The following is a 72,089-nucleotide window of genomic DNA, read 5'->3' as shown; positions in this document are numbered from 1 at the left end:
CAGTTCTTCATTGTATAATTTTGCCATTATTGTGTTAATGTTCTCCTGGTTTTGCTTGCTTTGCTCTTCATCAATTCATGTCGATCTTTCTAGATTTTTTCTGAAAACATCTCATTTCTTATAGCAAAATAATATTCTAACATACTTATATACCCCAATTTATTCAGTCATCCCCCATTTGATAGGCATCTATCCAATTGAGTTTTTCTCACATCCCTTCCAACATTTATAACTTTCCTTTACTGTCATATTAGCCAATCAGATAAGTATGAAGTAGTATCTCAGAATTGTTTTATTTGAATTTTTCTATTTAATAATAACTTAGAACTTTTTTTGTAAGATTATAGATAACTTTTACTTCTTCAGCACAACACAAAACTGTCTATGGATCATTTTTCTATTGGGGAATAACTTGTATTTTTATAAATCTGATTCAATTCTCTTTGTATTTGAGAGATGAGTCCTTTATCTGAGAAATTCTCTGTAAATTTTTTCCCAGTTTGTTGTTTTCCTTTTAATCTTGGTTGCATTAGTTTTATTTATACAAAAATCTTAAAATTTGACATAATAAAAATCATCCATTTTATATATTATAATGTTCTCTATCTCTTGTTTAGTCATAAATTTTTCCCTTAACCATAGATCTGACAAATAAACTATTCCATGCTCCCCTAATTTACTTATGGTATCACCCTTTCTGTCTAAATCAAATACTCATTTTAACTTTATCTTGTTATATGGTAGAAGATGTTGATATATTTCTAGCTTCTGTCATATTTTTTTTAGTTTATCTGACAGATTGTCAGATAGTGAGATCTATGGATTTATCAAACACTACATTGCTGTGGTCATTTACAATTATATATTGTATATCTATTCTATTCCACTGATTCACCATTCTATTTTTTGCCAGGATCAGATTATTTTGATAAGTGCTTTGAGTTTGAAATCTGGTACAGCTAAGCCATCTTCCTTATTTTTTTTTATTAATTCCTTTGATATTTTTGACCTTTTGTTCCTCCAGGTGAAATTTTTCATTATCTTTTCCAGTTTTATAAAATAATTTTTGGTAGTTTGGTAAAACACACAAAATATTTTTATAAATATTCTCTTCTTTGTTTTGTTTCTCAATACCTTATGAGGAAGGAAAGAAAAGAAATATCTTTGTTTTATAGAGTAGATAGCTAAGGCCCAGATAGGTAAAATAATAACTTGGGTAACTTTTTCTAACATTTTAAGCAATTATTTGTACACATTATCAAAATGTTATAAAGAAGGAATACTATATCTTAAATATGAAAATTTTAATGTGAATCTTGGCTCTACCATCAACCATGTCCATGTTCAAGTGACTTCAGATCTCTTTAATTTCACTTTCCTCATCCTTAAAATCAGAGGGTTGGATTAAATGATTTCTAACATTATTTCCCATGCTATCAATCTATGTTGTAAGTCTCCATCCAGTTCTATATCTCATTTATTTATGAGTTATTCTTTTGCCAGTTTCTTCTTTCCCCAGTATCCCTGAGGTTTCTGTCTTTTTTCTTCTGGGAGGGATAAAACTCTTACCTTTCCTAAAATCACATTAGTTGTAGTAGAAATCAATAATTTATTTGGGTCTTATATACGAAAAAGGGAAATAAAAAATAGGCCATATCATATTGTTCAAATTTATGGAGAAAGGAGAAATGACTTACTAAGTAGAAACACATAAAAAAGAATACTAATTAAGCATTTAAAAGTCAACCACAGAGGAATAGTGGAGCAATACAGATGCAGTGGGGGACAACCACAAAAATATTCTGCAACCCTTTTCTTTTTTTTTATTTTCAGAGGGGTTCTTTTTTTTAAATTTCATTTCATTATATGATTTAGAATATTTTTCCAGGTTTACAAATCATGTTCTTTCCCTCCCCTCCCCCACCCCCTTCCCCTATCTGATGGAAAATTCCATTGAGTTTAACATGTGTCATTGATCAAGACCTATTAATATTTGCACTAGGGTGATCTTTTAGAGTCTACTTTCCCAGTCATAAATCGATCGATCCATGTGATCAAACAGTTGTTTTTCTTCTGTGTTTCTTTTTCCACAGTTTTTCCTCTTGATGTGTATAGTGTTCTTTCTCATATGCCCCTCTGAATAGTTCTGGATCATTGTATTTCTACTAGTAGAGAAGTACATTACATTTGATTTTACCACAGTGTACAGTCTCTGTGTACATTGTTCTCTTGGTTCTGCTCCTTTCACTCTGAATCAATTCCTGGATGTCATTCCAGTTCACATGGAATTCCTCCAGTTCATTATTCCTTTGAGCACATTAGTATTCCATCACCAACATATACCACAATTTGTTCAGCCATTCCCTAATTGGAGAGCATCCCCTCATTGTCCAATTTTTTTGCCACCACAAACAGCATGGCTATAAATATTCTTGTACAAGTCTTTTTCCTTATTATCTCTTTGTGGTAAAAACCCAACAGTGGATCAGGGCAAACAGTCTTTAGCGCCCTTTGGGCATAGTTCCAAATTGCCCTCCAGAATGGTTGGATCAATTCACAACTCCACCAGCAATGCATTAACATCCCAATTTTGCCACATCCCCTCCAACATTCATTACTTTCCTTTGCTGTCATATCAGCCAATCTGCTAGATGTGAGGTGATACCTCAGAGATGTTTTGGTTTGCATTTCTCTGCTTATAAGAGATTTAGAACAGTTTTTCATGTGCTTACTAATAGTTTTTATTTCTTTATCTGAAAATTGCCCATTTATCAATTAGAGAATGGCTTAATTTTTTGTACAATTGATTTAGTTCCTTTAAATTTAAGTGATTAGACCTTTGTAAGAGGTTTTTGTTATTTGTTGCTTCCCTTCTAATTTTGATTCCATTGGTTTTGTTTGTACAAAAACTTTTTAATTTAATGTAATAAAAATTATTTATTTTTCATTTTGTAATTCTTTCTAACTTTTGCTTGGTCTTAAAATCTTCCCGTTCCCAAAGATCTGACAAGTATACTATTCTCTATTCATCTAATTTACTTATTGTTTCCTTCTTTATATTCATCATTCACTCATTCTGAGTTTATCTTGGTGAAGGGTGTGAGATGTTGATCTAAACCTAATCTCTCCCAAACTGTTTTCCAATTTTCCCAGCAGTTTTTGTCAAATAGTGGATTTTTGTCCCAAAAGCTGGGATCTTTGGGTTTATCGTAGACTGTCTTACTAAGCCCAAGTTTATTCCACTGATCCTCCTTTCTGTCCCTTGGCAAGTACCATATGGTTTTGATGATTACTATTTTGTAGTACAGTTTAAGATCTGATACTGGTAGGCCACCTTCCTTCACATTTTTTTTTCATTATTTTCCTTCATATTCTTGATTTTTTGTTCTTCCATATAAATTTTGTTATTGTTTTTTTCTAATTTTGTAAAAAAGTTTTTTTGGTAATTTGATGGGTACCCACTAAATAAGTGAATTAGTTTGGGTAGGATTGTCATTTTCGTTATGTTAGCTCATCTTACCCATAAGCAATTAATGTTTTTCCAATTATTTAGATCTAGTTTTAATTGTGTGGGGAGTGTTTTGTTGTTGTGTTCATATAGTTCCTCTGTTTGTCTCAGCAAATAGATTCCTAAGTATTTTATATTGTCTATGGTGATTTTAAAGGGGATTTCTCTTTCTAACTCTTGCTGCTGGGATGAGTTGGAAGTATATAGAAATGCTGATGATTTATGTGGGTTTATTTTGTATCCTGCAACTTTGCTAAAGTTGTTGATTATTTCCCCTAACTATTTCGTTCACTCTGGAATTCTTTAAGTAGATCATCATATCATCTTCAAAAAGTGATAGCTTGGTCTCCTCATTACCTATTTTAATACCTTCAATTTCTTTTTCTTCTCTAATTGCTACTGCTAGTGTTTCTAGTACAATGTTAAATAATAAAAGTGATAATAGAGATCATTGTTTCACTCCTAATTTTATTGGGAAGGCTTCTACTTCCTCCCTATTGCAGATGATACTTGTTGATGGTTTTAACTATATACTGTTTATTATTTTTAGGAAAGGCCCATCTATTCCTATGCTTTCTAGTGTTTTCAATAGGAACAAGTGTTGTATTTTGTCAAAGGCTTTTTCTGCATCTATTGAGATAATCATATGATTTTTGTTAGTTTGCTTATTGATGTGGTTAATTATGTGAATGATTTTCCTAATATTGAACCATCCTTGCATTCCTGCTATAAATCCTACCTGGTCATAATGAATAACCCTCATGATCACTTGCTAGAATATTTTTGCTAGTATTTTATTTAAGATTTTTGCATCTATGTTCATTAATGTTAATTAACTAATTGGTCTGTAGTTTCCTTTCTATGTTTTTCATCTACCTGGCTTTGGAATCAGTACCATATTTGTGTCATAAAAGGAATTTGGTAGAACTCCTTCTTGACTTATTATGTCAAATAGTTTCTATAATATTAGGATTCGTTGTTCTTTGAATGTTTTATAGAAATCACTTGTGAATCCATCTGGTCCTGGGGATTTTTTCTTAGGGAGTTCTTTGATGGCTTGTTCAATTTCTTTTTCTGATACAGGATTATTTAAGAATTCCAAGCTCAGTACCAGAAGTAAAGAGAAGGGACCTTCCACATCCATGCCTAATGTCCCCGATCTACAGGAAATATGTAATGAGAGGAAGTCAATGGGCTCCTGGGAAATGTTCTTTTTTAGGGTAACAGATTTTCAATTATACATTTCCTCCTGAGATTTGTGGAAGACTGGTCTGTCCAATTGATCTTCTAACATAACAAACATTGAAATTATAGTAATTTGGGGATAAAAGGAAAAGAGAACAAAACCAATGATTGCTAGGCACATTGACAAAAAGCCAGTTGGGGGGAAGTCCCCTTCAGCATAAGAGTATACATACAAAATAAATGCATTCAACCCCACACAGTTCAAATCACCACAAACCAAAGTTCACTTTGGATCTTCTTGTGCAACTTGAGGTCTATGGAGGCATCTTTATGGTGCCTTCTTCAAATAGTTCACTTTCTGGATTCAGAGAGGTTGCATGTTTCTTAACCTAAAATTACTCTCAAAAAGAATTTAAACTTTGCTATTTAGAATAACAATAAAAATACATCCCCCCACCCCCCGAAGAGGGTGTTGAAAAACCCAGGGATCACTTAGGAAGGCATGGTTGAGTTATGAGGTATATGAATCAATTGGCAAGAGAAATCAAAAACATCAAAAAAAAATCCAAATGAAAAAGAAAATAATTTGTGGGTGAAATATAGACTATCAAAATCTTATGTGTAAAAATTCTAAGTAAAGGAAAAATAAACCTATAACAGGTCCTTGAATCAGGGCCCAATTAAAGTGATTTAAGCAATTATGCATTTACCCAATCAGCAGCCAGGATTACAGAAAGTTTTGCCACACTATAAGAGAGAATAGGGACTAGATTATAGGAGCCAGGTAGGAGCCAAATTTGAGATACTTAGTAGAATGTGGGACAAGAGAGACCTGCCTTTAACACATATTAAACAGCCATAACCTCAAATTTGCCCATGTCCCTTGGGAACTTGTCTTCAGGGAAATCCCTGACAAATCCTTGTCTTACACAAAACAATAAACCTTAAAGTACCCAATGATCTCAGCTAAGATAGAATTCAATCTTAAGTACCCCTTTGTCTTAAAAGCTTCTGCCATAATCTCTAGGTCTCCCCCAGATAGTCCAGGTCCTGGCTGGAATCCTCTTTCCCTTACCCTTGTCTCTATTAGACCAATCAATTGTCCTTCCAGTCCTTTATTCCCCAGAAGGTATACAGGACACCAAGTTCTTCAGCTCAATGGAAAATCCCCTTTCAGATTGCATTTTTCCAGAGACAGTGTTCCCAGCTTCTCAGAGCTTGTCTGTATATAATATTTAAAATGGACTCTGTGGCTGTGTTAGAGCATTGTCTTCCTTGTTCTGATTAAAGACTTGTTTTTTCTAGCTATTGTGAAGATGGGATTGTGGGTTTTAAAATTAATAATCAATAACTAAGTATTATATTTTATAACATTTTATTAATAATAACTAAATCAAAAGAACTGCCTGACTTCAGTCCCTTCGCATGTCCAAGAGAAGAAGAAGGAGGAATTACCACCACTTAAATACAACTTCACAAAATGTGGGGATGCCGGAAAAGGAAAAGGGGATTGTGGGAAAAGTAGTCTCTAGGGTTCAAGATTCTAAATCAATACATTCTCTCCCCCCTCCCCCCGTGATCCTTTGGGAGACAAATCTCCCCAATGGATTGTGAAAACATAACTAACTTATAACTTCAACTATAGGTACCTACAAATATAATAGTTTTTAAAGGAAATTACAATAAATTAGGGATAAGAGTAAAATAAAAGGCAAAAGGAATAAAACCAATGATAGGTCCATTGACAAAAAGCAAATTTGGGGCAATCCCCTTTGGCATAAGAGTATACATTGAAAAACAAAAGAATTCAACCCCCCCCCCCAAAGTTGAAATTTGCATCCCAAAGTTCACTCTGGATCTTCTGGTGCAGCATGTAGTTTCTGTAGGCATCTTCACAGTGCTTTCTAGATTTGGGAAGGTAGCAGGTAATATCCTAAAATTGTTCAAATTTAAATCAAAGTTCACAACAATAACTTGCCCCACTGAGGTAAATAATAACAAACAAAAGGATCACTCAAGGATGCATGACTGAGTTATGAAAATCAAAAACATGAAAAAATCCAAATGAAAGAGAAAAACAACTTGTGGATATAATACAAAATGTAAAAGTCTTATGTCTAAAAATATCTAAGTAAAGGAAAAAACAAACCTATAACAGGTCCTTGAATCAGGGCCCAATTAAAATGATTTAAGAAATGATGCACTACACAATCAATGGTCAGGACTATAGAAAGTTTGCCACAATATGAAAGACAGAAAAGGGACTACATTTCAGCAGCAAATGGGGGCCAGGATGGCAGCAAAAGGTAGGTGCCTGATAGAATGTGGCTCAAAGGAAGTCCAGCCTCTGACATATGTCAAAACAGCTGCAACATTGAACCCCTAACAAGTTCAAGTCCTCTTGTCTTAGCTCAAAATTGCATCAATCCCAAAGGGATCTGGTCTCTTTGACCTTGTGCTCCATAGGCACTATGCAGGTGCTCTGTGTTTCTTTAGCATTGTACAGTGGCTCTTTTGTATATTGCCTTCTTCTGAAATCAGGCATAATCATGAAGCAAAATCCCATAATCCTTTTAAACAATCAATGGCATCATTTTTATCATCTAAAGCTTTTAGGGCATGCATTAATATTAGAACAAATGTATTTAAACTTATATTGCTGCAAAGTAAAAAAAAAAAGAAAAAATTTTTCAATACTGTTGGTGTGCTTCAAATACAAAAAGGAAAGAAAAAATAAAACTCAGATACTCTATTACATGCAATAAAATTTTTTTAATTTAAAAAATGTTATAAAAATTAAAACTTAAGCACTTAAAATCAGTGACACACTATGTCAGTCATATGCGAGTACAAAATGATTTTCAGAGTAAAAGAGTAACACAGTAGATAATGCACATTCAAGGAACTACCAAAGTCCCCAAAATTAACAAAAGACCAGTTAATTACAATAGCAAACAAACCCACTATCATATTTCACATAAGTTGCTGTATGACATAAAAATGCCCTGTGAACTGATGGGTATTTGTCACAATTTTTACAGATGTAGTACATCTTTAAACCTTGTTAAATATATTTTTAAACAGAGTAAAACTTATTTGGGTCTAGAACACCATCAAGACATCTAGATTGTTCTGGTGAAAGTAAATTAAAATGGAGAGTTTTGCAGGAGCTCTTTTTCTTCAGCTTCCTGCTTCATAGAAACACCTTGGTAGGAACATTTCTTTGTTTCTCTACCTCTAATACAACATTCTTTTTAATACATATATATATATATATATATATATATATATATATATCATCCATTCAGAATCTACTAGTTACTAAAATTATTTCTGAAGACCCCTTAGAATTACCATTTAAATTCTTAGCTCATTGAATTCTCCAAAGTTTGCACACAATTTAGCCAGTTTTATTAAAATCCATCCATCATCATCTATGTGACAATTAACAAAGGCAACATGTGATCTTCACTGGATCTAGTCACAAGGGTTTTAAGCAAGATATTCATGGGCTTATACAGTGATATTTTGTTCTTCAGCAGAGGTAAAGGTAAAAATTAAAGATCAATATAGGCAAAATATAGTAGCTTAAAATGATTCAGTATAACAGAAAGATATTGACTAAATTAAAATAGATAAACTTAAAAAATTTTAAACCTTAAAGCAATGAGTAAATAAAATAATATAAACCAATGAGAAGGTGCAGACAGGCAGTGCAGTCAAAATCCTTTTCACCAATCCCAATAGACTTGTTCATTATTATAGGAGGAGAATAAACTCAAAATATTTAGCAAGAAACTTCCAGATCTCTTTTAAAGTTTCCTTCCCCTCCCCTCATATTTATTATGCATTTAGATTTCATTTGTCAGAGGTAAGAATTTCCTTATAGAAGCACAGTGCAGAATCTCCACTCTGTGTGTTGAGGGCAGTTAAGACTTTTAGAACTTTGTCAAACTATTTTAAGTTGTTTTGTAGCATAAGCAGCCTATCTTGTGGCATATTCTTGAGGAGAAGGAACTAAAGTGAGAAATCTCCAATGAAAATAAAAAGTCCCAGAAAAAGAATTAAGCAGATCCAAACTGCACTTTATAGCTCTACCAACTCAAACTGTTGTTTCAGAGTTTCAAGCATGCTTTGAAATAGCATTTTTCCTAAAAGATGCTGAATGGGATTTGTTTAATGACTATACAGAAAGAAGCAAAACTTCTAGGGAAAACAATAACATATTTGCATATGAGAGAAAAAATGCTTCTCCTTGGTGTTTTGGGTCAAGAGAAGGAAGGGAAAAAAAGCAGGCTGATTCACAAAAACTAACTTTAAATCTACTGGTTTGGAACTAACTGCCCTCCCTGTGAAAAACCTTTAGTAACAATCTTCTAAACTAGGAGTCCAGGATCAGTTTTTTTTTTTTAATCTGCTTGAAAATTAGAAGTTGTGGGGTTCTTTTCTCCTTGCTGAAAAATGGGTATGGCAGGCTAGAAACACACACATGGAGTGTGGAAAGTGATTGAGGTGGAAAGATTTTTATACATCACCCTCTGTGGAAAAAAATGGCTGGGATTGGCAGGCTCTTGTGGCGGGTCTGGTCTCGGCAAGAGGAGGCTCCAAGTGGGTGGAGAGTGGTGAGAAATGCTGGCCAAGCAGATGTGCAGGATAAACAGAAGGCAGCATCAGGCAGCAGGTGGCAGAGAGGGGAAGGAGCTCAGGCACACCCCACCACTGGACCCTCCTGGTGGGCAGTGACCAGGCAAACTTACTATATTTACTGCAAGGCTATCTGCTCAAAAATGTTTGAGAATTTGTAATCTCTTCATGGTTGCCAAAATGTGGGTTTTAAAATTAATAATCAATAACTGATTACCCCAAGATCTGAGAGAAGAACAGCTCTAATCGGTAAAGAACTGGTGCAATATAACATCGACATCGTAGCATTAAGTGAAACATGCTTACCAGAAGAGGGATCACTCAGCAAACCCACCACTGGATACACCTTCTTCTGGAAAGGTAGAGCCACAAATGAAGACAGAATCCACAGTGGTTGCCTAGCTATCAAGACCAGTTTGCTCAAATAGCTGCCAGACTTGCCTGTGAGCATCGGCGAGAGGCTCATGAAGATCCGTTTGCCTCTCAGCAAAGACCAGTATGCCACAATCATCAGCGCATATGCCCCTACACTGACCAGCACAGAGGAGACCATCGAACAGTTCTACTCTGACCTGAGTGCCATCATGCACTCAGTGCCCACAAATGACAAGCTGATACTACTGGGAAACTTCAACACCTGCGTTGGCCAGGACCATGAAAGATGGAAAGGAGTGCTCGGCAAACACGACGTGGGCAAAATGAACAACAACGGCCTACTGCTACTCAGCAAATGCTCAGAGTTCGAACTCACCATCACAAACACTGTGTTCAGAATGGAGAACAAAGATAAAACAATGTGGATGCACCCACGATCAAAATAGTGGCATCTCATTGACTACATCATTGTACGCCAGCGAGACATCCAGGATGTACAGATCACCAGAGCCATAAGAGGAGCTGAATGCTGGACAGACCACCTATTAGTTAGAGCGACTCTTCAAATGTGCATTGTGCCTCACCATCCAAAACGTGCCCAGACAGTTCGCTCATTTTACAATGTGAGTCTTCTTAGAAATCCATCTTATTTGCAAACATTCCAGTCCTGCCTGGATGACAAGATTTCTGCCAAGGGACCACTCACTGGAAGCTCAACCGAGAAATGGAACCAGTTCAGAGATGCAGTAAAGGAAACATCAAAGGCAGTCCTAGGCCCCAAACAACGCAACCACCAGGACTGGTTCGATGAGAACAACACTGCTATTGAAGGCCTATTGAGCAAAAAGAACAAAGCCTTTATGGAGTGGCAAAATAACCCAAATTCTTCTCCTAAAAAGGACAGATTCAAGTCTCTCCAAGCCACAGCGCAGTGTGAGATAAGGAAGAAGCAAGACCGGTGGTGGGGAAAAAAGGCAGAAGAAATCCATCACTTTGCTGATACGAAAAATGACAAACAATTTTTCAGTGCCCTCAAGACTGTCTATGGGCCATTAAAACCCAGCACCACTACCTTGCTATCCTCTGACAGCGACACTCTCATAAAAGATAAAAAAGGCATCAGCAATAGGTGGAAAGAACACTTCAGTCAACTTCTCAACCGACCTCTTCAGTCGACCGAAGCTCCCTTGACCAGATCCTCCAAAACCACACCATTGAACAACTTGACGTCCCTCCTTCAATAGAGGATGTCCAAAAAGCCATTAAACAAATGAGTACAGGCAAGGCACTCGGTAAAGACGGGATCCCACCCGAGGTGTACAAGGCCTTAAATGGAAAGGCACTCCAAGCATTCCACATAGTGCTGACCAGCATATGGGAAGAGGAAGACATGCCCCCAGAACTCAGAGATGCCTCCATTGTAGCCCTATACAAGAATAAAGGCACATGAGCAGTCTGTGACAACTACAGAGGCATCTCACTACTCTCCACTGCTGGAAAGATCCTCGCCCGTGTTATACTCAACAGACTCCTGTCATCTGTTTCAGAGCAGAACCTGCCTAAATCACAATGTGGCTTCCGACCAGATCGCAGCACCATTGGCATGGTCTTCACAGTGAGGCAAATGCAGGAAAAATGCCTTGAACAGAACCTGAGTCTCTACATTGTCTTCATAGACCTGACAAAGGCATTCAACACACTGAACAGGGACGCATTGTGGGTGATCCTTAGCAAGCTCGGTTGCCCAGCAAAATTCGTCAAACTGATCCAGCTCTTTCATGTTGACATGACAGGGGAAGTCCTATCTGGAGGAGAGACTTCAGATCGCTTCAACATCTCCAATGGCCTGAAACAAGGCTGTGTCCTCGCTCCGGTACTATTCAACCTATCCTTCACCCAAGTATTACGACATGCTGTGATGGATCTATAGACCTGGGTGTCTACATCAAATATCAACTGAATGGCTCACTATTCGACCTTCGCTGCCTGACTGCAAAAACAAAGACAACAGAGAGACTCATCCTGGAAGCTCTCTTCTCAGATGACTGTGCTCTCATGGCGCACCAAGAAAATCATCTTCAAACCATTGTGGACAGGTTCTCTATCTCTACCGCAACAAAACTGTTTGGCCTGACTATCAGCCTCAGCAAAACAGAGGTGCTGTTCCAACCTGCACCAGGGAGGCCAACAAACCAGCCATGAATTACAATCGACAGCACACAGCTTTCTAACGTCAACACTTTCAAGTACCTGGGCAGAACCATCGCCAACGACGGGTCCCTAGACCACAAGATTAATGCCAGGATCCAAAAGGCCAGCCAGGCACTCAGGCAGCTGCACTCCAAAGTCCTCCAGCACAGCAGTGTAAGCACTGCGACAAAGCTCAAAGTGTATAATGCAGTGGTCCTCAGCTCGCTCCTATATAGTTGCGAGACATGGACACTGTACCGGAAGGACATGAAACAGCTGGAGCAATTCCACCAACGCTCCCTCCGGTCAATCATGAGGATCCGATGGCAGGACCGAATCACCAACCAGGAAGTCCTCGACAGCCAACTCCACCAGCATCGAAGTCATGGAACTCAAAACCCAGCTACGATGGTCTGGACACATCATCCGCATGGACCCACAGTGAATACCAAGACAGGTATTCTATGGTGAACTGTCAGCTGGACTCAGGAAACAAGGTCGACCAAAGAAAAGATTCAAGGATCAACTAAAGTCAAACTTGAAGTGGGCTGGCATTACACCAAAGCAACTAGAACTTGCTGCCTCTGTCAGAAGCATCTGGCGAACCCACATTAACCATGCCGCCACCACCTTTGAAGATGAACAACGTCGATGTCTTGCCGCTGCGCATGAATGCCAACACCAGGCCACAACTGCACCTCCTGTAACAACTGGAGTTCCATGCCCCATGTGCCACAAACTTTGTGCTTCAGTCTTTGGACTTCAAAGCCACATGAGGGTACATCAATAGATGATAATGCACAAAGACAATTGTCATTCTTGGTCACCAAGAGACTATCACTAATCAATAACTAAGTATTATATTTTATAAAGTTTTATTAATAATAACTAAAACAAAAGAACTGCCTGACTTCAGCACCATAGCAGGTCCAAGAGAGGAAGAGGGAGAAATAACCACCACTTAAATACAATATTGTAAAATGTGGGGATGCAGGAAAAGGAAAAGTGGATTGTGGGAAATGTAGTCTCTAGGGTTCAAGATTCTAAATCAATACAGAATTAACTCTCCCATGCCCACTTTTAGATTTAATCACCAGTAGTCTCCCTGTGCTGGGTCGCTGATGCTGGCAGAGTTGGCCAAGGAGTCTGAGATGCATCCCAGCATTTGGGTGTTCCTAAGGCTGCTCTGGATACTCCTATTACATCTGATGGGGCTCCCCAAGCTGCTTTCAGGGAACCCCCTGAAGGTTTCGGAGCTGCTTCCCAAAGTCTTGAAGCTCAACCTGCACACCGAAGTCAAGGTGCAGGATGTGAGCCTTGCTTTCCTCTCCATCATCATTGATGCCAACCTGGTTATATACCCCAGATATATCATCTTTTTGGGTTCCCAAAGGCTTTGAATCTTAGCCAGTGGTTTATATCCTACCTACTTGAGACTTGGTGGCACCAAGATGGACTTCATGCTCTTTGACCCAAAGTAGGAATCAATCTTTGAGGAAAGCAGTTAGTGGGAATCTTAAGTCAACCCAAATTCTTGTAATTTGGGTCCTATCCCTCATGAGGTGAAGGAGCAATTACAATTGGAATGGCCCATTCAGGAAGTGTGACTCCTCAAAGAACAACATGAGAAGAAATATAATATTTGCAAGTTCATAAAAAACCCGGTGAATATGCTATACAGTTTTGCCCAGTGTTCAGGGTTGGATCTGATCTCTAACATCAATGCCTCAGTAAGGAAAATAAATTCGCAATGGAACAGCTCAAATGCCAAGTTGTTCTTGGATCATTGCACCTCCAAGAAGTATAACATGTCCTGGGAACTTAGCAATGAACCAGTTTTAGGAAGAAGTCTGGCATTTATGTTGAAGGATCCCAGCTAGGAAAAGACTTTATTAAATTGCATTCACTTCTAAAAACATATGTTTTAAAAAATGCAAAACTCTTTGGGCCTGATATTGGTCAACTAAGGAAGAACAGTGGGGAGCTGCTAAGGAGCTTCCTGAATGTCTGGGGAGGAGTAATTGATGCAGTCACATGGCATCACTACTATCTGAAGGAACCAAATGCTACTAAAGAGGATTTTTAAAACCCCAAAGTGTTGGATTCATTTATTTTCTCAGCACAAAAAGTTTTTCAGGTCGTGGATGAAACCATACCTGGTGAGAAAGTCTGGTTGGGAAAAACAAGCCCAATTTTTGGAAGGGGGCCTCCCGAGCTCTCTGATACATACGTTGCTGGTTTTATGTGGTTGGATAAACTAGGCCTGCCAGCTAAAATGGGTATTAATGTGGTAATGAGACAAAGGTTCTTTGGAGCTGAAAGTTATCATTTAGTAGATAAGACCTTTGCCCGATTATTGATTCTCTCTTGTGTTCAAGCAACTGGTTGGCACCAAGATGCTAATAGCTATCATGAAGAGTCCAGACAACAAGAAACTTCAACTGTACCTTCATTGTACCAACAACAAGAACCCAAAGTACAAAGAAGGAGATTTGACTTTGTATGCTCTAAATCTGCATAAAGACACCAAATATCTACAGCTACCCCCTCATTTAAATGATAAAAATATGGAAAAATACATCTTCCAGCCTTCTGGATACAAAAATCTACTTTCACAATCTGTGAAACTGAATGGCCATATTCTCAAGATGGTGGATGACAAAACATTGCCAGAATTAATTGGCAAGCCCCTCTGCCTTGGTTGTCCATTGACTTTGCCACCTTTGTCCTATGAATTTTTTGTTATAAGAAATGCCAGGGTTGCTGCTTGTATCTAAAAGGTGTGAAGGCTAACCAGTTTAGTCCTGTGGATAAATTTCAGGAATAATAATATAAATGAAGTACAACTTGAAGCATTAGGCGGTCAGACAAATATCACATATCAGCGAATGAAAGCTCCCAAGAGACTAGGACGGTATCCAGGTGAATGCATACCAAAAAGGATTTCAACTTCAAAGGCTACAAAGAGCCTAATTTTTATATATGAGTGCTTTTATATTTTCATATTTTAAATAAAAGTATTTATGAAGCCATAAAAAAAAGATTTAATCACCAGAAGTATATACACTCCCACTTTACACTTAAGTGGGGGGAGGTCTGACACCCATGTGCTAAAGTGGGTGACAACTCAGAAATGACTGACTGCCACCTGGGCAGTCTTAAGAAAATTCATAAACTACAATTGGTCCACATAAAATAAGGAAGGCACAAGAAGTGACACAAAGAAGGATCTTTAAAAGTAGTTGTAACTTCCTGTGAGAGCGTTTTTTCAAGAAGTTTTTCAGAGTTGCTTTTAGAGCTCTTTTGGAGGATCTGAAAGCTAGTGGAGGATCCTCTCTTTGGACTACCACATGGGTGAATGAAAAAGGCTGACTCCTTTTCTGGATCCTGAAAGGACTAGCTTCCAGAGAGGACCCCTGTCTTGGAGGAGGCCTAGTGGCTGGAACCCTTGCTTTATTCACCACCAACCCCTCAGACCCATAGTACTCTGGTGGAGACTTAACAAGCCCTGCCTAGTTTGAACTGGGCCAGAGTAATAATGTGGTGTGATAGGATATATACCATCTCTATCCTTTTTCTCATTTCTCTATTTTCACTCATTCCCTCTATTTTATAAATAAATACTGCTAAAAAAAAGTCACTTGGCTTCATATAGGTTAATTTCATCAACTACATTCTTATATATTTAGTCCAACCTTAATTTTTAATCCTTACACTACTTTGATGATTCTATATTTTTCAAGGTTGACACTGTCTTTTTCACTTCTCATTTACCAGGGGCAATGTGCTTTGGCCACACCACATTCCTGAGGCCAGAGGAGTTACTCATATATCCCTTAGACTTCAGGGTCTCTAGGTTTCTCATGTCCTGCTACAAAATCTAGTCTGGAACACTTTCTAACTCAATTGCCTAGTCCTTACCTTGGAACCAGTACTTAGTATCAATTCTATGACAGGAGGTAAAGGTTAAAAAAACCAAATAAACAAACAAAAAAATGACTATAGGCTGTGATATGGAAAGGACATTTTGCAACAGACTGTGTAATGCAAACATTAGAGTGATTCACAGGAGCATGTGACTGAGAATCACATGGGAGTCTAAGGGTCAAGATCTGGGGAAAGGTTCTAAGGTCACAACTGTCTTGGGACTTCTCTCCTGAAGGACCTGAAGTTGGAGGTTTTGAAAAACAGGTTTCTGGTGTTGGTGATACCAGCTGAAGAGAGGAATCTTTTGAACTGGCTGCTGGCAGCTTGAAGAGAAGATTGAGGACACACTGCTCCACTGGACCTTTTTGTACAGCTATCATCTGAAGATCCTGGCCCATGTGATTGTATTCCACTTTTGGGATTTGGTTATTGGGGAGACTTATTATTTAGCTTAGAATAAGAAAGGATAAGATAAATCTATAGACATTAGAGTTTAATATTACTTGTAATCATTCTCCTAACCCTTTTCCCTTCTTCCCTTTTTCAACAATAAATCTAATTTTTATGTTTCCCTCTTGTTCATTCCCTTACAAATTCTCATTATAACAAGTCAGCACTCAATCCACTGAACCACCTACCTTCTCCTTGGCAGGGGGAGGTACAGATTGGAAATTTTGTATGCACTTTCATTTGAAGTCACTGCATTAGGTTTTTTTTTTAACTCTTTATCTTGTTACAAGAAATCTTTCACAAAGAGAAAGTAATTTGTAAATGTATGTAATGTAAAAACAAAATACCTTGCTAAAGTTACAGTGACCCCAAAATGGTAACTATAATTAATACAGAGAAAACAGGGAAACACATTTACATGAGTTGATTCAACATGAAGTAAGCAAGTCAGGAAAATGATAAATATAAATAAACTGGAAAAAACAATAAAATAATCAAAACTGAACTCTTCTAAACCATAATTACAAAGCCTAACCCCAAAAGAATGAGATAGGATCCTAGAATTAGAGATTTAGAAATGGGAAGGAAATTGGAAGCCATCAAGGTCAACACCCTCATTTTGTAAATGAGGAAATTGGGATTGACAAAGGTCAAGTGGCTTGTTCAGGGTCACAAATCTCAAAGTTAGACTTCAGGTATTCCTGATTCCCAAATCCAATACACTCTTCACTGTACTGCCTATATAGGAAGCACCTCTCCTACTCCAATAGGATCTCCTCTGCAACTTCTTTGAAGAGACAAAAAACTATAGAGATGGGATATTGTATAACATAAGATTTTTTAAAGATATTTTAGCCAGTTTTGCTAAAATGTAGAGGCAGAATCTTAAGCTTGGCCATGTAGAAGTGGGCCTGTAAAAATGGCCTCAGAGCTAAATCTCCCTTTCCCCCTCCCTCTCCTTTCCTTGGCTGATATTTTACCTTTACCCAAGCCCCTTGTTGCCCTGTCATATAACTCCCCACACTCCTTCCTTTCTCTGTATGGGTCCTGGCCTAGAATCCCTAAACAATTGCCTCCTGCTCCCCCTTAGCAGTCTACTTGCACTCACCATTGGGATGTCTGGATCTTTCATCTGCTCTGTAAACAAGGATAGCCTGCTGGGAAAATAGGATTAACTTTCCCCTGGTCTATTTTTAGTTAACCAAATCAAGAACTTAAAGTATCCCTACTTAACACTAAATAAGAGAGTTCATAAGTCACTTACTAGCGTAATCTCACACCTCCAAAGGCTACTGCCCCCTCCTTTGGCAGTGTTAGGCAAACTAAAATTCTGCCATTGGTTTCTGTGAAGAAGAGGGAGTGACAGGAAGTGACAGGAAGTGAAGTGAAAAAAGGAGTATAAAAAGAAGAGATTAGCATGGTCTAGATTCATTCCTTTACTGGCTTCTGGAGAGATTGGTTCCAGAGATTCATTCCCTTCCTGGTATTTGGAATGAGTGGCTGAGATCCCTGCCTTGGCTATGAAGGATGCTGCATTGGTGCAACTATTGCTGAAAACGCCACTGGGACCTCTGATTGAGGATAACTGGGAAATCTACGTGGATACTGGACTTGGGGAAGCCCTGCTGGGGCTGGGCAACACTTGGGGTGGTAGGCTAGATAATTCTATACCTTCTTCTTACATTTTTCTACTTTCACTCTTTCTATCTCTTTGTAAATAAAGTTGCTAAAATCATTTTAAATTAAGCTGTAATATTTTTCAAATGTGACCACAATATTACTTTATAATTCTTATATTTAGTTAAAAACCCTAAATTTAACTCATACTGCTGTCTTCAGTCTTGCTTATGCTCCCAAACCCTCCCCTTACCCATAGCTTCAATACCTATGGAACCCTCTATAAGCTGGCTGTTGCTTTTACTAGGGGCCTAACTTCTTTGGAAGCTATTTCAAGTTTAGAGCCTGTGAGCATTATTAGTAAATCTCCCTTTCCATGGATCAGATCATGGTTTTAGTGAGATTCCTTGTTGTAACAGAAATAGGGCTTTTCCCCCCTTATTATGTGTCATAAAGGATGTTTTTTCTGGGAGTTGAGAGAAGGGGTAAACTCAAGTTAGAAATATAGGTGATATAAATCATAAGCTATCAATTAAAAAAATAAACATAGTGTCAATCTGGAAAAACACAGAACCATCAAAGTAGTTATAAAAGAACAAGTCTTTAATCAGGACAAGGGAGACAATGCTCTTATTGTCATCACAGAGTGCTGGCACACACAAAACCAATACCATACTAAGTTAAGTTCTTCAGACTCTGGGAATGATGTCCCTGGGAAAATGCAGCTTGAATGGGAATCTCCATTATGGGGGTGTCCATTGAACTAATGAACATAGAATCTTATACACAGTTTAGAGAGGATAGGAAAGGAAGGACAACTGACCATTTATATAGGGGTTTGGGAAAGAGGTTGTATGTCTCTGGGAGAGACCCAAATACAATAAGAGAAACCAAGAAACCAAAAAGGGTACTTAAGACTTGAGTATCCCTATCAGGCCTATTCAGGGTGATTGATGGCTTATTGTTTAATCTGGGACTAGGGTCAGTCTGGGAGTTTCTTGAAAGCAAGTTCCCATGAAATAAAGGTAAATCTGGGGCTTCACAGAACAAAGTTCTCATCCATGATGCCCCATGAGCAAAGGCTTTGAGTGAATGCAAAACCAAGTAGTACCTTGATCCTGGGATAACTTTTCTACACACCCATGTATGAGAGAAGTTGCCATGGGCTATATACAAAGATGAGGAAATGGCAGCCAAAGGAAATTAATTGACTTCAACTGGGTTATCTGGATATTTAGTGGCAGAGCTGATATATTTGCAAAAATTCTCTTACTCTAGATTAAATGATATACTAAAACAAGTTTTCAACTCCACTATGAAAATGAGCAGATTATTTCCCCTCATTAGATTTGGGTTTTTTTTTTTGACAGAACAGCAAAGACTCTAGGCCTCTTTCTATCTTTCTCATAGGACTTGGCACATTTCACAGCTGAATAGAAATGAGTTTCTTTATCTGTTTTCAGAACTAGACAACAGTTCTCCAATAGTTAGGGATAGCTTTCTCAACAGGTTCTGGAATTGGTACAATGGGAAGAGATGTTAAAAAATACTCTTATATCTTATTTTTAAAACTTGTTCTTTTAGTCCCTGAAATGAAGGTCCTAAAGGAAGCTGTCTTCTGAGATGACCAGCTCCAAATATGTGGTAGTGTTATGGGTGGGAAGGATATCCTTGGGGTTTGGAAAGGATACCTTTTGCAAGCATGCAAGACTCCAAAACTTAGCTTAAAAACAAAAAAGAGATTTATTAATTTAGAAAGTAATGTTGAGAGTGGCCAGGAGAATAGCAAGGTAGAACAGCAAGATGGGGAGCAGTTCATTGGGAGGACAGAATGAAAGGAAAGGCTGTTTCCCCAGATCACATCAGTTCTGGGGATTTTTAATACCTTTTAAAACAGAGTTAGTCACTCAGGCATGAGGTGGGGTGATCATACTGGGGTCTGCCTGTGGACATAAATATTCCTTAGTTTTAGGGAACAAACAGATGTCTGATAGGATCGAGGTGTGGCTTGAAGGTGCATCTTTCTGTTCATCTAGAGGACAATCAAAGTAAGATAGTCCTCTCAGGACCCTAGAGGGGTCATTGGGTGTTTTTAGGCTCAGAGTCAGGGGAAGGCAAAACAAGGGAGTTTCCCTGATAATAGTTCACCTGGGTTTCTGGGGTACAGTGCCCATGTCAGTAGCATAGGTAAAGGAAGTTATCTGATCACCTTTTTCCTATCTACCTCAAAGGGAGTGATTACTGTGCTGAAAACTTCTGAGGTGTGCTGAGTCCTTTTACATTGCTTCCCTGCTAATGTACTTTACTTTTGTACACTTCAAAAATAAATAAATAAAAATTGTACACTTCAAAAAGAAACAAAAACCAAGAGAAACCTCCAGTGAGTTGCATATTCTTAATCTGTGTCTAAATGTTATGAGCCTTTTCTGCTTTATCTACAATAATAATCCTTCTAACTAGCAAAAGAAAGTTGGAACAGACCTTAGAGGTCATCAGATCAAATTTTGTTCATTTTACAGATGAGAAAAAAGAGCCCCAGAAAGATGGAGTTATATTGCTGGGACCTATGGGCTGTGAGATGCAAAGGCAGGATTTGAATCTAGTTTGTTTCAATTTCATTGGCATTCCTTAAATGCGTCAAAAAAACCCAATGTGTCAGACACTGTGCTAAACACCAAGGATACAAAACCAAAAATATGACTATCTCCTTCAAATTGTGGACCAGGTACAAGTAAATGTTGAAACTTGTAGTGAGGAAGGCAAAATTGACCAGCCTTGAAAAGTTCAGGAAGGCCTGAACAGGGAGCTGGCTAGCCTTGGGAGTTTGTCAGAACCATATATATGCCAAACCCCAGCTGCAGTTGGTACCAGATCAAGGCCAAGAAGACTCCAATAAATATGCCAAACCCCAGCTGCAGTGGGTACCAGATAAAGGCCAAGAAGACCCCAATAACATAAAATTGTCAAAGTTCCAAGAATGGTATGTAGCAGATAAGAGCCATACATGCTGGCAAAGTTCCAAGGATGGTATGTGGCAGATAAGGGGCTGGAAGGGGGGCCATACATGCTGAAAAGTAATTAAAGCCCAGCCTTTCAGAAGCAGCTCCAAACTCTGATGGCAGAGGTTCCCACTGGTGCGCGTACCAGTTCCATAATAAATGGCCTTTTTCCTTGCCTGATTGCATTGTCCATGGTCTTCCTTGGTGGTGAGTGAATCCCCAGGCCTTAACATTAGGTGTTAAAATAATTGTCAAGTTACCTAAATATGACCCTAAAACTTTTTTTGGTCTAAAATGGGATTCAATTTAGCCTGGAGTTAGATCCTCCACACTAAAATGTATATATGTGTTTGGTTTTGTGTACATGGGTGTCAACATGAAATCTAAAAACCCCAAAGTTGTAGCCTAGTAAGATCTGATAAACCCTAAGTTTCAGGACTAGCTTGTAAGTTGGAGACCCCAAAGTTTGCACTTTTTCCCTGTTCCAGTGAGAATCCACCCTGAAGGAGACCTCAAGCTAGCAGTTTCAAATTGAATAGTGGACCCTCGGGTGAATGACACTCCTAGTTGGGACTAAGCATATGCTATGGACCCTCTTTAGTCTCCTCTATTGTATCAGAGACCCTTTCCCAAGAAGATTCACACCTGGGCAGGAACCATCAGTTAGTATCCATTGTAAGTAGCCCCTTCTCTTACACCCTAGCCTCTAGTTATGATTCCTTTCCCAAGCTTGACTGTATCCTGTCAATGTAGTTTGAACACTCCCATTTCCTTTGTAGCTATAGTAATGTCAATCATCTTTCCCTGCCCCTGGATTTCCACCAAATGGTATATAGGTTCCCCAAATTCTTTTGTTCCTTAGAATTGTCCAATCTAATGTGGTTGGCTTTCCCAGAGGTCATTGTCCAGAATGTCCAGAGTGCAATCCTCATACTCTGTGCAGTTGTGTGGTGTGCAGTTCTGTGATGAAGCCTATTATTGCATTGAACCCCTTTCCCTTGATTTAAAGAGTGATTTTTGACTATTTAATAGTTCTGTGTTTTTTCCAGTCAACATGGGTGAATGCCTGTGAGTGAAGCAAAGCAATTGTGTGTCTCTCCCAGTCCTGACCCGGGAAAGATTGGCACATATGCAGCCTCCCCCCCGCCAATGGAGGTGCTACTCTGTTCCCCTTTTTCTCAGTGCCTGAGGACACTTTTTGCATGCCCCTCCCCTCTGTCAAGCTGCCCAAAGCAAGCACTTCCTCCCTCAGTTCTCTTCAGTAATACTGGGGGCTCACAAACAGCTACAATTTGCCCTCTGGGAACTCGAACTAGAAAAAATACTTTGCCAACACTGCTTTGGGGAAGTAGAAAAGAGGATGGTGTGAAAGAGAAGAGATATGCAAATAGCAGAGGGAAAGAATCCATTGCAATGATTGGCTAAAACTTTGAATGGAAATTGAGCCGGAGTATTAGAGCCTAGGTTATTAAACCCCAACATGTTTTATCTAAATATGGGTAACCACTTTGGACTGATTAAAGTAGAGGAAAGTTTAAAGTAGGAAATGCTATAACTTAAGATTTTTGTTTTTGGATAATGGTTATATATATATATATATATATATATATATATTTTTTTTTTTTACTTCTCATAGAAACTTGAAAACTTAAGTTCTGAGAGGGAGTGAAGAGTTTTGAGAAGGAGTGATGAAGTTGAACATTCCAGGCCTGGAGGGCAATATCTAAATATAAATCCAATGCTCTTTTCAATATATTTTATTGAATTCTTATAGAACTTTCTATAAAATTTCTCATTTCATCACTATTCCAGTCCTATAAAAAGGCAACAACTCAGCTAAAGTTCTACATTGTTACTTATCTTCAACATACTAACCAAACCAAAGTTCTCTTGAATTTTGGGTAAATCACTTCTGGATACTTTTCAAACTACATGGCAAATAATGTCCCAGAAGAAGGTATGGATGCATTTTAATCCATGAAAGTGGAGGGTGACTGATAAACATGAGATCAAGAATACATTGAAGTACCATGATAATAATTTTAGTTTACATTATGTAAAACCCTAAGATTCCAAAGCATTCTCATCCCAACAGCCCTATGAGGTGGCAAGGGAAGTATTACCATAACCATTGTATAAAATGGGATATTAAGGATCAGAAGTAAGATGACGTGCCAAGAATCACACCTGTAGAAATTATGTGATCCAAGAAACTGGATGCAGACTTTCTGAGTTCATGTCCAGGATCCTTTCCACATCATACCAACAACCAGGGAAGGAGAAGAGATAAAGTCATAGTAAGATGAAAGATAGAGATAAAAAAGAAATAAAGGAAGAATAAGAAACAAAGAGAGAAGGGGAAAAGAAAAGAAAGGACATGTAAAAGGAAAAAAATGAAGAGGAGAAAGGAGAAGATGGTTCTCACTGTTGTGGGAGAGCTTTGAGGTAAAACCCAAAGTTGAGGACAGGTTACCTTTTGCAAAAATGCTAGACTCCAAAATTAGCTTAAAAATAAAAAGAGAAATTTATTAATTTGGAGATAATGTTGAATGGTCTGGAGACCATGTGCAGGTAGAACACTGCTTCCCTGAGGACATGGGGTACTTGGTTTTTATGCCCCTTTGAAAACAGGGGTTACAGGATAAGAGGGGAATGAGGTAAATCAGGAAGGAAGTAATTCATTGGGTTGGGGGTATAAGGGATGATCTGTGGAATTCAAGGGATGTTTGGATTAGGTACCACCAATGTTTATCAGGATGGAACTGGGAAGTACATAGCTATGTTAATTTAGGATCTAGGGGAAAATCCAAGGGGGATGTTCCTCTCAGGCAGCAAAAAGGAATTTCCTTTGTCCATTTTGATCTGGAACAGTTCTGGAGTTTGGGTTATCTAGGAGGGAACCTGTACCCTCATATCATTAACACCGATCTGGAACCTAAACATCCATTACAATTTGGTCATTTTTTTATGTTAACTTTAGTTGTCATTCACTGCACAGAGTTTTAATATCTCTTTCAAATGAAAATACTGTTTAGATGAGACCTCAAAGACATCTTCCAAATCTATAATTCTGTGACTATAATTTCATAAGTCTACAACCTAGGCTTTTCTTTCAAAGTGCAGCTCAAGTGACATAGGAAAGAATTGAAAAATGCAAAGGAGTTGTGTCATATTATGAACAATGAATTTTTTTGTATAAAAAGTGGCACAAAATACCAACATATCTGAACAATAAGGTAGATATGCTGACCATATAGAGAGAACAAGAGATACTGAATAAATAATCAAATTACTGCATCGGTATCCCTGTGACAGGAAAAACAAAGGAGGAGGAAGGCCTCTCTGAAAGCTTAAAGACTTGTACAAAGTTCAAACTAGATTAGACAATGTGGACAGGCTGAGATCTACACCTCAGAAAAAATGTGCCTATACTTTGAAATCATAGATTCTTCAAAGCATCCATGTAACAGCAGCTCACATTCATGTGGAAATTTCAGGTTCATGAAGCACAAAAAAGGTTTCACAAACATTCTCCTGTTTATTTTCCCAATATTTCTCTGAGGGAAGATATTGTATTATTATCTTGACATTCAAAGGAGGAAGCTGGGACTCAGATTTGAAATGTCATATTACCTGGTTGTTGTTTTTAATCCTTAAACAATTATTTTTGTATGCATCAAAGTTGAATGGTATAAAGAAAACTAGATATTGAATCATAAGAATGAATCTGCCTCTTCACTCTATAAACTAATGACCTTGGTAACCATGGTAATCATTACACTTCTCTTTTATCACAGTTCTTCATCTGATAATCAGAAGGTTCGACTACATGGTCTCTAAGGTCTCTCTGGCTCTAACTATCTATGTTTTGAGGTCCATTGCATTTCTATGTACTATTTACTTATAAGCTACCCTGAAGCTTAGTGGATAGAAAGCTGGCTTAAAGTCACAAGGACCCAAATTCAAATATATCACAGATACTTACAAGCTGTTTGGCTCTGGGCTAGTCATAAGTCTCTGTCTAGTTCAGTCTCTTCAATTAAAAATGAGGGTTATAATAGCATCTGCCTCCCTGGATTGTTGTGAGGATCAAATGAGATAATAATTATAAAGAACGTAGAACAGTACACATCATCATTACTTAACAAATATTGGTTTCCTTCTTTCCTTTCTTCTTTCTCTTTCAATATCTTTGAGGATTTTAGCCTCTTCTTTCTGTGAGAGGACAAGGCTCCTGCCTTTCTTTAAATTTTATTACTTCTAGTATGAATTTATACTTCATATGGGTCTTCTGACTTATCTCAAAGGAAACTCAAGATTCCCAGAGTAAAAATCGATAACTTTGTACTGTCTGAATTACTGAACGTTTTTATTCTTCTCTGAGGAGAGAAATATACTCTTATAAACTCATTAAATTATAGACATAAAATAGTCAGATGATTATTTGTGATAATCAAGTAAAATTTAAGTCAGAAGAGGAGGGATGATTCAATATCAAAAGTCCATAAAAACAAATGAGATTACATCAAAAACCATATAAAAAAACTTTTGAAAAAATAAATACATTTATATTCAAAGTACTTCAAAGAATTGGAATAAGTGGGTCTTTCATCCAAATGGTAGAGTATCAAAAATGAGGAACTGGAATTATTTGTAACACTAGTAATCTTTCAGGTAAAATAAGGAGCAAAGCAAGGATTCCATTGTCATCACTACTATTTTATATGGTCCTGTTCTGTTCTATAAATCCAGATTCAGTAGAGGCTGTTGGGTTACTGGATGCAGCTTTAGTCCCTCAGCCAGGTCACTAAAGAGACTTCTTTCAGTGACTTCTGGGGTAACCTTCAGGTTCAAAGTTGTATGAATGTGTGAAAGAGTGTGTCCTATGGGTTTCTGTTGAGTCTTTGTTGTTTTTGTGTGGCTAGATTAAACAAATGAAGAGGCAAAAAGAGTGTAAGATGCAATTTAACAAAGGATAATTTCTTTTATGTTGTCTGTTCCCCAACTACCTCCACCTATATTCCAACCAGGAAGGCTATGAAGGAGAGGCTGTGCCTGCTCCAGCAGCAAGCTTCCAAGCAAGAGAAATATCTGAATAGGAGGGGATGTAAAAGTTCCTTCCTTGAGAAACCCAGTCAGCCTCATGAACAGCTCGCCTCCAACCCTAACTGGGAGCAGATAGTAGTTTTTTCCAGATACTACAAGAGCATTTTAGATATATCTGCATGTATGGTGCAGGGAAAGTTAGGGAACAAGAAAGTCAGCTCAGCCAATCAGATGGCTAATCGCAACAGCTTAGCTTCTTCAGTTAAAGGGGCAGTACACTGAAACTGTTTTAATGAATTTTCTCCCTGCATACGTTTCTTTTTAAGAAAGGATCCTAAAACACTGATTTTCTCCTTTCAAAGCATGCTTGTCACAAAGTTGTATGTTTCTGTTTATTGTTGTCTTGTCACAGTCTCGTCTCTATGTATTCTTAAATTGGACACGCACAAAAAGATAAATGGGGGAGTTGCAAGATGGAACTTCCCACAGTCAAAAATTCTCAGCAAAGAACAAAAGCAAATATCTGTTCTAGGATTTTTTCCTCCTTCTTCCTTGGATGGGCCCCTGAAGGAGTGAAAAAGAGAAAAATTCAGAGCAGAAAAAGGAAATGTTTTCTCCATAGTTAGAGGCACTTTTCACTTAAGATTAATTCTAAGGGTAGATGTATGCAACTTGGGAGGATTGTTAGTGATTTTGAGATGGTACAAATGTAATTTCATGTATTGTGGTAACTGTTTGTCAGTTAAATGTGAAATGTTAGCCAAATTTTATTGAGAACAACAAAACTCATGGTTAGATGTTTGTTTTGTTAGATCTTGCAATGCATAATGGTTTAAGTGAATTTGAGAATTGTCTAAATGTGATTGATAGCCAGCTTGACACAGAGAAGGAATGTTTTATTCTATAAGGACAGAAATTTTACTGGCTACTTTATAGATGTAAAAGTCATCCAGAAAAAGTTGTTATGTTGTTGAGAAGAATTTATTCTAGAATTTAAAATTGGGATTTTTCAAATCAGATGTTATTTTAATGTATGTGTTGTCAGAACTAACAATAAGAAATCATATGACATGCAAGAAGTTTTGAAACTGATTAATCTGAGCATGGGATTTAATAATACAAGTACTGAAAATTTGGTATTTTGCAAAAGGGAATTTCAAAAGAGTGGTGTCTGACTAAGGTTATATGAATTGTTTTTTTTAAAACTGTGCACAATGTATAGGAAGGAATTTGTGATCTTCAGATGAACATGTATTCAGATACAAATTGCTGGAAAGTAATGCTGAGTTAATACAAAATATGTATGCATTTATACTATGAAGAAAATTAAGTTTTCCACCTAAATAGGTTAAGGGTATATGATATGCAAACTATATCTCCTTAACAAGACAAATTTGACCAGCCCTGAAATCAAGAAGGGCTTGTGATGAAGATTAAATACAATCCAGTATAGTACCTTTCCTCTACTTACAATAATGGTAAAGAGGAGAAGCCAGAAGAAATAAGAATAATGGATAGAGATACTAATTAATACTATGAATTCTACTGTGAAAATAGATACAACAAATTATAAATTGGAATAATGTTGATGGAATTTAATCAGGTATGTAGCAATGTTTTGAGCTAAAATAAAACTAAACTGGAGGTTCTATTCTACTTTAGACAGAAGTTTGAGAGGAGAACAGGTAAATGCTTTGAATTTCAGTTTGGTGACCCACTGAAAGATTGCTAAAGGACTTAATCAAAGTTGTTTGGAAGTTGTGGAGTTCAAAGTAAAATCCACTGAGAGTAAATTATTATGAAGGGGGTTTGATACATTCAAAATTTTAAATTGTAGTAAGCTCACTTGTTTAAAGAAGGATGGTACAAGGTTATTAAGTAATAAAACCTAAAACAAGACAAGGAGCCTTAGGATAAATTGTTCATAAGATATTAACCCCTTCCTTGCACACAGGAGGGAGAAAGAAGTGCTTATAATTGTTCCATAATGATACTTGGGGACTGAAATAGGGACATGAAAGAGTTGACAACCACTGTGTGATAGAACTTAAATATAAGTATATTTTAATTGTATATTTCAGAGGTTTTAAAATGCTCAAGCAAGCAAATGTTGCCAGCCCTGTCTGACTAAGAAGCTTCTTTGAAGCTGTGGAATATTAATGCAAACATTCCATGTCCAGAATGATCAAATGAGTTGAGTGAAATGTAATTGATAAGTTACCTCACACAAACTTTGGGAATATGTTGGTTGATATTTTTATTACATTTTGATCTGTATAAAGATATATGTTGCAAACAGTAGCCAAGGAGTGGGTAGGATGTTAAAAATGGCATATATATGAAAAATGCTTGCTCAGAATTTTATGATTGTTATGTGACTTGCTGCTAAAATGATCAAAAATTTATAATTGATGAGTACTATGCTAAAGATGCAGTGGTTCATTGATGTAATCATTTAAATCAGAATTCTTTTGGGTTACCAATTAACAATTGAAGTGATACCAATGGAATGTTTGGTTGACTTAAGGAAGTTAGAGAAGGTAGTAAGGTATGTTAGATTTGAATTCAGTAGAAAGGGACTTGATTTAAAGTCCATAAAGCTTTATTATGCAGATTTGTGAAGGAAGAATGGAAGTCTTGCTCTGCTTTTTAAGCAGAGGGTTTTGAAGGGGGAGAGAAAGAGAAAGAGAAAGAGACAGAAACAGAGACAGAGAGAAGGAGAGAGAAGGGGAGGGAGAATGAGACACATAGGGAGGTGAAAGAGAACAGATAGATGTTCTACTCTTATAATTGCATCCCTGACCTAGGGATAATTTCTAAAATTAGTGTATGTGTTGTTGGAAAATCACAAATAGTTCTATAATTTCTCTGGACAGTTACCCTTAAATGACTCCTGCATGGCCTTGTCTTAGTCTTTCAGATGGCCTAGGTCCAAGAGATGATACAGCCCTGATTTATATTACTATGGAGCTACTCAATTCAGCACTCATGTTCTTTATCTCAGGTTTTGTGACTAAAGTGTGAAATGTAAATTATTGCCAAAATACATAAGAATAATTGAGTGATCAGCCTTGTAGGGATATGAAAGGCTTGTTTGAGGGTATGGAAATTTGTTTCTGGACTGCTGATAAGCAGAATTTCTCTCAACTGAAATGGGTGAGACTTGTCTTAAGGAAAAAGAAGGCTTCCAGGATCTATTGGTGACAAAGTACACAAAGGACGGAGAATGTCCTGGGATGGATATAGAGGCATATTCTGGGCTCACCTGAGAATGAACCTTTTCTGACCATCTAGGCTGTTAATCCTTGAATGATACAATGATGGCATGAGCCAGTGCTTTAGTCTATACATGAAGCCCTCACTATGTGTCCCTTGGGACATGAGGAAATGCTTTCCCTGTCTGCCTTCTCTTTTGTGACAAATTCCCATAATCAGCACATAATGCAAATTGTAAAATTAACATTTCCATTTTCCTAAACAACCTATTAGGTTAATAATTGAAATTTCTTAAATTGTTAGGGAACATACTTTGAAAAGTAGATGAAGTTCATTAATAGATGACTTGTATTTGTAACCTTAATTTACCACAGTTGAAGTTTGGATCTTGAGCTGGGAAATATCACTCAAAGCTTTCTTGAATTTCCCCCAAAATCTGGGGTAAAGAAATTCATCTGTAAAATATTGTTACTCAAGTGTTTATAGATGTTTATAGTTAATGTGTACTTTGCAAAAGGATATTCTTTAACAGAAACATCACATACCAACTCTGCAAACAACTCAGGAATCCAATTTCCTAAAGGGATCTATTCCTGTCAGAAGATGATTTCTGAAGATGAAGTTGTTGGCTAAGATACCCAAATGGTCAATTACTATTATACTAATTTTCTCTGTTTCTATTTGGTGTTCTAGTTTTTGCCCCAGTCCTGGTTTCTACACTTGTATCTTAGGGGCTGACTCTCCCCCTTGTGACCTGTCTGCCAGTCAGGGGAAGCAGTCGCTGGACATCCTTCAGATCTCCAAGCAGCTCCACACCTACCTAGGACCCAGGCATTCACTGAGGACATGTCCCTAAAGACCCTGTGTCCACAACCTTTCCCTCCCTGTTCAAATTTTGGCTACTCCCCTGTGGGATATGTGGATCTTGAATTTGTAACCATGTCACTTCTCTAGTTGCTTCTAGGGTAGAAGCACTCATGGGAGTCACCTGGATGCCACTGTAACCTTGGCAACTATTCCAGCCTGAAGCCCTGGACATTGCCTACAGCCAATACCTCTCTCCTGACAATAGGCATAGACAGCTTTACAACCATTCTTAGCTCTGAAAAAGCTACAGAATACTGATACCATCGCCCCTTTTCCCTTAGATATTTGGAGCGGGGGATGGGACAGCATGGCGCATTGTAGCCACATAATGTAGAAGTTTTTCAGGCAAACTATAGGCAAAAAAATTCCTTTGCTCCTACCATATACCCTTACCTTATACAGAGTCAAAGGTTTGACTCCATTCAGCATTGTCACTGCACCCACATCTGACCCCTATGAGATTTGGTACTGGAAAGCCCCTCCTGGTACATGATTGGTCTGTACCATGGATTTCATGCCTTGTCTATCCCCTCATACCATAAGAACAAAGGATGCTGTATATAACCCTATAATTGTCATTCCCAAGGTTTACTATTATTCAGGAGAAGGTGGTAGAGAATATTTTGAAGGGATGCAGACTGGTGAAAACCTTGCAGACCTTGTCCTACATTTTAGAATGCCCATTCTCATGCCAATTTTGGTAGGGCTGGGTATAGAAGAAACTGCAGCTTTAAACACAGCAGCCCTGGTTCAGGGAAGCCCAAATCTCCAGTACCTCTCTCACCAGAATGATTTGGACCTCAGTGAATTGGACACCACGGTTAATTTCTTGGAAAAAAATCATTGTCCTCTCTGATGGAGATGGTTCTCCAAAATAGGTGGGGAGTGGACCTCCTTTTCTTTAAGCAGGGTGGACTCTGTGTGGCATTGGGAGAATCCTGCTATTTTTTTATGCCAACCCATTCTGGGATTCTGAAGGATACAAGAGAGGGAACAGACCAATACTCAGCCCACCACCTGGTATTCTAGTCTTTTCTCTTGGTCTTTGTGACTGACCACCTTGATCACAGCCCTGGCAGGACCACTCATATTAGTAAGAGTTTATAATTTATTAATAATTCAATAGGACCCTTCCTGATCAACTGTCTCATGACCTATATCTGGCAGCATCTTCAAGCTGTTAAGCTTTTGGTCCCACAATCACATTACTCTCCTTTATCTGATGAGTCAAGGTTTTGACTCATGAACAAGAAGAGGAGGGAATGAAGTAGTCCCAATAAGGGAAGATAATAAAATTGAAGAAGATAAAGCAGATCAATTCATTCCTGAATTTTTAGGGAACAGACCTAGTCCCCCTGCTCCCAGGAGGTCAAACACCTTATGCAGGTGCAGATTAAACTCTAATTAGCCTAAGGATGACAATTGGGAAGGTCAGGAAACAAAGGAACTTCAGGAATAACCAAAAGGTCAGGATGGAATGAAAGGCAACAAAAGTCCATGTGAAAGTAAACAACTCCTGAATAACCTGAGTATTGTCCACTCATCACTGACCTCACATACCTGTGTTTGTTTGATTGTCAAATAAGAACCTGTATGTGAAAGGAAATAACTTTGTATCTTATAACCTATATAAACTATCCTATAATGTCAGTCTGATGCAGCTTCCACTAGGGAAGTCTGTCCCAGCTGGTAGATTCTTTATTCATCAATAAATAATGGTGCCAATAATTGAATTTTGGGGTATTTGGACTCATTTTATGAAGTGCCCCACTTCAGTGGAGAAGCAAGTTGAACACGTGGTGGAGTGGAGTGAGGATCTCCATAAGGGCTGACACTGATTTGAAAGCTAAGTACCTCTACCTCTCTCCTATTTTTCCCTCTCTTTCCTACTACCACTACTTTGATTTAATAAAGTTATTAAGCTGCAATCAGTCTCAAAATTTTAATTATTATAAAACCAAGCAGGAAGAGATAGAGAATTTTCATTCAAAGCAACTACAGAATCCCTGAAGTATCTGGGAGTCCTACTAAAACACATTTAGAAATTAGATAAGTGATTTTATACATACAAATAACTAGAAATGTATTATATGTTCATAATTGAATAGTACAAATATAATTTTTTAAAAAGCCAATAGTGTACTATCTAATAAATTTACAGACTGAGTTGCATATCAGATTGCTAAAGGAGCATTAATCCAGACAAAAATTAGCATAATTCTTATATAACATAATATACTTAAGAATCTCAAAAAAGATAATGAAAAAAATTGGTATGAAAGGAGAATATAACTAGATATTAAAATGTAATATAAAGTAAAAATATCAAAACAATTTGGTGCATATAAAAACAGAATATTTGAACCATAGAACAGAAAGATTAGATAAAGACCTAGAAGCTAGCAAATATAAAAGTTTAATAAATTCAAGGGCACTAACTATTAGATTAAAGACTTCTTATTTGACCAAAATGGCTATAAAAACTGGAAATCAGTTTAGCAGAAACCAGGTTTAAAACAAAAGTTTGTGAAATACAGACAATAAACTCCAAAAAGATATATTACCTAAATATAAAATGCCTCAACATAAAATATTAGAAGACAAGAGTAGGAAATTTCTTTCACATTGATGGATAGAGGAAGAATTCTCACCTAAACAAGATAATGATTATGAAAGACAAAATGAATGATTTTCATTTCATAAGACTGAAAAACTTCTGTACAAGCAAAATAAGTGTACTTAGAATTAGAAGGGAAACAATATTGAAAGATCTTCACAGAAAATATCTCTGATCATGATCTGACATCAAAATTATATAATTGATAGAAATATGTATAAATAAAAGCAATTCCACAATAGATCAGCAAAGAATAGAAACAACAAATTTTCAAATGAATAAATGCAAGCTATCAAGAACCATATATAATATTCCAATTCACTAATAATAAAAGAAATACAAATTAGAAAAATTAGGATCCACATTATACATAATTAGATTGCCAAAGATAACAAGAAAGAAGAATAACAATTATGAGAGGAATTGCAAAAGACTAGCACAGCAGTACCCTAAACTATTACATACCCTTTGACCTAGTAGTACTACTGTTGAGCTAGAATGGAAATTAAAGGCATCAGGAAAGGACCCACAAAAGAATATTTAAAAGCAGTACATTTTGTTGTACCAAAGAACTAAAAATAAATTAAATGTCCATTAAAACTGGAAATTTCTGAACAAATCATGATATATGAATGAAAAGTAATTTTATTGCATCATAAGGAACTTGGAAGATGATGGATTCAAAAAAATATGGAAAATTTTACTTAAACTGATAGAGAATGAAGTATATAAAAGAAGGAAAAAATTATTAAATGACCACAACAATAATTTTAGGAGAAACAACTCTGAAAAAACCTCAAAATTCTCAAAGTAGTAACCAATCATGACTTCAAAAGAATAACAATAACAACATTTCTGTAGAGTCTGTTATGTACCTGGCAATATGCAAAGTATTTACAATTATTTTCTTATTTGAATTCCACAACAGTCCTGGAGGTAGGTGCTACTTACAAATCAGACTTTCCTAATTCCAGGCAGCACTCTTTGTCTATAATGCAGCATTTCTCTGCCAAAAAGTAGAAACAGTATTTGCTCTAATTAGTAAGAACATTAGGCCAAAAGTTTAGTACAATCTTGAATTCAAATCCAGCATGAGCCACTTACTGGCTTAATCTCTCTCTGCATCTTTTTGTTTTCCAGAAAAAAAGAATTTATTTTTATTCAGAAAACTGCAAATAGGAAACCAGAATAAGTAGCCCATGGCAGGCTGGGACCACCCCTTCCCCCCACCTCAACTGGACATCTTGCCCTTTACCTCCACACTCAAAAAATTACGAAAGGAGGGATTCTGGCAGAAAAGAAGTAATTTTTTTACTAAGCTAGGCTTGATATCTACCACCATTCTCTCCAACCCCTATGTCTTCCTTGTAAAGATTTGGGGAGGAAGATGAGCAGAGTGGGTTTGCATTTTTCAGATATGGAAAATGTATTACTTTGCTTCACATGATTAAATGTATTTGTTATAGATCTAGGTATATATATATATATATATACATATATATATATATATATGTATATATTATCTTGAGAAGATAATAGCAGGGAACTAGTGGTGATGGTGATGGTGGTAGTGGCAGTTGAAGCTGTTCACCAACTTCACTAAAGTTCCTCATGGGTAGAATACCTGAAAAGGGGAACTGGGGACTGAGTGAATATGGGTGAAGGGTTAGAGTTTAAGAAAGGGAAGACATAGAGAGAGAACAGAGATGCAGAGATGCATAGAGTTATAAGTGGTAAATTTAGGGTTTTTTGACTAATATATTATCCTTATGGTTGCCAGGGATTAATTCAAATCCCAATAAAAATACTCAAGACAGTTTGGGAATTTTATGGTGGTTTAATTAATATAGAGGGAAGGAATTAAGAAGACAGAGGGAAAAGGGTATAAGATTTCTCCAGTTTAACCTGAGCCAAGGGGAGTTCAGAAAACTTCTAGTCACAAGGCCTCCTCCAAGATGAGGGGCCTCCTAGGAGGAAGGTGTTTTTTTAGGAAAGGTAAAGGAAAAAAGGAATCAGCCTAAACTCTGAGAGACCTCAAGGAAGATGCTTTACCTGAGCCATGCTACTAAGCTTCTCCCAGTCACCACATCAAGGATGTTCACCGCCAAACCCAGATAATAACTGCAGCCATGCCAAGATGCCCAGCACACTGCCACCAGCCACCTCTCTGCCATAAGAGACCCAGAGAGAGGAAGTGATGCAAAATATGTAGACCGTTTTTTGCATCGCTTCCTGTGTCTCACATGTACCAATGATAGCTTAAGCTTGACTTAAGACAGCCCAGGGGGTCTGTCACTTATTTCTGATTTGTCATTTGCTAGCACATGTCTGTCATAGGCCATCCTTCTCAACACTAAATCCTTAAGTAGTGGTATAGACAATCCTATTTGTTAGGCTAAGCAGGGTGGAGTAAATTTAAAATTCACAATCCCCCTGATGATGTTTGGGACACTAGTCTCCCCAACTGATCATTAAACATAATCATCCTGCACCTGTAAATTCCTCTAACTGCAGCTTCATACAAAATTTCACCTTCTAAGAGGAAACTACAATAGTTAGATAGACGAGGAAAATAGAAGAGAGAAAGACAGCAAAATCAATGTTTGCTGGGTGCATTGACAAAAACTAATTAGGGGAAAGTCCCCTTTTGGCATAAGAGTATACATTCAAATAAATGTTCAACCACACCCAAAGTTAATTCTTGATCTTGATGTAGTGTAGGTTTTCGGGCATCTTTCTACTACATTTCATTCTCTGGATTTTAGGAGTCAGCAAGCTTCTTTCCTTGAAGATCCTTCTCAAACAAAATTTCAAAATCTTGAATTTTTATGAAAATACAATTCCCCACCCATGAAGTGGGTGTTGAGAAATGCCCAGTTCAGCTCAGGATGCAAGGATGAATTATGGGGGTGTATGGGTCAATTATAAAAAGAAGAGAAAAAAACATAAAGAAAAAAATGGGAGAAAGTTAAATTTTTGAGAGAAAGAAAAATAAATTCCAAATCAGAATCAAAATATCAAAATCTATGTATATAAAATGTTGAGTAACCAAGAATAAATTCATAATAGGCCCTTGTATTAGGGTTCAATTTAAAGTAATTTCTATCCCACAAGTTGGTAGGACAAAATGCAGTAATATTTAATTTACCCATTTGCAGCCAAGACTACAAGAAGTTCCCATACTATAAGAAAGAAAAAGTACTAGAATTTTATTTTGATAGGGAAGTGTCATTCCCTGATCTGGTTTTTTATCATTTTCAGGGATATGGGAGGCAGGATGATAGCCAAACTTCGGTACTTGCCTGTGAGTAGTTCACAAAGAATACAAATACAAGGAAGTCCTACGACTTAACATATGTCAAGCATCGCAACTTTGAGTCTCACACTTGGTTCAAATCCTTTTGTAATGGCTTAGAAGTGCATCAATCCTACCTAGATTGTTTTTTTTTTTCCTGTGTGCTTTTTTTGGCACTATTCAGATTAAGTCTGTGTTCCTTTTTGATACCATTTCCTAGAATCAGACACAAACATTAATCACAGTTCCATAACATTTTATCAATAAATGGCAAGTTCCCAAAGTTTAAGGTTTGGCATATGCATTAATATTATAGCAAGTATATATCAAACTTATATTACTGCTGAATAAAAAATTAATATTGATTGTATGTACCTTAAGTACAAGAAATGAGAAAAAAAAGAAAAAATCAAATATTCTAATCAAAATAGAAGAAAAGCAATAATAAAAATAAGGGGAAAAATTCAGGAATTCAATGTGTTCCCCAAAACAGTATCTACTTGTCTATGGATTATTATCTCCAATGCATGTGATAGGATACAGTCAATCAGTCTCAATAGAAGTGACATGTGCTTCAAACGCAAAAAATGAGAGAAAAAATCAAATACTGTATGGCACAAGTAAAGTTCAACAAAAGAGTACAGATCCATCAATAGGGAAAAAATGTTAAAAATGTGTATATTTCATAATCACAAGGGTACCGTATTCAAAAATCCATTTCTTCTTTTATCTTCCTTCTTCTTGCTACTATTTTGAGGGGAGACAAAACTGAAAAGGGTTCATATCTACAAAAACAATAGGATCTAAGAGGTATCATCTTCATAGTATTTGGGAAGTTCCTTGGGCACCCCCCTGAGGGGCATTAGCACCTGTGAATTTTAAAACTACTCCACCCTACTCAGACCATACTTTAGAAGATTTGATTTAGCTATTTCCTGATTAGTAACAATGGAGATACTTGGTCTAACAGAATCAGGTCTTGGGAACTCTACATTGCTCCACCCTACTTAGTTTAACAAGGTCAGGAATGTCTGCACCCATACTCAAGGATTAAGTGTTATCTAAGAAGATGGCCTTCAACAGACATGTGCAGAAACAGCTGAAAGATCCCTGGGCTGTCCTAAGTCAAGCTAAGCGATCATTGGTACAGATGAGATGCAGGGAAGTCACATAAAACCATCTATATAAGGCAGGTCACTTCCTCTCTTCGCCCTCTTTCCCCTGAGAGGCGACTCTGGCTAGCAGCATAATAAGCATTCCGACATCTTGGTGTGGTGGCAGCTATTTGTCTGGGTTTTGGCAGTGAGTTTGCCCTTGAGCTGATTCAGGCTCAGGCATCTTGGGTGAGCCCTCTTAGAGTTCAGGCTGATTCTTTCCTCCTTTACTCTCCAAACTCTTACCTTCCTAGAGCCTCTGGTCTTCCTACTAGCACAAGCCAGGCGGGAGAAATCCTACATCCTTTCCTTCTTCCTTCTTCTTAATTTCTTTCCACTATATCAATTAAATCACCATAAATTTCCAGCTGATTTGGGTATTTTTTTATATTTGGGATATCCATGGTGACCAAATAATTAATATAATTTAGGTCACAATGCTAAAATTATCCTTTACATACCCCAAGTATTTTTTGGAAAAGCACCACTTAAGTTTTATTGTTGTGGAGTCATTTGGTTTCAGTTATCATTTTCCTAATGTCTATTCCTATAGTTATCATTCTTAAAGTTGTTGTTTTTATTATCATTATTATAGTTATTTCTATAATTATTATTTCTGTAGTTGTTATTAAACTGCATATTATTTCTGATTGCCTTGAATAAAGTTCTACACTCTATCATTCTGTGACCCTTCTTCTCACAGAATTGGCAGGTAATGGATCAATAGTTAGATTCTTGGAGAGGGACAAGTGCCCTTGGTTGAGTATCATGCCCTTTTTCCAGTTCATCAATCTTATCTGTTAAATATGTCAATTGTTTCTCAATTTTCTCCATGAGATCATTATTCTCTTCCTCCTTTTCTTTGTTTCAATTTGAAACATATAGAGCAGTCTTTTCATAATTCTTCAAGATCCATTTGTGGCCACCTTGAGAAATGAGTTCCAAAACAATCCCTGATCACTTTGCAAGAGTTATTGACAAAGTGCCTTCTAATTTGTCTTATACAATTTTCTTTAGATAGGTCAAAATCCAGGTATTGACCCCCAAACTCAATTATTCTGTCCATGAATCTGGAGGGTGTCTCTTTCTCATTTTGCTTAACTCTTTCAAATTCTGTCCACTTATCTGTATTGTCTGCATACTCTCTCGTGGCTGTTAAGATGGCCTCCCTACAACAGTATAGTTGTAAATAATCCTCAGAGTTGTTATAGTTCCATTCGGGATCCTGAGATGGCCAGTGTGCTGCATTGCACCCCCGAGCTTTATTGACATGAGAAATTATTTTATTTTTCTCATGTTTGGTTAAAAAAGCCTGTAGCAAGTTTTCAATGTCTTTGTAAGACAGATTATACTGAAAAAAAAGTATATTATCTTTTTTATTACCAGAAAGAGACTTTGTTCATATGTGGGAACATTTCATGTGAATTAATTTATTTCTTGGGGAGTAAATGGTATATTGTGCCTTAGAGTCACCACATCCCCATTGCATTCTTTTTCAGGTACTTATCTTAGAGGAAAAAGGTCTCTAGTTGAATTTGGTACCTGTGAGTCAGTTTGACTAGAAAGAGTTTCCTTAGAAGGATGAGATTTTCTTGGGGCTGGAATTGGTTTTTGGGTAGGGGAAGGAACAGGAGAAACTGGGATTTCAGAAGCTGGGATTTCAGGAGATGGGTCTTGGGAAGTAAGTTCAGCCAAGATTTTCAGACCAGGAGAGAAGCAGTCTAGCAGCTGAGCTATAGGAGAGGTGTTTTCCATCTCCATTGCGGGGGAGGGAATTTCCTTAATTAGAGGTTCAGAAGCAGGTATGTAAGGGTTAGATATGTTTTGGGTGGGGTAAGTATTTGGCAATTGATCCTGTAAGAAACATGTTAAATTATCCAATTGGTTTTGCACATTTTCCTGCATTTTAGCTTCAAAATTTTTTAAGGTAGCATTTCTTGTCACAGTATTTAGGAGTATAAAAATGAAATGACATAAGAACATAAAAATGGGAGGAATTCTGGAATCTTTAATGTCCCTAATTTATCAAACATCATACAAATTTCATAGAATATAGTATTCATTTATATATATGCATATATATATATATATATTTAAATTATTTATAATTTTGGTTTTAGTAAGTAGATGTCACTACTAGCTAGGGGTTAAAGTCAGGGAGTGAAAACAAAAGATTTGGTTTTAGTGGCCTTTTTTTAAAGAACCTTTTAATCCAATCAAGTCCTCTAGGCCAAAAGGAGACAGAAAATAAAGCCTTTTGCCTGAAGCTAAAGCTGAGTTTTTCTTTGATTTGGAAGGGGTCACAAGCCTCCTATATTTTCCTTTTAGGGTAAAACCATTTCTCTCCTTGAGCAAAGCTCAAAGACTTTGCCTAGCTGTCCTCACCAGACTTACTTCTCACTTAATTTTAAAACTAGAGGCATGTGGAGAATAGGAAAAGGCAAAAACTTTCTCCAGATTTGTTTGTTTGTTTGTTTGTTTGGTTTTTGTTTTTGTTTTTGTTTTTTACTGCTAGTTAAGAGTAATCTAGGCAGTATTTGTCAGTGAGGGTTGGCTAATTTGGGTTTTTGTTCCCTAAGGGAAGGGAGATTCATATATAGCTTCCCTGGATAAAACCACTTAAGGTTCTGCCTCCTTTAGGTTAAAAAAAAAATGGATGTGTTCAATTCAAATTAAGGAGAAAAGAGAAAAAAAGGTTTTATACTCATCTGATCTCACAGCTGTGTTTTGAACTGCTAAGTTAGATGTTTAAAAGACTGACTTGAGGAGGTAATAAAGAGAAAGGAAAGGAAGGTCTCACAGAAATTTGAGGGTCCTGGTCACAACCTTGGTGGATTAGCCAGACTGTAAGGGGTAATTATCCTTATGGTTGAAAAATAAAATGGGATTAAATTATCTCACATGTGAAAGGCATGAATGGGAGCAGCTAAGTGTTTCCGTGAATTGAGAGCCAGGCCTAGAGATGGGAGGTCCTAGGTTCAAATCTGGCCTCAGACACTTCCCAGCTGTGTGACCCTGGGCAAGTCACTTAATCCCCATTGACTAGACCTTACTACTCTCCTGCCTTGGAGACAGTAAGGGTTTTTTTAAAAATTCTTTAATTGGAGAAATGCAAACTAAAACAACTCTTAGGTACCACCCCACACCTATAAGATTGGCTATTATGACAGAAAAGGAAAATTACAAAACTTAGAAAGGATATGGGAAAGCTAGGGCGTGAAATGTACTATGGGGATAGTTGGGAACTGATTCAGTTATCCTGGAAAGCAATTTTAACTTTTGCCCAAAGAGCTATAAAACAGTACATACCTTTTGCTCCACCAATACTATTACTAGGTTTTTAACCCAAAGAGATAAAAAGACAAAAAATACATGTACAGTTTTGTTTATGTAAAAAAAATACTTAAAGCGGCTCATTTTGGAGACTCAAAGAATTAGAAAGTTAGAGGATACTCAATTAGGAAATGGGATTTATATAATGCAATTTATAAAATATGATTGTAATGGAATACTATGGTACTGTAAGAAATTGTCAGAGGCCAGAAACAGCTTCACTGGTCACCCAAACCAGGGTGAGAGAGATGTATTTTGGGATTACAGGAGGGTCAATACCATCAAAGTACCACAAAGATGAGTATCTTTGAGTGGTGACAAAGTTTAATGGGTTGGAGTCTACAATTTAATGGGTAAATGATGTAGGTAAAAGAAATTAGGTAAGTTTCTTTTTTATTATTATTATAATAGGGCCACAGCATAACCCTGATCTTTAGGATGTCGCAGAGGCATGATCCATCCTGAGATTCACAATTAATACCACACAGGTCGGAGACATGATAGAAAAAAGAGAGTGCCTGGCCAAAAGCCAGGTCCCAGGTGGGAGAGGTAGATAAGGAAAGGAATTAAAGATGGAGCTTGGCCAGAGGCCAAGCTCCAGCAAGGACAGACATCAGTGAGAACTGAGATCCAAGAGAGGAAGACAGGTAAGTTTCATACAGAGATAATGATAAGTAAAGATTTACAAGATAAGGATAATGAATATAGGTTACTTCAGTGATTTCAGATAGGAGTTTTCTATAGGATCAATATATCAATGTATGAATCCCTATCTGTATTCAATAATTCAGTGGGTGACTCCCTACTTAGATTCCTAATGGAATTCTTGCATAAGTAGTTTCCTAGCAAGACATCTGGTATCTTGGAGAGAAAAATGAATTGGGTTCATGCTAGGGGGAAAGGCTTAGTATCTTGCTGCTTCTAAGTTAATGGCTACACAGAAACCTTGCATTCTGGGGAGCACTCGGTTTATTTCCACAGCTATGATGAACGGAAAGCCCCTGACTTCCTATCTACCCAGAAGTTTTACATCCTGGGGTGCTTTGGACATGGAAGCCCCTGATCTTCTTATGCTGCTCCCACAAGAAATGACAAATATGGGGACATCAGAAAAATCTGGAAAAAGACTTACACAAACTGAAGCAAAGTGAAATAAACAGTAACAGTAATGCTATATAATGAAGAAATATAAATAACAGTTATTATTGGGAATACAATGATCCAAAATTATCCCAAAAGATTCATGATAAAAAATGTCATCTGCTTCCAGGGAAAAAGAACTAATAAAATCTGAATTGAGGTCAGGGCACTCTTTTCATTTTCTATTTGTGTTTCCTTCTGTAAAAGGATTAATATGGAAAAATGTTTTACATGATTGCACATGTAAAATCTGTATGAGATTGTCTTCATCTCAAAAGTGATGGAGAGGTAGAGGGAGGGAAAAAGATATTTCAAGACTTAACATTCTTTAAAAAATATTTGGAACTGTTTTTACATGTAATAGGAAAAAAGTAAAAGAAAATCTATCTGTTTTCTCAAAGTACCAGCTCCTACTCTTATTTTATTAGTTCAATAGCTCTTTTTTGTGCTTCATATTTTATTTTTTAGTCAATTTAGAACATTATTACTTGGTTACAAGAATAATATCTTTCCCTCCCTTCCCTCCCCCGACCCTTCCTGTAGCCAACATGCAATTCCACTGGGTATTACATGTGTCCTTGATCAGAATCTATTTCCATGTTGTTGATGTTTGCACTAGGATGGTCATTTAGAGTTTATAGCCCAATCATATCCCCTTGACCCATGTATTCAAGCAGTTGTTTTTCTTTGGTGTTTCTACTCCCACAGTTTTTCCTCTGAATGTGGATAGTGTTCTTTCTCGTAGATCCCTCTGAGTTGTTCAGGATCACTGCATTGCTGCTAATGGAGAAGTCCATTATATTTGATTGTACCACAGTGCATCAGTCTTTGTGTACAATGTCCTCCTAGTTCAATAGTTCTAAGAGAAAATTTATTTTTTAAAAAAGAAAATGGTAGGGAAAGAAAGGAAGAAAGGAAGAAAGGAAGAAAGGAAGAAAAAAAGAAAGAAAGAAAGAAAGAAAGAAAGAAAGAAAGAAAGAAAGAAAGAAAGAAAGAAAGAAAGAAAGAAAGAAAGAAAGAAAGAAAGAAAGAAAGAAAGAAAGAAAGAAAGAAAGAAAGAAAGAAAGAAAGAAAGAAAGAAAGAAAGAAAGAAAGAAAGAAAGAAAGAAAGAGGAAGGAAGGGAAAGAAGGAAGGAAGAAAAAGAAACAAAGAAATGAGAAATGAGCTCCATTGTAATATTTGGATTTTTTTTTTCTGTTCCACGTAATAAGAAAGCACAGATGGGAATGAACTATACTAATAAGGTAATAGAATCACAATTCAAGAGCCTTTTTTCTCATTGGTCTTTTTAAAAAAACTTCACTTTTCCTAATTTAATTTATCATGTAAAATGTCTAAAAGTTCAATTTATTTTTTCTTTTTGTTATTATTCTAGGTATTTAAATCCATAATTCTTTATCATTGACAGATTATGGTAGATTAATACTATATTTTTCTTTTTTCTTCTTTGAATCAACTAATCCTTTTATTTTACATATAGACTTCTACTACTTAAATGTTTGTTTATTTCTAACTATTGTGTTTTGGTCTAAAAATATAATATGTAGCACTTATCTTTTCAGCTTTACTTGAACTATCACAGTGAGAAAGTACATTTTGTGAAAATTTCATTACACTTGAAAAATGTGCATTTAAAAAATTTTCCCCAATTTTCTTTATATCTTCTTGTTAGAATTAGGAAAATCATTCAATCTAATTTCACACTTTCCCTCTTTTCCTGGATCTTTCATAAATACCACTTGACCTTTTCTGCATAGTGAGGTTTCTGTTGTTGTTTTAGTTTTTAGAGATCATTTCCAGGACACTTTAATGTTTCAGGGTTTCATGCAAAGAGCACAATGTCAGCTGCAAACAGTAGCTATCAGTAAGACTTAACTGTTAAAAAGTTATCCTTCTTTTCCATAGACTTTGCTGTCACCACAGAGGCTAACAGACACCTTTTCACACTTGGTTTTATGCTGTGCCTAATGATTGGTATCTAAGGCTTGTTGAATGTATTATCTCTGTTCTATCTTTTGAGGGATCCTGAATGGTTTTGATAGATGAATGGGAAATATTGTTTCAAGTAAAGACTTTGAGAAAAAGCAATAAAATTAATAAACCATTTATTAATCTGATGAGGAAGAGAGAGAAGAAAGCCAAATTACTAGCATTAAAGATAAAAAAGGGTAAACATAACACTAATGAAGATGAAATGAAGATGGAGTTTTACCAAATTCTTTTTACAAAATAAATATGATACTGATACCTAAACCAAGAAGAGCAAAAACAGAGAAAGAAAATTATAGATCAGTCTCATTAATGAATTGTATGCAAAAATCCTAAGCAAAATACTAGCTTTAATACTATAACAATATGTCACAAAGATAATACATTGTGATCAAACCAGATTTATATCAGGAATGCAAGGATATGTATTAAAAATTAAAGGTTGGACTAAATGTATAAAAATGTGGTTGCCGAAAATATATTACTCAAGTCACAATGATTTTTTATGGTAGTTTATTTATAAAAGTAGAAAGAATGAAATTAAGGAAATGAGAGAGAGAATAGATAAAATCTCTGGCCTGATACAATCCAGGCAGGGCTTCAGAGAGCACAGCAAAGAGAGGCCCAGAGGTAAATTAAACAAGAGTTCTAGTCACAAGGCCTCCTCCAAGACAAGGGGAGTCTCCATAGGCTAGTACCTCCAGAAAAGCCAGGAAAAGGAGTCAGCCTTTTCACTCACCCATGTTGTAATCCTAGAAGAAAATTCAAGAGCACTTTGAGGTCCTAAACCAGAGCTCCTTCAATTGAGGCCAAGTGTGAAGGCAAAAGACCTCTCACTTTTTTCCCACTTTTAAAGACCATTCCTTTTGTTACTTCTGGTGCCTTCCTTCCACTTTATGTAAACCAATTGCAGCTTTAGCTTTGTTTACATCTGCCCCAGGGGCAGTCAGTAGGTTTTGACTTGTCACCTACTATAGCACACATGGGTCACAGATCTCCCCATACTTAAGGATAAGTGGGGTGTATAGCTTCTGGTGATTAAATCTAAAAGTGGCAAGGGGAGAGTTAATCCCATCTGCACAGATGATTTAATATTATGAAAATTATCAACATAATTGATAATATTAATAACAAAAGTAATTTTAAAAAGTGATTATATAAGTGGATGCAGAAAAAACTGAAAAAAATGCGACATTAATTCATCTTTAAAAACCTGGAAAGCATAGTTTTAAATGGATTTTTTTCTTAAAATGATACAAAGCCTCTACCTAAAACCATCAGCAAGAATAGATCCAAGTTTTAGGGATAAGAAATCACTGTTCAGTAAAAATCCCTGGGACAACTGGAAGCTAGTTTGGTAGAAGCTAGGTATAGACAAATACCTTACACCACTCACTAACATTAGATCCAACTAAGGTTGCATGATTTAGACAAAAAAGGAGATATTAAAAGTAAATTAGAAGAACAGGGAACATGCTACATATCAGCTTTGTGGATAGGAAAAGAATTTATGAGTCCAACAAGAGATGAAGAGCATTGTGAACTGTAAGATAGATCATTTTGAATACATTTAATTGAAAAGTTTTTGTATAAATAAGACAAATGCTGCCAAGTTGAGAAGCAAAGTAGAAAACTGGGAAAACATTTTTATAGACAGCCTCTCAGATAGAGTTCTGAGTTTTCCCCAAGTTGATAAATGGACAAAACACATGAAAAGTCAAATTTCAGATGAAGAAATCAAAAACATATAGAAATATATGAAAAAATGCTCCAAATCACTAGAGATTATAGAAATGCAAACCAAAACGACACTGAGATATCACCTCACACCTATAAGATTGGCTAAAATGGCAAAAAGCCAAAATAACAAATGTGGGGGGGGGGTAGAAAAATGGGGATACTAATACACTATTGGTGGAATTATGATCCAACCATTTTGGACAGCAATTTTGAATTATACCCAGAGTGTAGTCCTGGCTGCTGATTGGGTAAGTGCATTTGCTGCATTAGTCCTACATGCTGATGAGACATGAATCACTTTATTGGGCCCTTATTCTAAGACCTGTTATGGGCTTATTCTTACTTAGTCAGAATTTTTATATATTATTTAATTTTGATTTTTATCTTTACTTCTATTTGTTTTGTGTGTGTGTGTGTGTGTGTGTGTGTGTGTGTGTGTGTTTGACATCGTTTTTACAATTGATTCACATACTTCATAACCGATTCATGTATCCCTTAGTGAGCCATGTGTTTGTCAACATCCTCCTCAGGGGGAGATTGTATAATTGTCATATATTTCTAATTTTAGGATAAAAAACTTGCTACCTCCCATAATCCAGAAAATTAACTCTTTGGAGAAGGCTCCATGGAAATGCCTACAGAAACCTCACACTGCACCAAAATATCCAGAATGAACTTTGGGATGTAGTAAAATTGAACAATGGGGGATTGAACACATTTATTTTGAATGTATACTATTATGCCAAAAGGGACTGCCCTCAATTGGTTTTTTGTCAATGAACCTAATAATCATTGGTTTTGTTCTCTTTTTCTTTTATTTCCCTCTTATCCTCAAATTATTGTAATTCCCCTTAGAAAGTGCAATATTGTACATCTAGTTATAGATCTTTAGAGGTATAAGTTGATTATGTGTATTGATTCCATGTAGAAAAAAGGCATGTAAATCTGTGTAGGATTTAAATTAATATCCAATACTTCAAGTATTATAGTTATAAAGTTTATTACCTAAAAAATAGAACTATGTGACTAAGTTTTTTCTACCTGCTCAAAAAAGCCTGCTCTACCAAAGCTGCTACAGGAAGGAAAAAGAGGCTGAGAGAGGTAACTTCACCAAATTTATCTCCTCTCTACTTCAGCACATAAAGACAGGAAGAAAGTAGGGTGCTAAGAATCATAGTTTTGCTGGGGATCATGGTTTTTAGGGTAATATTTTCAAATTAAACAATCACCCCTGAGATCCTTTTGAAGACTAGTCTCCCCAATGGATCTTGTAAACATTACCAATTTATAAATTACAATAATTTGGGGATAAAAAGGAAAGAGAACAAAACCAATTATTACTAGGTGCATTGACAAAAAGCTAATTGGGGAGTCACTCCTTTGGAATAAGAGTATACATACAAAAAAAAAAAGGTGTTACTATCCTCCACAGTTCAATTTAACTACAACTCAAAGTTCATTCTGGATCTTTCAGTGCAGTGTGAGTTTTCTACAGGCATTTCTGTGGTGCCTTCTCCAAGCAGTTCACTTCTTGAATTCTGGGAGGTAGCAAGTTTCTTAACTTTTATAAAACTAGAATTTTATGACAATTATATAATCCCCTCTGAGGAGTGTAATATTTATTGGGAAAGGAAATAGGGAATTAGAAAAACAGGGGATAATGGGAGGTTTGTATGGGGTAATGAGGAGTTAAGGGGAGAGAGGGTATACTGCCTGGTGAGGCAAGGGAGGGAGATGCCCCCTGCTGAGAGGAAACAGCAGGGGTCTGATAAGGACTCTTTGTCCCAGAATGACTGAACTGAAGTTCAGCTCCCTCTATGACCAGAAAAGATAGTCCACTTATCTGACTGCAAATTCAAATAATATAAAGTTTAATAACCAATTGGGATTGGAGTTTTTTTCTCAGCTTCAGACCTGAGGCCAGGCCCCAGAGGCTGGCGGAGGGTTCTCCCACTCTCGTCCACTCTATATCAGTCCAGTTTTGTCTTTTTAGAATCTTAGCAGTAGACAGAAAGCAAACAAGAACAGGTCTAACCTTCAGAAGTGACTGGGCCTGAATCTTCTGGCTGAACCAAGAAGAGGTGGCACACCACACCAGACTGGGCTGAACAAGCTCCTACCTCCTCCAACACCCAGAAGCAAGTCCCACATGGCAGGAAGGAAGTGCTAGTCATAAGACCCAACTGCCACTCCCAGTTGGCCCCTTCACCCACAAACTGTCAGTCTAATTTCCTTTCCACAGGAGGGTGTTGACAAACACACAGATCAACTCAGAATTATTAAAAAAAAAAAAAAACAGTAGTATAACAGCTAATTCAAGAAAACTTTTTGGGTCTAAAATGTCACCAAGAATCTAGATCATTCTGGTGGAGGTAGATTAAGCTGAAGAGTTAAAAATCATCCAGAAGCTACTTAAGCTTCATGGGAAATGCTCTCTCTTGGGAGTCATCTGGGAGTGCTGAAGAGTTAAAAATCATCCAGAAGCTACTTAGGCTTCATGGGAAATGCTCTCTCTTGGGAGTCATCTGGGGGTACCACACCCTAGGAAAACCTTCATAGCTCCTCTGGTATGAGACTCTCATCCTTTACATTTTTACAAATGTAGAAGTGAGGATTAATTAGTGTTATAACACTTCACTTCAGCTACTAAATGGAGCCTTACCTCTTGTTACAAACAACTCAAAGGTACTTTTATAATGGTATCTTTTCTAGTTCAGTCATATGGGGAGGTACAAATACTATAATTGGTTAAATGGCGTAAAAACTTTTAATTAAAATATCTTGATATTTTAAAAATAATAAATTTGCCAAATTTGCCAAATTTTCTTAACCCAGAGATTTTTGTAACAGTACAGTAAGGTGGTAATAGAAGTTAGCCTTTAAGTCCTGTAAATCCTAGGAATCATAGTCACACAGCAAATATAATTTCATTGTGAAAATGAACTTTGATAGAAGAAAATCTGTAGGACACCTGAGGTAGTATAAACTGGAATAAACAGCAGTAGATACTATTTACAACTTAAGTATCATAAAACATTAAGAAAACAAAATAATTACACAATACATTTTTCAGTCCAACTTTGATGGAAAGAAAATAAGAATATTGCATCACATCTGCATTTAAACACATACACCACAAGTATATACAGATGTACACGTGCATGTGGGCACACACATACACACACACAAAACAAACACCACAATTACCAACAAGCTGAGGGAAATGCAAACAAACTCAAACAAAATGCATCTTGACATCTAGTGGCAGCTTGAGTTTGAAATGTGGGAGGCATGGTGATCTACAAAGTAATACTGTAGATATTTACTCCAGCCCAGTTCAAACCAGGCAGGGCTTCAGAGGTAAATTTTACAAGGGTTCTAGCCAGGAAGCCTCCTCCAAGACAAGGGGCCTCTCAGCATTTTTCACTCCCCCACATTGTAGTTCTAAGGGAAAATCAAAGAGCAGTCTGAGGTTCCCAAGCCAGAGTTTCTTCATCTAGGAGATTTCTACATGCTAGTTTTCCACAGGAATCATAGGGGGGATTATGTAATTAGGATCTATACCCTAAAACTACTATTCCCAACACCTCACTCTCCTCACATTACATGCTGGCATAGAGAAGACATAAATTTTTTGTGGTCATGTCTCTTCCCCTCTCTGTTTCTTGTAATTGGAGCAGCTGCCAGTGGTTCTTTTAAAAAGGCAAAAAGAGCTTGGTCACATGGTCTTATTTTATTTATTAGATAATTACCTTTTTATTCCTCTGCTTCTAGTGATTATTAATAAACTTTATAAAATATAACACTTGGAGTATTTCACATTAATTTAAATTCTACAAGGCCCAGCAATATCATTGCTGAATCTGTTTCCCGAGGAAATCATGGCAAATATTCCAAAATATTTATAGGAGTTTTCTTTGTGGTGGCAAAGACTTTGAAATTGAGGGGATGCCTGTCAATTGGGGAATGGCTAAAAAAATTATAGTTTATGACTGCAATGGAATACTGTTGCACCATGAGAACCAATGATCAGGCTGGTTTAAAAAAAAAAAAACCTTGGAAAACTACATGGTAATGAAAAGTGAAAAAAGTAGAACCAGGAGAACGTTATACACAGCTACAGAATTTGTTCTGGAAGAATAAACTATGAATGTTATCTCTAGGAAATGAGCTAAAAGTTGAAACATGAATGACTTGTTTTATACATAGATGTTGGTCTTCTTGAAGATACTTTGTGTGACATGGAAAGGATGGGGAAAGGGTTGAAAAATTTGTGGTTTATTATGTAGATATGAAGAAAAATAAGCTAAACATAAGAAATTTGTGATTTCATTTATGTATAATCATCTTTTTCTTTCTATATGGAAATGCTTGTTTTATTTGTTTTTTGTAAAATTTGTAGTAAAAAAGGGAAATGGAACAAAAGGCAGTGTTTTTCTCTATTGAATAACTTGCTCTTTCATTAACAATTAGCACAATGAGATTTTGAATTCTCTACATCTTTCAGGAAAACATGATGATAATTTGGTACACTGTGAATTATCACTTGTGAAAGACTGCCTGTTACAAATATCCTGATAAATTTTCATTAAAAAACATTGTACAGATGGAAAAGTAGGTACAGTATAGAAGTTATTACTAACTTCTCAGTATACTTTATTTCTGTTTTTGCAATGTTAGAATTCTTTTCCCATATCTCTAATCACTTCCTTTCCTTCAGGTAGCTTTTAAATAAATTCCTCAAAATCTTCACATTCACTTTATCTGATATAAATGTTGTTCTCACATTTTCTTTCTTCTGAACAATTTATTTCCTCTATAAGTATATCTAGGATTATGATTTTTCAGTTCACATTCAATGGTTCTGCTGTTTTTGATCATTAAACATTTTATAAAAATCCTTGCCAAACTTCCATTTTTCTCCTATTTATTTTCCTCCTTTCATTTTCACCTGCTAATACTTTGGGATTACTTTGCTTGGGTCTTTTGCCAAGCTCTGGTTACTGTGGTATAGAGATGAAGAGAGAGAGGTTTTGCAGGACAAGCCAAGATGCTCTCAAGAACCAAGGCTGGGGACCTGTCTGTCAATCAAGAAGAAGGTTCCAAATAGAATGTTCCCAGAAAAAGACAGTTGGAGGAAAGCCAGGATGAGAGACTTTTCTTGGTGGCTGGCTGAGGGGGAAGAAGCTGAACTGAACTTGTTAGCTTTTGTCTCAGGCTGAAGGACCCTTGAGGGGGGCTTCTGAAATTAGGCTGAGAGACCTTGGTGGCTTTGTGGAGAAGCAAAGAAGATTTTAAACAGTTGTCCTCCATCCATCTCTCTAACTGTCCCTCTGTCACAATTGTTATTGGACTACCTTCTCAAACCCTCAAATTCTCCCTCATCATAGATTAGGGAAACCCTCATCCCTCTTTCCTCAATTTCCCCATCCTGCTGTTTCCCCTGCTGTTTCCCCTTACTTGAGAAAGAAAAAAGAGTATCTTTATAGTCCACTCCGGGGGGAGGGAGGAAACCAAAGTCTTCAAGAAGTGGGCGGTTAAGGGAGGGAGTGAGGGAGGAAGAGGGTAGGAAATAGATTGATCCATTAGCCTTCAAATAGGGATCAATAGGCAAACTCCAGTACATTCCCCTGTGGTAGCATCTCTATCTCTGTAGTGCTTCTATCTCCACCATTGTAACTAAGCAAACCTCAAGTGTGTCCCCATACTTACTAGTAGCAGCTCTCTCTAGTCAGCCAGAATATATCAGTCACTGCAACAGAAATAGTGTTACACAGATTTTCAATTCTATTTCACTACCCCCATAACTCCTCTGCTTCATAAGGCAATCCTACTCATAATTTTTTATTATCCTTCTCCATAAGATTTTACATGAACTTATATTCTGTGAGAATTAACTTTTATATACTGTCTTATTATTAATTCCTTTATCAGGACCGTGGATTAGGAAGGCCTCAATCAATTCCTATATATTGGTGAGGATTTCTATGTATTCCTGTCAGATCTGGGTCAGAGATTCTATCCAGTCTGTTGCTTTTTGCATTTTTTTTGTCCTTAGGAATCCCAAAGAAGCCCTTCCATTTTAATATAAAACTATGAAGGATGCAAGGGTTCTTTTTCTATGTACATCTTCCTCAGGACATGGGGATGATACAGAGTGGATAGACTTCCTCCTAATTAGCTATTTACCAATGAGTGATGCCATAGAATGCTCAAGGAAAGGACTAAATGATGAGCTCCTAATAGTGTATTTATTGATCTTCTTGACTGAGTATCTTGTCTCTGTTCTTTAAGAGGGCCATTGAATTATTACACTTTATTGGTTATAATGCTAGCCTTATCAATGGAGTGATATCATCAATAAACTGATATTCTTAACCCAAAATCAGTCTCTCAAGATAATTTTAGTCACAACAATTTTAAACAAGTGTTACCTTTGGATGCTACCACTCTTTAACAAATAAATCAATGTTTGCTGACTATGATATTTGATAAGTCTTGTGTGAAAGGGAATTTCTTCATCTTAACTTAATCAAGTACTGGGAGGCTGTGATTGGTTCCCACGAAGTGGAAGAGAGACACAAAATGACTATAAAAGTCAAGACCAAGGAGAAGATTCATTCATTCATTCCTTGGCTCTTTGAGGAGGAGACTCTCCTGGGTAAGGAGGATTCTGCATGATTCTGTGCTGGTAGTTTTCTGGGTGAATGACTGGAATAAAAGGAAGAGGCTTACACTGGTGAGACTCATATTGAAGAGGTTATCAGACTTCCATATGGAGACTGGAACGTGAGGGAGCTTTTGTTGAGTTGAGCTGAAAATTCCTTCAGATCGGCAATTATAGAGTATTTAGCTAGGATATTTAGCTAGGAAATATTTTTCTACTTACTTTTTTGCTATATTTATATTATATTAAATTATTAGGAGCTACTAACAGATTTTTTTTTACTTAAGAAGTTAATTATTTTTTTATAAATGGAGACCACAACCTTACTTTTATAACGCTCATATTGAGACAAACCTAAGTTTAAATATTACAGTCTAGACAGGCCCAAGTCTCTTTTCCCCTTTCCCTGATTAGCTCCCACCTTCTCCTACACCAGCTGGAACTCCATAACAAAGCAGTCGTTTCACTTCATAGGGTGAAATGATCTGATCTGACATGATATGATCTGACAGATCCATGATGGATTAATGTCCTGATACTATGCTGCCTATACCATGTTAGGAACCATACAATCATGGGAACAAGCTACTTCCCACCTTGAAACAACCAATGAGGCAATTCTCTCCCCACTATCTGATTCTTGCAAGATAATGCCCACAAATGCATGGATAGATACCAAAGCTTGAATATAGAACTTTTTTTTATTCCAGGGTTAGTGTTCTCACTTCAAGTGGAGATAATTTAAACATTTAAGACTGAGATATTTTCCCTTGAAATACTTTACTTATTCAACTAGGTTGTAATATAAAGCAAAACTATCACTTTGGTCCTCTCCTGTACCTCTTCTCTGGCTTAAACTAACACTGAGTTACCCAAGATACCTCTCTGCTTTGGAAAAGAACTATCCTTGTTCTTGAGGACTGTTGTTGATGGAGCTGGAAAAGGGTATGCTTACAATTGTCCTTTAGGAATGCCTACCAATTTCTCTGTCTTCCATTTGGTATACTTATTAAAAAGGTACACTTCCAAATGCCTACAGGATGCCTCCACTTACATGTCCTATAACACCCCAAATCTATGTCTAAATTGGACCTTGACACTTTCCCCCGAAAACTGATCTTTCTGGATTCCTAGTTTGTGTCAGCAGTGGAACCTTTCACTCAGATATCTAGGATTAAAATATGATGTTACCTTTGACCCTCTCTCTTTTCCCACGTCCAGTTAGTCAACTAATATAGATTTCACCTCTGAATATTTTACATTTATTAACTCTCCATTTCTGCCACCTCCTGTTTTTGGTCCTTAATATTCTTGGCTGTTTTAAAAGACTTTTAATTGCTCTACCTCCCTCAAATTTCTCTCCAATCTATTCTGTACACTTATGTACTCTTCTAGAATAATTTCCTAATGCACAGCTCTAATCATGTAGCTAAATCAACAGTATGACATAACAGCCAAAACAGTTAGTGCAGTCTTGGCCTGAATTAATAGAAGCCTAATGTCCAGAATGAGGGAGTTGGCAGTACTTGCACTGGTCAGATCACATCTTAAGTATTCTGTCCAATTCTGGGTGTTATAATTTAGGAACCCCATTAGCAAGCTGGAACATGTCAACTCTGGCATCTAAGCTAGTGAAAGGAGTTAAACTAATCAGTTGAAAGAACTATGTATGATAAAAGAGAAAACTATGGGGAGATTTTTTTCTGGCCTATGATTTCATCAATGTGGGAAAGCTACCTCCAATGAAGCAACTAATCTGTAACTTCTTGTCTTGGAGTTAACAGAAACATTGAGAGGTAAAGTAATTTGTCTGTGGTCACATAACAAGAATGTATAAGAGGAAGAACTCCATCTAGTCCTACATCAGTGATGTCAAATTCAAATAGAAATGGATTCCTGCTGGCTGCATATTGATTTAGAAAACAGAAAATTAATATTATCTATGCTGTTGTGTATTTTTATTTATTTTGTGAATATTTCCCAATTACATTTTAATCTGCTATAGGTCACACTTGATAGTTACTATGAGTTTAACACCTTTATCCTCTATTCATTATCATTTGATCTTCACAACTCTCAGAGGAAGGTGCTATTATCATCCCCACTTTACAGAAGAGGAAACTGAGACAGTGGTTAAATGATTTGTGTCATAAGGTCATAGAGCTAATGTCTAAAACTAAGCCTTATTGTCTATAGGTCTATTGCTCTGTTCACTGAGCCACATAGCTACCTAATTCTGTCTTCCAGAGGATGTGATGGATATGACTTAAAATATGGTTATTACATTAAAATATTTGGAATGTTATCATATAGAAGAGATATTAACTTATTCTGTTTTCTCAAAATATAATGAGTTAAGCCTAGAAATGGGAGGTCCTGGATTCAGTCACTTCTAAGCTACATGACCCTAGATAAATCACTTAACCCCAATTGCCTAGCCCTTACCACTCTTCAGTCTTGGAACCAATATTTAGTATTGATTTTAAAATAGGAGGAAATGATTTTTTAAATAAATGTAATGAATTAGTTTGGAATAGACTGAGTTCCTTGTCACTGAAGATGTTCAAAGAGAGGCTTAAAACTACTTGGTAGGGATGTTGTATTTACATAGTTCATCCTTCAAGGAGGTGACCTGTGAGGTCCATGCAAATTCTAAGATTCTTTTATTAAAGATATTCCATGGTCTATCGTAGCCATTCTTCTTAGCCTGGATAGCACAATGGAGAGTGTGTTGGACTTGGAATTAGGAAAACCTGAGTTCCTGAATTCAAATCTGGAATCAGATACTCATTAGTTGTGTGACCCTGAACAAATTTCTTAACCTTTGACTGCCTCAGTTTCCCCATGTGTAAACTAGGAATCGTAATAGTACCTTCCTCCCAGGGGTGTTGTGAAGATTGAATGAGATAGTATTTGCAAAGCAAAACTTAGAATATATATAGATGTTTGTTATTAATATTCACCTGGCATTTAAACACCTTTACAATCTGACCTCCAACCAGCCTTTTACCTTAAAGAACTCTCTTTCATGTATTTTATAGCTTTGTTATAAGTGATAATAATAAATGTCAACTTCTTGAAGGAGAGAGTGTTCACAATAATTGCCTTTGTATCTCAGGCCTCCTGCATTTATATTGTTGTTGGTTGTCTCTCGAACCGAGGATGACGATATTACGATTGATACAAATGACCCTACTCAATAATAATAATAATTGCTAGTATCTATATAGCTAGCAGCTAGATGGCACAGTAGATAGAGCACCAGCTATAGAGTCAGGAAGACCTGAGTTAAAATCCAACATCAGAAACTTAGCTGTGTGACCCTGGTCAAGTCATTTATCCTGTTTCACTCTATTTCATATCTGTAAAATGAACTGGAAAAGGAATAGCAAACCATTCCAGTATCTTTTTCAAGAAAACCCTAAATCAGTGGTTCTCAACCTTTCTAATGCTGTGACCCCACAATACAGTTCCTCATGTTGCAATGACCCCAAACTAAAAAATTATTTTGGTGGCTACTTCAAAACTGTAGTTTTGCTACAGTTATGATTTGGAATGTAAATACCTGATATGCATTATGTATTCTCATTGCTACAAATCAAACATAACTTAAACATAGTGATTAATCACAAAAACAATATTTAATTATATATTGAGAAATATTAATACAGCAGGAGGCAGCCTGAGCACTGGGGTGGGAGGTAAGTCCTGCCTGGGGAGGGGGTCCTCAGATGCTGCCTTCTTCTTCCTGTCGTCTCCCTCCATCTCGAGCTGAGGCTTCACTTTGCTGGGGTTACTCGGCTCTGTTATCGGCTCCAGGAGTTATCCCCTCCAGGACTCGTTCTTAATCCCTCTGAAGCCAACACCGGGGTGCTCTCTCTGGGTCTCTGTTTGAGTCCAGTCTCCAGGCAACAGGGTAAATCCATCGCCCCTCATAGGGGGAGGGCTCCTGATAGGTAACTAATATTAGTACAATGTGCGGGCAGCAGGGTCCCCATTCTTTCCGAGATCTTGCTGTAAAGTAGCGTGATTTCTCAGTGGCTAAATCCATCACAAATATGTATTTTCCAATGGCTTTAGGCAACCCCTGTGTTTTGGTCATTCCATCCCCACCGGGGTCGCGACCCACAAGTTGAGAACCTCTGCTCTAGATAGATACTGGGAAATGCTCTGAGGTTTGCCTACTGATCCCTACTGATGACTAGTAGATCAATATATTTCCTAACCTCCTCCTCCCTTCACTCCCTCTCTTTTCCAACCCTCCTCCCTATCTCCCACACCTCCCAGTTCTTCTTGAAGCCTTTGGCTTCTTCCCTCCCCCTTGAGAAAACTATAAAGATACTCTTTTCTTTTCCTTTTCAAGTCAGAGGTTTTACTGTGTGTAGCATCCCAAGCATATTCACATCTATGAAATATAAATGACTGTATGATTACTGTGTCTCCAAGCATAAGGTTATACCAATGAGGCTTGTGAATGTAACCTTGAACTGGCCATGCAGCCCTTGGCTAAGACAAACTCATTAACATGCTCGGACTCAATTCCCCGGGAAAGCGCAGTTTGCAATCTACATGCCCAAAGGTGTTCCCTCTACCTTGCCACCCAATCTTAATTGTCTATACTTTGTGATGTGGTTACTACGTTCTTGAGAATATTTCCCTAATCAGAGAAAGGCAATAAATATAGAGGCGGCGACCTTGAATATCTCTCTCGGATCTTCAATCTTCTCTAGCAATGACTCTGTCTCTCTCCCTCTCTAGACCTTCTCCTTCCCTGAGGTTATAACCATCTCGGCCTGCATTCCCTATCTTAATCTCCTCATCCACCTCGTGTTCCTTTGTACTCATACTTTCCTATCAAAGGGAGTATTATAGGTCTGCCTGCCTATTCAAACACTGACTTGTCCCTGTCTTTCATTTCCACCCTGGTTCTCGGTTCCTATCTCTCCTCGGGTCCCGTCACAAAGGTGAGCCTCTTCCCTTGTGGGACCCTGCTGGTCAGGGAACTCCATAAGTGACACCCCACAACTGTGAAACAGAATGGGAAACTGAGGTAAGAGGGATGAGGGTGTCCCTAATATAAAATGAAGATTATGAGGGCTTGGGAAGTCATAACTGTGACAGAGGGACAGTCAGAGATGGAGGACAACAGTTAAAATCTTCTTTCTTCTTCACAAAACCACCAAGAAAAGTTTCTCCTTCACCCTGGATTTTCCTCCAACTGTTGGTCAGTCAAATCCCAGAGAGAGTAGAGGTTTCTCCCTTGATCAGAGTACCCCAATACCAAGCCAGCCCCACAAGGGTCCTCAGTCAGCCTCAACTGACAACTCCTGGGAACATTCCATTTGGAACCTTTTTTTTGATTGACAGCCAGGTCCCCAGCCTTGGTTCTTGCATCTTGGCTTGTTCTGCAAAACCTCTCTCTCTTCAAGTCTCTACCACAAATGGGAATTATTATTTCCCAATAGTGAATAGAACACTGTCTTCATACAAAGTATATGCTCAGTAAAAGTTTTTCATGGATAGGAGAATCAAGCCCACTATAGAAATCAACTTCATTAAAAACAACCACAGCAGAGCTGATGGCCAGCAGGTAGTGCCATTTCATTGTTTTGGTTAGCCAAAGATGAAGGTGACTGACATGAATACAGTGGGTTGGATCATTACAAGTGTGTTCTGCTCCAATCAGTCCTCCATTCAATCATATAAAGCTCATGTCAGACCATGTCATCAATAAAATGTAGGAGGTCCCTATCATTCCCTAAGTCAACCACAAAATCCTCCGTTTGACTTTAAAGCTCTTCATAACCAGTGTCCAGCCCCCTTTCCTGTCTTCTTACCATGATAGATCTAGTAATACTAGCTTCCTGCTTGTTCCATAAACAAGACATTCTGTCTTTTGGCTCTGCTCATTTTCTCTGCCTTCCCCTATGTTTGTTCTTCATATCTTTGTGTCCTGGCTTCCCTGGCTTCCTTCAGGTCCCAGCTAAAACCTCATCTTTTTTAACCTTAAATTTATTAATTTAATTAATTAATTTAGAATAATTTAGAATATTTTTCATGGTTACAATTCAAATTCTTTCCCTCCTCTCCTACCTCCCTACTACTGCAGTCAATGAGCAATTCCACTGGGTTTTACATATGTCATTGATCAAAACCTATTTCCATAATATTAATATTTGCACTATGGTGATCATTTAGAGTCTACATCCCCAATGACATCCCCATCAACCCATATGATCAAACAAATGTTTTTCTTTTGTGTTTGTACTCCCATTCTCTGTGTCTCTATTCCTACTTTCTTTCTCGGAATGTGGATAGTGTTCTTTCTCATAAGTCCCTCAGGATTGTCCTGCATTATTTGCATTGCTGCTAGTGGAGAAGTTCATTATGTTCAATTGTGCCACAGTATAATCAGTCTCTGTGTACAATGTTCTCTTGGTTCTACTCCTCTCACTCTGCATCAATTTCTGGAGATCATTGCAGTTCATATGGAATTCCTCCAATTCATTATTCCTTTTAGCACAATAGTATTCCATCACCAACATATACCACAATTTGTTCAGCCATTCCCCAATCGAAGGGCACCCCCTCTTTTTCCATGTTTTTGCCACCATAAAGAGCATGGCTATAAATATTTTTGTACATGTATTTTTCCTTATTACCTCCTTGGGATACAAACCCAGCAGTGGTAAGACTCGAGCAAAGGGCAGATAGTCATTTAAAGCTCTTTGGGCACAATTCCAAATTGCCTTTCAGAATGGTTGGATCAATTCAGAACTCCACCATCAATGCATTAGTGTCCCAATTGTGCTACATCCTCTCCAACATTTATTAATTTCCTTTGCTGTCATATCAGCCAATTTGCTAGGTGAGGTGGTACCTCAGAGTTGTTTTGATTTGCATTTCCCTAATTATAAGAGATTTAGAACACCTTTTCATGTGCTTATTAATACTTTTGATTTCTTTAACTGAAAATTGCCTATTCATGTCCCTTGCCCATTTATCAATTGGAGAATGGCTTGATTTTTTTGTACAATTGATTTAGCTCAATAAATTTGAGTTATTAGACTTTTATCAGAGGTTTTTATTATGAAGATTATTTCCCAATTGGTTGCATCCCTTCTAATTTTGGTTGCATTGGTTTTGTTTATACAAAACTTTTTAATTTGATGTAATCAAAATTATTTATTTTATATTTTGTGATTTTTTTTTCTGACTCTTGCTTGGTTTTAAAATCTTTCGTTTCCCAAAGATCTGACATGTATACTATTCTGTGTTAACCTAATTTACTTATAGTTTCTTTCTTTATATTCAAGTCATTCACCCATTCTGAGTTTATCTTGGTGTAGGGTGTGAGATGTTGATCGAAACCTAATCTCTCCCACACTGTCTTCCAATTTTCCCAGCAGTTTTTATCAAATAGTGGAATTTGGTCCCAAAAGCTGGGATATTTGGGCATATCATGGACAAAACTGCTGAGGTCACTAAGTCTATTCCACTGATCCTCCTTTCTGTCTCTTAGCCAGTACTAAATTGTTTTGATGGCCATATAGTTTGACCATATAGTTTGAGATGTGGTACTGAAAGGCCACCTCCGTTTGCATTTTTTTTTTCATTATTTCCCTGGATATCCTTGATCTTTTGTATTCCAAATGAACTTTGTTATGATTTTTTATAATTCAGTAAAAAAGTTTTTTGGTAGTTAAATGGGTATGGCACTAAATAAGTAAATAAGTTTGGGTAAGATTGTCATTTTTATTATGTTAGCTCATCCTACCCATGGGCAGTTAAAGTTTTTCCAATTGTTTAGATCTAGTTTTAATTGTGTGGAAAGTGTTTTGTAGTTCTGTTCATATAGAAGAGATAGATTCCTAAGTATTTTATATTGTCTAGAGTGATTTTAAATGGAATTTCTCTTTCTAATTCTTGCTGCTGAGATGTGTTGGAGATATATTGAAATGCTGATGACTTATGTGAGTTTATTTTGTATCATGCAACTTTGCTAAAGTTGTTAATTATTTTAACTAGCTTTTTAGTTGATTATCTAGGATTCCTTAAGTAGACCATCATATCATCTGCAAAGAGTGATAGCTTGGTCTCTTCATTGCCAATTTTAATACCTTCAATTTCTTTTTCTTCTCTAATTGCTACTGCTAGTGTTTCTATTACAATGTTAAATAATAACAGTGATAATAGGCATCCTTGTTTCACTCCTGATCTTATTGGGAATGCATCTAGTTTATTCCCATTGCAGATGATATTGGCTGATGGTTTTAGAGAAATATTGTTTATTATTTTTAGGAAAGACCCTTCTATTCCTATGCTTTCTAGTATTTTCAATAGGAATGAGTGTTGTATTTTGTCAAAGGCTTTTTCTGCATCTATTGGGATAATCATGTGATTTTTGTTGGTTTGCTTGTTGATATGGTAAATTATGTGGATGGTTTTCCTAATATTGAACAATACTTGCATTCCTGATATAAATCCCACCTGATCATAGTGAATAACCCTTGTGATGACTTGCTGGAATCTTTTTGCTAGTATCCTAGTTAAGATTTTTGCATCTATGTTCATTAAGGAAATTGGCCTATAGTTTTCTTTCTCTGTTTTTGACCTTGCCTGGTTTTGGGATCAGTACCATATTTGTGTCATAAAAAGAATTAGATTTTTTTGCTTCTTTGCTTATTCTGTCAAGTAGTTTGTATAATATTGGGATTAGTTGTTCTTTGAATGTTTGATAGAATTCATTTGTGAATCCATCTGGACCTTGGGACTTTTTCTTAGGGAGTTCTTTGATGGCTTGTTCAATTTCTTTTTCTGATATGGGATTGTTTAGGTAGTCTATTTCTTCCTCTGTTAGTCTAGGCAATTTATATTTTTTTAAATATTCATCCATGTCACCTAGATTTCCATATTTATTGCCATATAATTAGGCAAAATAGTTTTATTGATTGCCTTAATTTCCTCTTCATTGGAGGTGAGGTCTCCCTTTTCATCTATGATACTGTTAATTTGGTTTTCTTCTTTCATTTTTTTATTAGCTTCACCAGTACTTTGTCGATTTTGTTTGTTTTTTCAAAATACCAGCTTCTAGTCTGATTTATTAAATCAATAGTTCTTTCACTTTTGATTTTATTAATTTCTCCCTTAATTTTTAGGATCTCTAATTTAGTTTTCTTCTGGGGATTTTTAATTTGTTCGCTTTCAATTTTTTGATTTGCATGTGCAATTCATTGACCTCTGCCCTCCCTAATTTGTTAATATGTGAACTCAAGGATATAAATTTTCCCCTGAGTACTGCTTTGGCTGCATCCCATAGATTTGAAAGGATTTCTCATTATTGTCATTTTCTTCAATGAAGTTATTAATTGTTTCTATGACTTGTTCTCTAACTTATTTTGGAGAATCATATTATTTAATTTCCAATTAATTTTTTATTTGGCTCTCCATGTACCCTTACTGATTATTTTAATTTCATTATAATCTGCAAAGGTTGCATTTATTATTTCTGCTTTTCTGCATTTGTTTGCCATGTTTTTATGACCTAGTACATGGTTAGTCTTTGTGAATGTACCATGTGCTGTTGAAAAGAAGGTGTAATCCTTTTTGTCCAAATTTATTTTTCTCCATATATCTATTAACTCTAATTTTCTAAGATTTCATTCATATCTCTTACCTCTTTCCTATTTATTTTTTTATTTGATTTATCTAAATTTGAGAGTCGTACGTTCAGGTCTCCCACTAGTATAATCTTACTATCTATTTCCTCCTTCAATTCCACTACTTTCTCCTTTAGAAATATGCATGCTATACCATTTGGTGCACACATGTTGACTATTGATATTTCCTCATTATCTATACTCCCTTTTATCAAGAAGTTTTTACCTTCCCTATCTCTTTTAATCAGATCTATTTTTACTTTGGCTTTGTCAGATATCATGATTGCAAATCCTGTCTTCTTTCTATCAGTTGAGGCCCAATAGGTTTTGCTCCAACATTTAATTTTAACCTTGTGAGTGTCTACCTGCCTCAGATGTGTTTCTTGTAGACAACATATGGGAGGATTGAGTATTCTAATCTACTATCCTGTTTGTTTTCATTTTATGGGTGAGTTCATCCCATTCACATTCAAAGTTATGATCGTCACTTGTGTATTCCCCAGCATTTTGATATCCTCTCCTTGTTCTGTCCTTTCTTTTTTTGCTATATTTTGCTATATCCTTTTAAACCAGTGGTTTGCTTTTAATCAATCCCCCTAATCTCCTCCCTTAATATTATTCCCTTTCTGTCCACTCCCTTTTTGTTCCCTTATTTTTTTAGAGTCTGTTAAGTTCCCTCCCCCCTCTCCTTCCCTCCCTTTTTTGTACTCCCTCTCCCCTACCCCCCTTAGTTTTCCCTTTTCACTTTCCCTGTAAGATAATATAGAATTCAAGACCCTGATGGATCTAGATGCTCTTCCCTCTCAGAATCAATTTCACTGAGAGTAGGGTTTAAGTATTTACCTAGTAGCCCTCTCTTCCTCTCCTTCTTATAAGAGTATTCTTCCCCTCCCCTTCCCATGTGTATCTTTGTGTGATAAAGATCATCTTATTTAATTTATTTCTTTCAGTATCTCTTGGTGCCATCTTCGATCCACCCCCTTCCCATTTTTCTTTCTTTGTATATATGATAGAGACATGAGTGAGAAACATTTTACAGGACTTGTGGACCAAGATGCAAAAGAGGATTCCAACGGAATGTCCCTGGTTGGATCTTATAGCACTTATTACCCCAATCTCTTCCTGTGAATGATTCTTCTGATTACTATAATAGTGAATATAATTTTTGAGAGTTACAAATAATATTTTCCCCACATATTAATATAAATAATTTGATCTCATTGTAGCCCTTAAAGAAGAAAGTTTGAAAAAAACATTTTCCCCTTTTCCCTCTCTTTCTTATTTACCTTTTCATGTTTCTCTTGATCTTTGTGTTTGGATATCAAACTTTCCACTTAATTCTGGTCTTTTCTTTAGAAATACTTGGAAATCTTCTATTTTGTTGAATGTCCATACTTTCCCCTGGAAGTATATAGTCAGTTTTGATGGATAGGTGATCTTTGGTTGAAGACCAAATTCTCTTGCCTTTCTGAAAATCAAATTCCAAGCTTTGTGTTCCTTTAGTGTGGAAGCTGCCAGGTCTTGTGTAATCCTGATGGGTGCTCCTTGGTATCTGAATTGTCTCTTTTTTACTTCTTATAACATTTTCTCCTTAGCTTGAAAGCTCTTGAATTTGGTGATTACATTCCTGGAAGTTGTCTTTTGAGGATTTAGTGTAGAGGGTATTCTATGAGCTCTTTCAATGCCTATTTTTCCCCCTTGTTTAAGAACATCAGGGCAGTTCTCTTGGATAATTTCTTGTAGTATGATGTCAAGATTTCTGTATTTCTGGCTTTTCAGGTAGACCAATGATTCTAAAATGGCCTCTCCTTGATCTGTTTTCCTGATCTGTCATCTTCTCAGTGAGATATTTTATGTTTTGTTCTATTTTGTCAATCTTTTGACTTTCCTTTATTAATTCTTGCCATTTTGCAAGACCATTGGCTTCCTGTTGCCTAATTCTGGTCTTTAAGGACTGGTTTCCCTTTTCAGTTTGGTCTATCCTGCTTTTTGTGGCTTCCAGCTGTTTCTGCAATTGGGAATTCTTGTCCTTTAAACTGTTATTTTCTCTTTGAACTTTCCCACTTTTCCCACTTTTCTTTCCAGAAGACTTCCATCTTTTTGATAGCTCCAATTTAAATTCTTCAAGAGCTTGTGGATAGTTTCCATTTTGGGAGAAGGTTTTGGTGTATTTGTTTGAATTTCCTCTTTTATTTCCTCTGTAGCCTGGGTTTTTCCTCCATAAAAATTTTCCAGGGTCAACCCCTTCTTCCTGTTTTTCTTGGTGGAGGGAGTTTGTTGTTCCTGAGCACTATTGCCATCACTGTGGAAGTTTCCCCTTCCCTTTTTAGTCAGAAATCTGAGTGAGATGGACAGATTCTCTGTGTATGGATTTAAGGAACAAGGATTTTGCCTGAGGAAAGCTCTCAAATCTCTGAAGCTTCTGTTGTTTGCTGCCCTTCTCTGTGCTATCTTCCTGCGAGAGCCCATAGTCTGCACTCTTCAGCCTGCTGGGGTTTCAGGTCTTCAGGTTTCAGGTTTCAGGTCTGCTCTCAGGGGTAGGTCTTTGGTGGTCTTAGTCAGCTGCCAAGGATAGAGGTGCCCCTCCCTCACTCTAGAGGTTCCCCTTGCTCACACACTGATTCTGGTACATGCTGGCTCTGACTCTGGCTCCAGTATGTGAGGTGGGGGGAGGGTAGATCAGCTCATGTTTTGGTAGGAGCTATTTTACCCCCTTATAGTGTGGAAATGCCCAAATCCCATGTACCTTCAATGCTGAGCCCTACTGTAGAGTCTCTTCATGCATTTGAATTTGGGTTTTTTTTTATCTTTTGAGGTAGTCTATATCAGTAGGTGCTGAGGAAAGGAAGCGTCCTGTGTCTAGAATGACGCCATGTTTACCTGGAAGTCCCCTAAAATGGCTATAATTTTGACTCAGAGATTTGGCTATTAGTTATTTACAACAAGGTCACTGACTAAAAGAAAGTCCCCACATACAACAAAATAATTATAGAAGCACATTTCTTTGTAGCTAAAAATCAGAAAAAAATAGATGCCTATTGATTAAGAGATAGTGACAAAAATGAAGTAGATTAATGTAATGAAATATCAATGAGTTATAAAATATGGTCAATTTGATTAATACAAAGTATGGAGTCACATGAACTGCTGTAAAGCATAAAATACATAAAAATTACAACAATGTAAAGAGAAAGAACAATCACAAAACGATCCAAAGTGAATGTTGTAAAATGACAAAGAAAAGTAAAAACTCCAGTGACGAGTTAGGAGAAGAAAACTTTTCCCACAACTTTGCAAAGATGTGATGTCCATAGGTATAGAACATTATATTTTTAGATTTTTTTTTCATCAATTGGATTTGTTTGGATTTCTACCCTTCTTTTTACTTTAAAAATATTATTTATATGGGAAATTATTTCTCTGCTAGTGGGGAAGAAGAAGCATGTGAGAAAGTTTGGTGACATAAAAACAAAATGCATTAATAAAAATGTATTTTTTGAAGGTTGGTAGAATAATTATAAAAACAAAGTTCCATATTAAATATTATACAAATATACATAAAAACAAGTTCCGAAAAACAGAGTCAGTTTCACATTCACTTCCATCCTCTTCCATAATGGAAATGAAAATGATCAGATTTTTTTGGAGCTGGTTAAGTTCATTATTTTAAAACTAAACAAAGGGATAGATGGATAAATAAATGAAGAAATTCAGGTTAAATTTTTAGCATAAAAAGTCAGGGAAACTTTAGGAAGAATAATATTAATTGATTCAGAGGAAGTAAGCAGAACCAAAATAATTTACTTAATGACCAAAATCCAAAGGAAAACAATAAAGATTTCAGTATTTTTCCTAAAGCACAAGTTCAACTATGTCACTCCCTTACTCAATAAAATGCAGAGTCTTTGTATGGATTCCAGCATTAAAAAAAAATTCTTTTTCATTTTTAAAAGCCTTCATAACTTTTTCCACTCCTAACTTTCCAGATTTCTTATACCTTATTCCCTGTCCCATACTCTGATTCAGTGACAGTAGCTTCCTTGTTGTTTGACTAATAAAATGCTCCATTTTTCTGCTCCAGGCATTTTCTCTAATTGTCTCCCATGCCTGGAATGTTCTCCATTCTCATCTACTCCTACTGCCTTCTATAGATTCCTTTAAGTCCCAACTAAAATCTCATCTTCTAAAGGAAGCTTTACCAACCTTTATGAATCCTCCATACCCTCTCTCATAATTATTTCCCAATTTGTACATATGTATTTGCTCATTATCTTCCTCATTAGATTATGAATTCCCAGAGGGTGAAGAATATCTTTTTCCTCTTTTTGTACCCTATGCACTTAACATAAAGGCTAACACATAACGGATACTTAATGTTTATTGATTGACTGACTAATCTGATCAATTCAATAGCCAATCATAACTGCAGTGAATTGACTATAAAACATGCCTTTTGCCTTTCAGGAAAAAAATTATGGAGATTAGGTATAGAGGTGTGTGTATATTCTTATACATGTCCCATGAGATAATTTGTGTTACTTGGCTATACTTATTTGTTACAAAGTAGAGTTTTATTATTGGAGTAGGGGGAGAAGAACATTATTGGGAATTGATAGTATTTCAAGAATAAAAGTAAAATTTTTTTTAAAAAGGAGAGTACTTAATTTTATTCAACAAATTAATTGAATACATATAATGATAAAATGATATGTCTAATTAAAAACATAACTAAGGTGGAGATATGATGGTTTTCCTATAGGACACCAAAATTTTGATGACAAGTTCATAAGGACATCCTAGGCCCACTGAGGCAAAAACAGCAAGAAAAGACATATTTGCAGATCAACCTAAGACCCTGGCAAGGATCAGTCTTGACCTTACAGGTCCAACAAATCATGTCTCAGGAAATCTGGTTTTTTTAATTGGCTTTTTTAATTGGTTCAGAACATCCTGACTAGTTATTACAGATCTTAAGCTCTATCTCAGGAACAGGATTACCTTCTACATCCTGGTACCCCTATATTCCTAAGAAATTCCTATGTCAATGATAAGCAGACCAAAGAGGACTTTGAAGAGTATTATTTGATGAGTTGCATGCAGCTGGGTCCTCTTAATTGGCATTTAAGAATGTATGTTTTTGACATGTTACATTCTCCTTGGTATATCATAATCCTTTGATCATATTGTGTGGAAACTATATATCTATAAATACATACATATATATATATATATATATATACATATACATATACACTAAATGTAAACGCTCAATAAATTGAACTCTGCAATCCCACTCACAAGTTTCCCCTAGGTCCCATGAACTCTCAATTATATCTGATTAGATTCTGCTTGTCTTTCTCCATGTCTCTTCCTGCTCTTGTCCTGTTTCTGTCTCTTTTGCTCTCTAAGCTCAAAGTCTGACATTCTCTCACTCTGAGCCTTGGCACACCTGATTTCTGTAGGCCAGAAGTCATACTGTAATTTGATTCCCAACCAACCAAGCTCACAACCTAACTAGCCAGGGGCAAGGCTCTTCCCAAAGGGGTTTACTTTGGCTCTTAAGATTTTGAGAGTATGAATAACATTTGAGATGTTTCAGAAGCACAAAAATAATTGAACTTAGAATCTAGTTAGCAAAATTAATAAACTAGAAAGCTATCAAAATACCTATGAGCAGATGCATACCAGGTAAAATCTTCTATAGTCTGCTTACTACTTCACCTATCCCAGTCTCCTAAGAGCCTGTAATCATGCTAGTGTCCTGGGAACATTTTATGCTACTTTTCCCAGGTGCAAAAATTGCCAATTATCTGTAAAACTAAGTTTGAAAGGAGTAGTATGATTCCTATGGGAAACAAGATTTTCTCTTTAGTGGGTGACTGAGTTCCTGATGTTTCTTGCTTTAGCATTCTTTGAAAGAGTTCATTCTAAAACTGACTTCATAATAAGGAGAATGTTCTACTCACCTGTTTCTATAAACATGAGATGAATCTCCATGAATCTGCATTGAAATCAGTCACCAAGGACCTCTGAAGTGAAAAAAGCATCTTCTGACAGGAAAATGAAAATTATTTTGATATTTTTCATCCTGACATACTATGAATTTTCAAGTAAGATTATTAAACTTAGATTCTGACTAATTAACAATATTAGAGCAGAACAATTAGAGCAATATTAGAACAACCAAAGGATAGTTCATTTCATAGAATGAGTGTTGAGACATTGGGTCTTCCCACTGATAATAAGGTTAATTCCCAATTAAAAAATTCTATCTACTTGGTATACATTGTTTATTGTTTCTTCACAATAAAATGTAAGCTCCTTATGGATAAGGACTGTTTCATTTCTCTCTTTGTATCTCTAGCATCTAGCAGAGTGCTTGACATATAATAGTTGCTTAACAAATGTTTAGTAAATGAAGGAATATCTCAGGCAGAAAAATTAAAGGATCACATTCCATGTCAATTCTGAAGTAGAAATTTAGAGGGAAGGAAGGAAAGAGGGAAGAAGGAAACTTTTATTAAGCTCCTATGTGCCAGGAACTGTGTTAATCACTTTAACTCTCATAGCTAGAATTATAAGAAAGCCATCGGAGGTCCTAGCCATTAGTCTGACCCTATGTCATGACTGGGACAGGTTTCTATGTTTCCTGAACTTGAGACTCATGTAGCCCTTGTTAACTTGAGGGTAGTATTAATTATGGTAGACTTGTTTAATGACTGCACCTGAGGGAGACAAGACACAGTTTTTGGCTGGGAAATCAAGGATACCTTGTCATCAGCAGTTTTATGAAAGACTCTTCAGGGCTTTTAAGACTCACACTGGTGATCTATCCTTAGAGAGCAATTCTCATTGTATCATTTACACCTATTGAGTAGTTAAATTAGATTGTATGCATTGAGAGGTATAAGTCTAATTGGTGTTTCGATCACATTAGTTATCACATATACTGGTAAGTCAGTTTTAGGCATGCCTACACATTATAGGACCTTCTTGCATTACTTTTCACTTTTTTGCGTGCTCTCTTGCCTTGGTGAAAAAAAGAGGAATGTGACAGAGACATAAAGACACTTTGGGCCAACTGAGGAAAAGCAGCAAAAAAGATAGGTCTGAATTTCTGCTCTGTTTTGAGAGAACTGTGGCCCTTTGTAAGGCGCTAAGGTCTCACATAACCTAAATTCACCTAAGTCCCTTTAGAATGATGACTTTAGAATGATGAAACCAAAAAATTCCTGCCTAATGTGGTGATAGATTTTGAAACTGATTTCATGCTTCAACTATAGAATTAAGTAACCCCTGAACATTATGATTAATGCAACTTTGTACAGATTATAAGGTGATTTGTGTGGAGTAAAATTATTAAGTACCAACGCATTATTCACAATTATGATAAATTTTGGAGTTAACAGTAGTAGTGATACTTTCTGATCAATTATCCCTGTAACTCTTCTGTATAGCTTAGCTCACTTAGGCCTTTCAGAGCAAATTGAAACCTATCTCTACATACCAAGCAATAGAGACATCCTCCCCCTGGAAGGAATAGACCCTTACCCCATCCAAATTCCTTTTTTTTTTTACTTTCTGATACCCCTCAGGTGTGATTCCATATATGTTGCCCCTCTCCCTTTTGACAACACTCATGAGATACTTCAGCATGCCCAAGAAGTAATTCCAAATGTAATTGCAAATTCTATACTGATTACTTCTTAATCCTTTTGTATCAAAATTTAGTGTGTAATATTTCTGTTCTTGTTTTACTACTTGTATGTATAATTTTGCTTCCTGTCTTTATAAGATTCATTTTTCTCACGATTAGTGTCTACTTGGGTCCATAAGATGCAGCTATTTTCTAAAACACAAAAGAGGGATATGACAGAGTCATAAAGACACTTTGGGTCAACTGAGGAAAAGCAGGGAAAAAAGACATGCCTGAACTTCTCCTCTGACATCCTTTGGCAAGGCCAAGTTTCAAGACAACTGCAGTCCTTTGTTAGGATTCAAGGTTAACTTCAAGATAATAGTTATATCATTCCTCAAGTGGGCCCCAGCTGTCTGGCCAGACTCCTCAGACAAGCAATATTTGCAAGGCCTAGCACTATTTTAGGCCAGAGACTTTGAAGCTGTATCTTCATAGACACATGTATGCAAAAATCAAAAACCCTTTGTATTCTGTGTATGACCGAATTTGTACCTACTTGGTTCCCATCTCCTCACTCCATTGGCTCTCTGTAATGTAATGCTTATAAGTCCTGATTGAGTTTCAATGATGTAATGCTTCTTTTGTTAAATCACATATATATTGTTCCTATATGCTCAGTAAAATGAAAACCTGTTGCTTGAAGGCCTGGTTATCCCCTTGAGCCCACATAACTCATTCATTGGGTCTCCTGCACTCTCTACTCTCTGTCTTTGTTTCTCTCTCTCCCTGTGTGTGTCTGTCCTCTTTGGTTTCTCTAAGCTGATTCTCGGAGAAGCCAGAAATTTTCTCCTTTTGGGCTGTCTTATCAGTAGCTCCCCATAATAGTTACGTGCTAGTCAGACCACCCTCTAATAGATTAAATGGTGTTGATGAATGAAACCCTTTTGTAAGTATTTTCCCCTAATCATCAATTTCCCTGCCAATTAGGATTTTACCTGTCTTTGTTTTATTCTACAGAATCCATTCTAATTTTTCTTATTTCTCCTGATCAGTAATTTAACTGATTATGGCAAAAAATAAGATTTACATTGTTAAAAGTTTTTTTCTTAATCTCTCCTACCTCTGTCTCTTTAAGAGGTAAGGGAGCAGAGAGATTTCTCAGTAAGAGCCTCTTAACTGACAGTTGTCTGTGTAAGAGTTCTGAAGGTTCTGTCACCTAGGAGATGAATAAGCTATATAAGGGAAAGAGTATTTTGAAGTGGGCTTTTGCCTCTGGAGTTTCCTAGAATGCAGGAGCTCCATCTGTCTTTGTCTCAGTCAAACTGGCAGCTGGAGTGTTCTGACAGTTAAGGTAAAGGAAACAAATTTAAGAAGTTTGGAGTTTGACTAATGCTTATTGATTAGCTTAGGTAGGTAGTTAGATAGTGAATATAATCTTAAGAAAACAGTGTAGTTAAGATAGGCCGGGCCTGACCCAGGTAGAAATACCTGCCCTCGAAGGTAGTTAGATTAGGATTTTCTTAGAAATTTTAGTTAGGATTGGGGTTTTAGGCATAGTTATAAGATATTAGAGTAATATTCTCACTTTCCTCTTTCTTCTTTCCTGTCTGAATTGCTCTCCTAAATTTTGTCAAACTCCTACCCAAAATTTAACATTTCACAACATTCAATTGTTTCCACATTAACCATCTCATTCATTTGTTGTCTGATATAGATTGCCTTCTGTTAAAGAAACTCTAGATGTTTTTTGAAATGCAATTAAGTCATACTGCATTTTGCATAATTTAAATTAATGATAATTTTAACTAAACATGATTATAAGCCCAAGTAAGTAAAAACTCCACTGTGAGTTTGAAAGTCTGTTCTTTAGAGAGCATAGTTAAAATGATCAGTATTGGGGAAACCAGAAGTGTGTTCATTTCAAAATACAGATTTTTAAAATTAAATAATTTTCAACATTCATTTAAAAAAATTTAAATTCTTGCTTGTCAGCTCCAGGAGAGGGGAATGAAGGAGGAATGGAGGTCATCTGGATCACATAACTTCAGAAAACTCATATGGAAATTTATTCTTATATGTAATCGGTAAAAAAAAAAATTAAGAAATAAAAAATTTTTAATTTATCTCCCTCCCTCCAGTTCCTCCCCCAACCACTGAGAAAGCAAACAGTGAGATATTCACTATACATGGAAATTCATACACATCTATATTCGCCATGTTGCAAAAAATATATGTAAATAAAATAAAAAGGCAAGAAAAATCAAATGAAAAACATTAATTAAGCTTTAATCAGCATTTGGAATTCATCACTTCTCTCTATGGAAGTAGACAGCATTTTTTATCATGAGTCCTTTGGAAATGCTATGGACAATTATATTGATTAGAATAAAAGGACTTAGGTCTTTCACAGTTGTGAAGGTGTTATAATATTGCTGTTACATTGTACAAAGTTCTCTTGGTTCTACTCGCCTTTATATCAGTTCATAAAAGTCTTCCCAAGTTTTTCTTCCTCTTAATTTCTTACAGCACAATAACAATATTACCACATGATCATATGCTACAACTTTTCATTCATTCCCAAACTGGAGAGAATCCCCACAATTTCCAATTCTTTGCATCTCAAAAATGTAATAAACATTTTATATGACTATGTCCTTTTCCTTTTCCTTTTATCTCTATGGGATACAGATTTACTAGAGGCATTGATGGATCAAAAGGTATGCACAGTTTTGTAGCCCTTTGGGTATAATTCTAAATTGTTCTCCAGAATGGTTAGATCAGTTTACCAATCTAGCAACAATTCATTAGTATATCTATTATTCCACATCTCT

The 72,089-nt window shown here is 36.6% G+C and overlaps 1 long non-coding RNA gene and 1 pseudogene across 1 annotated transcript; one reads left to right on the top strand and one right to left on the bottom strand.

Annotated features, from left to right (window-relative positions):
- The first annotated feature begins 13,023 nt into the window (after window positions 1-13,023).
- Window positions 13,024-14,679, top strand: LOC100031585 (heparanase-like; annotated as a pseudogene).
- Window positions 14,680-22,587: 7,908 nt separating this feature from the next.
- LOC130456399 (uncharacterized) lies at window positions 22,588-70,416 on the bottom strand. Its single transcript, XR_008915181.1, has 3 exons — window positions 67,586-70,416; window positions 51,006-51,045; window positions 22,588-26,505 (listed from the first exon to the last, which is right to left on the bottom strand). It is a non-coding gene; the product is annotated as an uncharacterized LOC130456399 (long non-coding RNA).
- Window positions 70,417-72,089: the final 1,673 nt, after the last annotated feature.

The sequence above is a fragment of the Monodelphis domestica genome, chromosome 1 (assembly GCF_027887165.1).
Source record: "Monodelphis domestica isolate mMonDom1 chromosome 1, mMonDom1.pri, whole genome shotgun sequence".
NCBI classification, from domain to species: domain Eukaryota; kingdom Metazoa; phylum Chordata; class Mammalia; order Didelphimorphia; family Didelphidae; genus Monodelphis; species Monodelphis domestica.
The sequence above is the reverse complement of the archived record's forward strand: the minus strand, read 5'-3'. Positions and strand labels throughout refer to the sequence as shown.